The 63,119-nt window shown below is 54.3% G+C and overlaps 4 protein-coding genes across 6 annotated transcripts; 3 read left to right on the top strand and 1 right to left on the bottom strand.

Moving 5' to 3' along the window:
- The first annotated feature begins 2,738 nt into the window (after window positions 1-2,738).
- DACT3 (dishevelled binding antagonist of beta catenin 3) lies at window positions 2,739-12,258 on the top strand. 2 transcript variants are annotated; one of them, XM_032326172.1, is made up of 4 exons: window positions 2,739-3,292; window positions 8,621-8,717; window positions 8,885-9,037; window positions 9,984-12,258. In XM_032326172.1, exons 1-4 carry the CDS (start codon window positions 3,044-3,046, stop codon window positions 11,378-11,380), a joined length of 1,896 nt encoding a protein of 631 aa, XP_032182063.1. In that variant the 5' UTR covers window positions 2,739-3,043; the 3' UTR covers window positions 11,381-12,258. The 2 variants fall into 2 exon arrangements, with proteins under 2 accessions (XP_032182063.1, XP_032182064.1); XM_032326173.1 differs by lacking the exon at window positions 2,739-3,292 and adding an exon at window positions 6,761-6,887.
- Window positions 12,259-18,348: 6,090 nt separating this feature from the next.
- On the top strand, window positions 18,349-22,913 carry GNG8 (G protein subunit gamma 8). 2 transcript variants are annotated; one of them, XM_032326427.1, is made up of 3 exons: window positions 18,349-18,781; window positions 21,612-21,697; window positions 21,941-22,913. In XM_032326427.1, the coding sequence occupies exons 1-3, from the start codon at window positions 18,757-18,759 to the stop codon at window positions 22,067-22,069; spliced, it is 240 nt and encodes a 79-aa protein (XP_032182318.1). In that variant the 5' UTR covers window positions 18,349-18,756; the 3' UTR covers window positions 22,070-22,913. The 2 variants fall into 2 exon arrangements, with proteins under 2 accessions (XP_032182318.1, XP_032182319.1); XM_032326428.1 differs by lacking the exon at window positions 18,349-18,781 and adding an exon at window positions 20,246-20,478.
- Window positions 22,914-29,240: 6,327 nt separating this feature from the next.
- PTGIR (prostaglandin I2 receptor) lies at window positions 29,241-33,405 on the top strand. The gene is made up of 2 exons (XM_032324221.1): window positions 29,241-30,428; window positions 31,480-33,405. Exons 1-2 carry the CDS (start codon window positions 29,661-29,663, stop codon window positions 31,864-31,866), a joined length of 1,155 nt encoding a protein of 384 aa, XP_032180112.1. The 5' UTR covers window positions 29,241-29,660; the 3' UTR covers window positions 31,867-33,405.
- A 3,791-nt stretch (window positions 33,406-37,196) lies between these two features.
- Window positions 37,197-46,584, bottom strand: CALM3 (calmodulin 3). The gene is made up of 6 exons (XM_032324222.1): window positions 46,418-46,584; window positions 42,010-42,040; window positions 39,684-39,827; window positions 39,410-39,516; window positions 39,069-39,204; window positions 37,197-38,905 (listed from the first exon to the last, which is right to left on the bottom strand). Exons 1-6 carry the CDS (start codon window positions 46,418-46,420, stop codon window positions 38,877-38,879), a joined length of 450 nt encoding a protein of 149 aa, XP_032180113.1. The 5' UTR covers window positions 46,421-46,584; the 3' UTR covers window positions 37,197-38,876.
- Between the last annotated feature and the right edge of the window lie 16,535 nt (window positions 46,585-63,119).

The raw sequence follows: 63,119 nt of genomic DNA, 5'->3' as shown, positions 1-63,119 counted from the left end.
AAAATTTATTTATTTATTTTTATTTTTTTAAAAGATTTTATCTATTTGACAGATCATAAATAGGCAGAGAAGCAGGCAGAGAGAGGAGGAAGCAGATTCCCCGCTGAGCAGAGAGCCCGATACGGGGGTCGATCCCAGGACCCTGGGTATCATGACCTGAGCCGAAAGCAGAGGCTTTAACCCACTGAGCCACCCAGGTGCCACCCCCTTTTTAAAAAAAAGATTTTATTTATTTGAGAGGGAGAGAAGCAGATACTACCCCTGAGCAGGGAGCATGACACAGGACTCGATCCCAGGACCCCAGGATCACAACCTGAGCTGAAGGCAGAAGTTTAACGGACTGAGCCTCTCAGGCACACCTGGTTTTCCGCCTTTAATCAGCGTTTTAAAAAACAACCAAAAGTAAATAAATAACAACCAAAAAACCAGGAACCAGAATCAAAAAAATGAAAGCAAAACCCACAACATTTATTTTCTGACCCCTCAAATAAATTAGACAATTATTTTCATGAGTCTTGGGATTGCCCCAATGATGTGTATTTTATGGGTAAAGATTTGCAGACTGGCATCTACTTACCAGAAGCTGACTGGCTTCTGTTATCTTGCCAAGCCTGTAAGTCCTTTTCAGGGTCTTGATTCCCCTTCATTCTATCAATGTCTAAACTTCACTATTTCTTGACTCAAACCCCCATCAAATTCCCCCCCCAAACATGAGAGACCTGTACATCCTGTGAAGACTGGAAGTCACCACCCAGACACAGGAACCAGGATGACCCTGAGCCTCCCTTTCATTAGCATTCAAAGGAGGCTTGGAACAAGGAGCCAAATGTTCAGCAGTAAGCTCCGAGGATTCCACACCACCTCCAACCATGTTTGGGCAACTCTTGTATCAGGTTAGGGACATCGAAGGGAAGGACTTGTAGCCTGTGGTTTGAAACACCTGCTGCATGTTCATTTCCGGGGACGACTCAGACATCATGATCATCAGTAAGAACATCAAGAGGCCACCGAGGAAACCTGCAGAATTAGAACCACTGTTCTGACTCCACCAACCAACCATCTCTCTGTACCTCCTTCTGGGAGCCCTGGCAACTGGCTGCCCTCAGGCCTCTGATCCTGTTGTTACTCTCTTATTCACCCAGTAATAATTCTCTTTTTATTTATCTTCCTAGGAATACCCATCCGCGAATGCCCAGTGACCAACACCTAAATCCGTTCTAGATCCAACATTTTATGCAAGAGATGGTTCAGGCAGCTCTGCACGAACAGCAGAGATGGAAAAAAAAAAAAAAAATCAACCCTGACATCACCCCAGACACGAACTACTAAGAAAATCTTGTTGGAGAGCAAGCTCCCCAGATCCACCTATCAGAAATCCCAACCATCTCCCCACTGTTGGAAAATTAAGACTGTTTAAGGACAATCTTGTCTGTCTTAAACAAGAGGAGAAGTGAATAATTTGTCTCTACTTAAAGTCCAGGCTCATTTTTCTCCTCGGGATTATTTTGGACTTATTTAACAGACCCTTCTGTGGTTCTTTATACGTGGAAAGCACTGAGCAAATATCTCACTCAGTCCTCAGAATGACGGGATAAGTTAGACAGTATTATGACCCCCATTATACAGATAGGGACACTGAGGTACAGAGATTAAGCAAGTTTCCCAAGGTCACACAGCTAGAAAGTTGCAGGGGCTGAGTATCCCTTCAAAACCAGCCCCACCCCCACCCCCCCAGCAGTCTGGTTCCAGAGTCGATGATAATCACTGCCTCTCCAGCTTACGACCAGATGTCTCCTGGTGCCATAAAAGAGAGGATCATAAAAGAGGAAAGTTCTCACGTGATCATCTGGGACCTGGCTATTAGTGAGTCAAGGTCTATCTGAGAAATGGGTATGACTATTGGAGCTAGATCTCTAAGGTTGTAGGGACACACACTCGGCGTAGTGACACACGTTGGCCGCCTGAGGGGGCGCCAGCCCGGCTCACGGAGCCTGGGGAGCCAGAAAGGAACCTTGGAAACCAAAGTCAGGCTCAGACTCTTAGGACCACAGAACGTTGAGAACAGAGCATCTTAGAATGCTGAGAACAAAGCCTCTTAGAACGTTGAACAAAGGCTCCTGGAATCGTAGAATGGTGAACGCAATGCCCCCTACACAATCTGGGAGACAAAAGACGCTCAGATTCTGTTCTGGTCGGATCATAGAATCTTCCACCCAGGCTGGTCTTATAATTCCAGAATTTGGGATATAACCTATCTGACTCTTAGGAGTCAGCCAATATTAAACCAAGCGCGGGCCCCTCCTAAGCTGGTCACACGCCCATGAAGCCCGTCCCGCTTAGAAGCATTATTTTATGGAAGGCTATCGTTCTTGGCTGCCTTCTAGTTTTACAGCTGAGTGTCTGGGAAGCCTTCGTGGAAGAGGAGGCAAAATCAGGGCTCGACTCGAGAACCTTTTCCGCCCCCCGCACACCCTCAGCAGCTCAGGGTCGCTAGGGGTGGGGGGAGAGGGAAGGTTGCCAAACTGTCACGTGGACCCATTCTCTATTTATAGATCACCCCTTCTCCTTTCGTGGGACAGTCCAATGGTAGCCAGAGCTCGCCCGCAGGGGGCGGAACCAGCTGCGGGATCGGGGAGGCACGGGCCAATGTCGTTGGAGCAAGGGCGGACTTGTTTCATTGTGACGCGAGAGGGGGGCGTGACTAGAGCCCGAAGGCAGCAAGCGGTGGGGCGTGGCAAGGCCGCCCAGAAGCAAAGCGAGTAGGAAGCTGCGAGCATGCGTCGCGTCGGGGGGCGCGGGTGCACCGCCGGGCATCTTCGTAAGGGAGGGTACCAGCCAATAGGCGACGGTTGCTCTGCCGCCGGGGGCGTGGCCATGCAGATAAGGCGCGGGTGGGCGGCCCAATGGGCGGGCGCCTATGCAGATGAGACGGTGACAGCCGGGCCAGCGGGCGGGCGGGCAGGCGGGCTGTTGGGGCGGGGAGGTGGGACCCGGAGAGGGGTGGCCGTGGGGCCCGGCCGGGCTGGGGTGGGGGGCCGCAGCCATGATCCGGGCCTTCTCGTTCCCGGTGAGCCCCGAGCGGGGCCGGCTGCGGGGCTGGCTGGAGGGCAGCCTGGCCGGGCTCTGCGAGTTGCACTGGCTCCGGGAGAGGCAGGAGTACCGCGTGCAGCAAGCGCTGCGGCTGGCCCAGCCCGGAATGGGGGGCGCCGAGGCCGAGGACGAGGAGGACGCCGATGAGGACGAAGATGCGGCGGCAGCGCGCCGGGCCGCAGCGGCCCTGGAGGAGCAGCTGGTGAGGGGCCGCCTGTCCGTCCATCCCTCCGCCCCCATCTGTGTCTGTCTGTCTGTCCGTCTCGGTTGGATGCTCAGACACCCGTTCCGGTGGGGGAGGGGGAAAAGACAGGGGGTGGGACTGGAGACCCTGGAGTATGGGCGCCGGGCGGGATCTGGCCTTCCCACCCCCAAACTGGGGAAGGGGGACAGCATCGCTTCCGCTGGAGCCTCGTGAAATGCACAGGCCCCTTCCCCAAAGAAAATTCTTCTGGGCGCTAAGTATGTGTCAAGCCTGGGCCGAGTATTTGGCATGCGCTGTCTTCTTGAAGCTTGGGGGAGAAAGGGGTGATAGTCCCCATTTTACAGAGCAAGAAGCTGAGGCTCAGAGATGGCAAGCGACTCACCCAAGGTCACACAGCTGGGATCCAAACATGCCCCCCTCTGGCCCCGCCACCAGGGCTCCATCTTCCCTAAGTCCCGGTGTGCTTGGAGATCTCTGGAGGGGGCGGGGTGGGGGGAGGGGATCCTTGGGCTTCCTGAGGGAGGGATCACCGCTGGGAGGAAGCTTGCAGTCCGCGATGGTCTTTACTCTGCGGTGACACTTTCCCTCTTTTCCTAGCTGGTCCCAGCCTAGGTGAGCCCCAGAAGAGGCAGGTCGAGGCAGCATGGGGGTCTGGCTTCTGAACTCCCTGAGTGTTCTAATGGTAGAAAAAGAGGCAGAGGTCTCCAGAATGACTTCAAGAGCATCACCCCTCTCTCCTTCTCTGTCATTCTTTGATTTTGCCCGACCTCTTCCTGGATTTCTCTCACTCTGTCTCCCTACTGCCACATCTCTGACTTTCAGCATCTGTTTCTGTCTTTCTTAATCCTCCGTCTCTCTGTGTCTCTCTGTGTCCGTCTCCCTGGCGTTCTCTTGCTTTTCTGCACCCCTCTCTCTTCCCGCCCCACGTCCCTGTCCCTATCTCTCTCTTCCCCTCCCCCCAGCCTGCCAGGCCCCAGACCCTGGCTCCCTCTGCAGATCCCATCCCCAAGCATGTGTGTGGTCAGAGCTTCCCGTTTGGGGAAACCTGAGCCCGGGCAGCGGGGGAGGGGGCTCTCCCTGCTGCTGACCTCCACTGCCCCCTCCCCAGATGGAGAATGGGGAGGGGGACTGACGCCAGACTCCGGGGCTGCACGCACAGCCCCTCCCCCGACCGGGAGTGAGACCCTGCACATTCTTCTCTGGAAGCAGAAACAGCTGTGGGAGGCCCCACCCCCTCCCAAAGTTAGAGACGCCTTGTGGGGGCCTTCACCAGCTCCCCCCCACACCCCACCCCAAGCTGGCTGGGCTTGGGTAGGCACCTCCCACCGTACGTACAAGGAGAGGGAGAGAGCATGGGGATGGGCGAGCTGTGTCCTTCCTTCCGGTCCCTCAGTCTGCCTCAGTCTCCCCTCGCTGCCCTTCAGCTTCCCTATTCCTGCCGCTGAGTCTCCCCCCTTCTCTGCCCCTCTGTCTACCCCGCCCCCCAGGAGGTGGTAGTGGAGAGGCCTCATTCCCCCACACTCTCCAGGCAAAGCTCCGTCCCAGCGTCAGGGAGGAGGCGGTGGCAGGCAGCGGGAGGAAGGCAGCGGCGCGGAGGGAGGAACAGAAAAGCGCTAAATATAAACGTCTCTGCGGTTGGGGGTTCCTGGGTCCTTCAGAAGAGGGTGTGGGTACCTCCTCTGATCCCGAGCCTCTGTCTTGTGATGCTAACCCCTCCCGCCCCGCACCCCCTGCCAAGGAATACACTCCCTTTGAAGCCAGAAAGATTGAAGCCAGACTCCATTCGTTGCTAATAGGAGTAGCCCGGACGCAGGTAAAGACCGGGGGTATCTCAGAGAAGAGAGGTCAGAATCCTGGATGGGTGTGGGAGTTCCATTCTCTTCCACCAAGAAAAAGCGTCCCCTTCCAGCAAGAAGGACTTAAGTTAGACCTGAAGAAGGACTTCCAAATCGCGCTAAAGAGAACGGGACACAGACTAGGGGCATGTGAGCAGTGGGGAACACAGGTCTGGAAAAGTTTAGGCCATGGGGTCTCCAGGGGTCCTCACCTAAGGTTTCACCCGTTAAACCTATCCAACTGCACGACCACAGGCCTGCTGGCAGAAGGGCTTGCAAAGAAAAGGGGATGGGGATGAGGGGTATTGTGGGTACATGGGGAGCAGGATTCAGACAGAGGTCATTTGAAGAGTCATCACTTTGCACCCGGAAGGGAGGGGGTCAAACTTACCAACAGTGGGAGTGTGCGGACTTGGGGTGGTGTTGGAGAACCCAGGCGTGGGGGAAGAGGAGGCCTCTCCGGTTTGTCCCCCTTACCCCTGCTCTTCCCTACAGAGCAGGAACTGAAATTAGACCCATAGAACTTAGCTCCCCTCCCAGTCTATCCTTTTATGTTTATTTTTAATTACACAAGTAAAACATGACTTTATATTTTGCTGGTTGGAAATTCATAGCTTTCGTGTAAGAATAAAAGCTAGCAATTATTGAGCTTAAAAGGAACCGCTGTTTTAAGTCATATAATCCTCACAACACGCCGTAAGAGAGGCAGCTGAATGAGGCCATGTTACAGACGAGGAGACCAGGGCCCAGAGAGGGGAGTAACTTGCTCAAGGTCACACAGGGTCTCCTCAGAGATCAACGCCAATGTCACGTTGGCATGAGTCCCTCTAGACCAATGGATTTGCTTGTAGGAAGAGCTTACCTGCCAAGAAATGTAGGGTTTTGCTTCGCTTCTTGCCATTGCCAGTCTCTTGGGGTGGTCCCAGAGATAACACCAGCGGGTCTCAAAGTGTGGCTGCTGGGCTAAGCAGTGTCACCCCAGAACTTTTAAGTTATGCCGATTCTTGGGCTCCAGGCTGGAATCAGAAGCTCTAGAAGTGGGACCCAGGCCCTGCAGGTAAATCTGACTCTCGCTCATATGCGACACTTTTCTTTTTCTTGTCAATGCTGTGTCTTAGTGATGGTTCTTTTTTTTTTTTTTAAGATTTTATTTATTCATTTGAGAGAAAGAGAGAGAGAGAGGGCAAGTAAGAGAAAGCAGGGTAAGGGATAGAAGGAGAAGCAGACTCCACACTGAGCAGGGACCCTAATGTGGGGCTCGATCCTGGGACTCCAAGATCATGACCTGAACCAAAGGCAGACGCTTTACCCACTGAGCCATCCAGGTGCCCCCTCTTAGTGATGATTCTGTGTAGAAATTGTGTCCTTCCATTTTGACAGGTATATAGTATTCTGCTATGTACATTCATTTTCATCAAACATTTCCTGAGCACCTGCTTTGTTCCAGGCGCTGTGCTGTTCCCTAGAGGTGGGTGGGGGGAATCCTGACATGAACAAAGCAGATTAAAATCTCTGCCTTCCAGGGATGACTTTTAGTGAGACAGACCCGAGGACAACCTGATGCATGCTTTTGAGCCAAGAGGTTATTACTGCTACGGTGCAGGGAAGCGGGGGGTAAAAAACAGGTCAATGGGTGCAAAATGATGGGGAAGCTATTTTGGAAAGACCGGTCAGGGGAGGGATCGTGTAAGGAAAGATCTGAATGAAGCCAGAGAGGGATCCAGGAAGAAATGCAGGGGGAGCACATCCTTACTGAGGTAGGAACACCGAATAGTCATCCAGGGAGCGTGGCTGGAGCAGAGTGGGGGGGGTGATTAGTGGGGGACATGACATGGGGTACCTGGCCGGGGTCTCCGACATTGTTTTAGCCACCCCTGATTGTGTACAATCCGGCTGCTTTCCTGGGTTCTGCTCCAAGATGACGCCACCCTGAGCATCTCTGCACACCCAGGGCAGGAGCCCAACATGGAATGATTTGTTGACTTTCCTCCCATAAACAAACCCAGATGGGGGCTTCTGTTCTTGGGGTGGGGGGAAGGGGGAGGACAAGGGGCCCAGGAGAGCAGCCACAGGAGTAGGAAGCAGGGAGGGGGGAGTCTGCGAGGGGGGATGGGGGGATCCGGCCAGTCTTTCTGCCCTAAATAGGCAGGGCTGGGCGACTGGCCTCCCAGCTCCTCCCCCCTCCTTCCCTCCCTCCCGCCGTCCAGACAAGCTGCTTTTGTCTGAGGGTCAACCGTCAGCCTGTGGTGGCGGCCACCTCTGGCTTCGCCCTAGACCCACTTGCGACTCTTCCTGGATCTGGCCCTGTTTTTCCAAAATGGGGTTAGGTCCTAGCGTCTTGGAAGCCCCATCTGTGTTGTCTTAGTCCCTCGACCCGTCCCTGGTCACTGTCACTCCCCTAAAAGGGTTTTCACCTTCCTTTATTCTCACCTGATAAGAAATGCTCGTTTTCTGCAGCAAGAAGGATCCAGGATAGACTCAACTGGACTTTCTCATGGGGATGAGGTTCAGGGGCAGACATGGGAGGCTTCCGGGTGGGAATGAAGCAAGGGTGGGAGAAAGATGTTGTTCCCTGGGGCCAGGGAACCGGCTGGGGCTTGCTACTCTAGTATGCTACGGGCTAGACTCATAGAAGGACTTCCTAGGGTGCTCTTCCTGGGGGAAGGACCCAAGGCTTCTACGAGTTGTGGTCAGCCTGTTTTATCCATATGAGGGAAAGAATCAGTCTGCAGCAGGAAGGACTTAAGGAAGACTTACAAAAGGACTTTGTGCTGATGATAAGGGGCAGAGGGAGATGATGGGAGCATCTGAGAAGAGAAAGTCAAGGACTGGGAGGAGCTGGACCAATGGCTAGGGGATCTGCTGGGTCCTGGGGATTTTGAGGGCAAACTCCCCTAACAGTGACACCATGTAAACTGAGACTCGAAGAGGAATGTTCTGATAGGGGTTGAGGGGTTGTGGAGGAAACACCTGACAGAGAGGGGGCGAGGGATGGGAACTTCTGAAGCTTATCCCACCTAAGAAAGGTTAATGTAGCTGCAGCATGAAGGACTTGAGTTAGATAATCACTGGGACTTCTTCTTTTTTTTTTTTTTTTTTTAAAGATTTTATTTATTTATTTGACAGACAGAGATCACTAGTAGGCAGAGAGTCAGGCAGAGAGAGGGGACGGGGAGAAGCAGGCTCCCTGCTGAGCAGAGAGCTCCATGTGGGATTCTCAATCCCAAGACCCTGAGATCATGACCCGACCTGAAAGCAGAGGCTTTAACCCACTGAGCCACCCAGGTGCCCCATCGCTGGGACTTCTAATGGGATGAAGGGACAGAGATCTTGAGGGAGATCCTGGGACCTCGGTACTGCTTTTAGACGTTTGAAATTAGAGCCTCACTGTCAAAGTGAAGCTCTGCCTATCGGGGGGATATATGGGGAGGGGGGCACGCGGCAGAGGATTGGGGATATTCTGACTATCCTGCTCTCCCCATGCCCTCAGGAGGCCTTGCCTGGGCTCATCTGGGACCTGGGCCAGCAGCTGGGAGACCTGAGCCTGGAGTCTGGGGGCCTGGAACAGGAAAGCGGGCGCAGCTCAGGTGAGCATGCGTAGAGGGAGAAGGGTCTGCCTGGGACATCCCCATCTTTCCTACTGCCCCCTACCTCTCAGGTTTCCCTGTCTCTGCCTCTTGGTCTCTTCCTTTCCCCACCCCTGGTTTCCCTGTCCAGGGCCCTGATTGTCTCTCCTCCACTCCCTGGAATCCAGGCTTCTATGAAGACCCCAGCTCCACGGGAGGTCCAGACTCACCCCCCTCTACCTTCTGTGGGGACAGTGGCTTCTCTGGATCTGGCTCCTATGGACGCCTGGGTCCCTCTGAACCCCGAGGCATCTACGCCAGCGAGAGGCCCAAGTCCCTAGGTAAGGTGGGTGGGGTTGGGGCCCTGAGAGGCAGGGAATGGGCAGGAAAAGAATGCTTTTGAGCACAAGCTTCTGAGTCAGACTGACCTGGATTCAAACTCTGGCTGTGACCCTTCCTTCTCATGTGATTTTGAGCATGTTGCTTCTTTCTGGGCCTTTGTTTCTCCTTTTGTTAAAATAGGATTATTAGCAGCACCTGCCTCATAGGGAAGTTCTTCATACTCAATGAGCCTGAGCCCTCACTACCATTGGACTTGGCACTCGGTAGCCACGTAAACAGCAACTCCTGTTGTTCACTTATACAAGTCAGTTTCGGAGCCCCTACTAGGTGCCAGCTTAGGTTTGTTTCAGTGGTGAGGAATACCCAGAGGGAAAGAAAAAAAAAATCCCTGTTTTCATAAAGCTGACTTTGCAGGGGGAGAAACAGATAATATACAAGATAAATAAGATATAGACATATAGGAAGAGAAGAAAGTTAGGGAAGGGAGCTGGGGAGGGCATACCCTTTTGAGTTGGGGAGGAAGTTGCAATTTTAGGACACATGGCTAGGGAGGGTGTCACTGAGACTCTGACATTTGAGTGGCGCCCTGAAGTAAGCGAAGCAGATATCCTCAGGGAAGCGTGTTCCAGGGAATGGCAAGTGCAAAGGCCCTGAGGCTGGAACGTGACTGGCGTGTGCTTCTAAGAGGGCAGCAGAGCCCAAGACCTAGAATTATAGAAGACAGGGATTAGATATGAAGGTCAGAGAGGCAGAGGCGGGCCAGACCCTTCATGGTCTTGTGACGATTTTGTTATGAACCTGATATGCCGGGAAGGCTGAGAGCAGGGTTTTGGATGACAGTGAAGGAGGGCAGGGTAGGCAACTTGCCCCTCCTAGGCCCCTTGAGCAAGGACTTCGAGGGTCCCTCCACTCTCTTCCTTTTTTTATTCTTGCCTCCCTCCCTAGGAGACGCCAGTCCCAGCGCTCCGGAGGCGGTGAGCGCTCGGGCAGCCGTGCCGCGATCATACTCGGCGCCCTACCCGACAGCAGCGGGCTCTGCGGGCCCCGAGGCCTGCTCCTCCGCGGAGCGGCGGGCGCGCGCCGGGCCCTTCCTGACGCCCAGTCCACTGCACGCCGTGGCGCTGCGCAGCCCGCGGCCCTGCGGTCGGCCTCCCGCAGACCCCCCGGACGCCTCGGGGGCGGGGCGGCCCCTGGACGGCTACATCTCGGCGCTCCTGCGCAGGCGCCGCCGCCGGGGGGCGGGCCAGCCCCGGACCAGTCCCGGGGGCGCGGACGGGGGCCCGCGGCGCCAGAACAGCGTGCGCCAGAGGCCGCCGGACGTGTCCCCGCCCCCCGGAGGCGCGCGGCCCGCGCCCGAGCCCCCGGTGGAGCGCGCGGGGGGTCGTCCCGCCAGCCCGGCCGCCCTAGGCCGCGCCTGGGCCTCGCAGTGGGAGTCGGAGACGGCGCCCGAGCCCCCCGCGCCGCCCGCCGCTCCCGAGCCCCCCGACAGCCCGGCCGAGGGGCGCCTGGTGAAGGCACAGTACATCCCGGGCGCGCAGGCCGCCACCCGTGGCCTCCCTGGCCGGGCGGCCCGCCGCAAAGCGCCCCCACTAACCCGCGGCCGCAGCGTGGAGCAGTCCCCACCCCGGGAGCGTCCCCGGGCCGCCGGCCGCCGCGGACGCATGACGGAGGCCTCGGGCCGCCGGGGCTCGCCCAGGGCTCGCAAGGCCGCGCGCTCCCAGTCCGAGACCAGCCTGTTGGGCCGCGCGGCCGCGGTTCCTCCCGGGCCCCCCAAGTACCCCACGGCCGAACGGGAAGAGCCTCGGCCGCCGCGGCCCCGCCGCGGCCCCGCGCCCACGCTCGCGGCCCAGGCCGCGGGGTCCTGCCGCCGTTGGCGCTCCACGGCCGAGATCGACGCTGCGGACGGGCGCCGCGGCCGTCCCCGAGCCCCCGCGGCCCGCGGCCCGGTGCCCGGCCCATCCCCGTCCGCTCCTCAGCGCCGTCTTCTCTATGGCTGCGCGGGCAGCGACTCGGAGTGCTCGGCCGGGCGCCTGGGGCCGCTTGGACGCCGGGGGCCCGCAGGTGGTGTGGGCGGCGGCTATGGGGAGAGTGAATCGAGCGCCAGCGAGGGGGAGTCGCCGGCCTTCAGCTCCGCATCCAGCGACTCAGACGGCAGCGGTGGTCTGGTGTGGCCGCAGCAGCTGGTGGCAGCCACCGCGGCCTCTGGGGCAGGGGGTGGTGCAGGTGGAGGGGCGCCTGCGGGCCCCGCCAAAGTCTTTGTGAAGATCAAGGCTTCCCACGCACTCAAGAAAAAGATACTGCGTTTCCGTTCGGGTTCTCTCAAGGTCATGACTACAGTGTGAGTTTGGGAGTTTGCTTGGGCTCCCCCTTCATGGCCTCTGCACCACCACACTCCCAATCACTGACCCTTCCATACCTCCCTTCCAAAGACCACCATTTTCTCTGCTTCCAAAGACCCTTCCTCACTGCCCCCATTCACTGCAAGTCTTGGTTGAAAAGGCTCCCCCTCCACCATAGGGAGGAATGGGGGAGGAGCCCTGTTTGACCCAGTTCAGCTGCTGGCTCTGCAGCCTTTGGGCAAGAAAGTTCCCTTTGTCTGGGCCTCACTTTCCTCATCTGTACTATGGGTGTACTATGGTATGCAGAAGGGGTAATTCAGTTTGAATTTCCCCATTTTAGTTTAGACACTTAGTCCGTTTGTTCCCGTTCGCTTCCGTCACTGAACCCTCTTATTCCTCCTTTCCATGCCCAGATACAGTGTCCTCCTCCCACTCCCCATTCACAAAGTGCCCCCTGTCCATGTCCCTGGATTCTTAGGATATCCCCTTGGCACCATGGTCAGAGACTCTGTGTCTGACTCAGGTGGTGCCTGCAGAGTGCCCTGGGAAAGGAAGGAGCACTGACTTTGGGGTTTTGAGGGTCAAGTAGGAGGTGGTAACACCTGGAAAGAAAGACTTTTCACCTCTATCCCTGGACAATTATGGAGGATTAAGAGGTAGAAGAGGAAAGGAAGATGACTTCTATCTCATGCCCCCTTTCTCCCCTGCTGAGAGGGAGTGTGGGGAGCCCAGGAAGACCCTCAACTGTTCCAATCCAGTATTTTTTTTTCTTTTTTAAAAATTACTGTATTTATTATGACGATGGTGACTCCCCAGTGCACAGGGGGGCCAGACTCTGTGTGTTTCTCTAACCTCTTTGTAAATAAATGCACAGTGTTACATATGTGGCAGACTCTTCTTCTGTGGTAAAATGAGAGAAATGGTTTTCCTTTGGACTAACATTTAGTGAGCAACTACTGTTTGCTTTGAATATAGTAGTGTCCAGAACCAGATGGCAGATCTCAGGGTGGGTCTCAACCTAATTTTCCTGTCATAGGCTATAAAGAATCTGATCTTTGATTGAGTTGTGTTTGGGCATAAACATGGTTTCATAAAAATACGGGTAAAGGGACAACCCCAAATCCCTTCTTTCAGAAGTTATCATAATTAGTTTGTTGCATATTCTTGCATGTTTTCCTTTATGCATTTGCAAATATATATGAATCTAAGTAACTATACAAATGCATAACTATTATATACATATACATATTTTTATATATATGTGTATATATATATATACACATATATAAATTGAGCTATATATTTGCCTTGTGTATCACTGTTATTTTGGTGGTGTTGAGTCATCTGTGTCCGGAGATTTTTTTTTCTTTAAAGATTTTATTTATTTCTTTGACAGTCAGAGGTCACAAGCAGGCAGAGAGGCAGGCAGAGAGAGAGAGGAGGAAGCAGGCTCCTCACGGAGCAGAGATCCCGATGTGGGGCTCGATCCCAGGACCCTGGGATCATGACCTGAGCTGAAGGCAGAGGCTTTAACCCACTGAGCCACCCAGGCACCCCATGTGTCCAGAAATTTCTTTATGGGAAGGATTTCAGTTAAGAGTTGGATTTTTATAGGCATGTCTTGGTGGCTTAGTTGATTGTCCGACTCTTGATTTCAGTTTGGGTCATAATCTCAGTGTTGTGAGATTGAGCCCCTTGTTGGGCTCCACACTGGGCATGGAGTCTGCTTAAGATTCCCCTTCCCCCTCTTCCCCTCTCCCCACTCCCTGCTCCTGTTCCATCTCTCCCTTTTTAAAAAAAAAAAAAATTGGTTGGGGCGCCTGGGTGGCTCAGTGGGTTAAAGCCTCTGCCTTCGGCTCTGGTCATGATCTCAGGGTCCCGGGATTGAGCCCCACATCGGGCTCTCTGCTTGGCAGGGAGCCTGCTTCCTCCTCTCTCCGCCTGCCTGTCTGCCTACTTGTGATCTCTGTTTGTCAAATAAATAAATAAAATCTTTAAAAAAAAAATTGGATTTCTTTGATGGTTACAGGACTATTTAGCTTTTCTATTTCTTCCTGTGTCAGTTTTACTAAGTTGTATTCTTCTAGGAATTTGTCCATTCACCTAAATTTAGATGACATATTTTCTGTTACTGTGTTATTATTTTTTAAAAATATTTTATTTATTTATTAGAGAGACAGAGATAGCAAGAGAGAGCAAGAGCTGGGAGGAGAGGGAGAAGCAGGCTTCCCGCCGAGTAGGGAGCCAGACGTGGGGCTCCATCCCACAACCCCGGGATCATGACTGGAGGTGAAGACAGACACTTAACTGACTGAGACACCCAGCTGTTCCTAAAGATTTCATTTTTAAGTAATCTCTACCCCTAGTGTGGTGCCTGAACTCACAGCCCTGAATCAAGAGTCGAGTGCTCTATCAATGATGCCAGGTCCCCCATCACTGTATTATCAATGGCTGCTTTAGCATCCACTGTGGGATTGTCCGCTCTCCCAGTTCTTTTGCTGTTGGGGACTTCGCAGCAGTAATGTCCTTGTACCTACCTCTGTGCCTATATGTGTGTATTTCCAGAGGCTCCACTCTAAGAAATAGAATTGCTTGCTCATTATAATATATTCATTTAAAAACTTTTAATCGACACTGCCACACTTCCTTCCACTAAGCGTGCCCTCAGCTGACATTTCCAAAGGCAATTTCTGAGATGCCCATTTTTCCATCAGTTCACCAGACATTTTTGCCAGTCTTATGGGGGAAAACTGTGTTCTCTTTTAACTACCACGTCTCCCTCCCCGTTTCCATGAGGCAACACATTTGTATCTCTTTTAGGGCACTTTTAATTCTATGAGTTGCCTGTTCACACCCTTTGCCCATATTTCTATTGGATAAGTTCAGTAACACACAGATTTCATGGGTGCATAAGGAGAAGTTTGGAAAGGGGCCTTTACTAACTGCCACACAGCAAGAAAGAGGGAGCTAAGGTTGGGATCCAACCTCCACCCAACGCCGCAGTCTGAAGAACAGTACTTACTCTGTCTTGACCTTTGTGTTTACATGGGTGGGTCCATCTCTCTGTAGCTTTGAACCCTGAAAGAGCAGAGACCAGACCTACTCTGCTCACCTGCATGTCCTGTGCCCACGGAGGTGGTGAGGAACAAGAAGCAAGGAACAAAACCAAAAAAAAAAAAAGGTCCTTCCTGTGGAATTTCCATTCTAGAAGGTGGGTGGGTAGTGTGTGTGTATGGATAAGCACGTATTTCTTTTGGAATACCAACAGATAAAAGTCAGTTTTGAAAGTCTGCCAGGAAAAGCCATTGCTTGTCAGGCCTTTGGGAATATTTGCCCCATCTCCATTCCATCAAAGAGGCAGCTACACTCAGGGGATGGGACTTGTCAAAGGCTACACAGGCTACTTGGTGGCCAAAATGGTTGAAGTACATATGGGTGGCCATCCTTCTTTTTTAAGATTTTAGTGCTTGCTCATTAAAAATAATAAAACAGTAACAGCGGGATACCTGTCTGGCTCAGTTGGTAAACACATGACTCAATCTCGGGGTGTTGAGTTCAAGTCCTACATCGGGCATGGAGCCTATTTTTTTTTTTTTTTAAGGATTTTATTTATTTGACAGATCACAAGCAGGCAGAGAGGCAGACAGAGAGAGAGGGGGAAGCAGGCTCCCCACTGAGCAGAGAGCCTGATGCGGGGCTCGATTCCAGGACCCCGAGATCATGACCTGAGCTGAAGGCAGCGGCCTAACCCACTGAGCCACCCAGGCGCCCCTGGAGCCTATTTTTAAGAACAAAACAAAACAAAATAACAGTTAACAATAAATTGAGCATTTACTGCATGCCAGACTCTTCTCAGTGACTCACTTAATCCTCAGAACCTTGAGAGTTTATTAGATATATAGATACTATTATGCCCATTTTACAGGTGGAGAAACTGAGGCACAGAGATGTTAAATAACTTGCCTCAAGTAAGTTAATAAGTAGCAAAGCCAGATTTAAGTTCAGGCTGCCTAAGAGTCTATGTTCTTAAGCACTGGCCTATATAGCCTGTTTGCTATATGGATTATTTCTAGAAGGGTGCAAAAGGAACTGCTTACCAGGTTGGGAGTTAGGGAAGGGGCAAGGCCATTGACTTAATAAGTAAATAAATTGTATAATTCGTTAAAGGTGATAGGGACTATGGGGAAAAAACTGAGCTGAGATATGAGGGACTTGGGTGGGATGGGGGAGCGGAGTGATCGGGGATGGTCTAATTGAGAAGATGGCATTTGAACAGAGATCTGAATGAGGTGGGGGAGGGAGGCTTGTGAATGTCTTGGGGGGATGGACAGCAGTGGTGAGAGGAGGCAGGGTGGTGGGCAGAAAATGGTAGGGCCCACCACATTGCATGGGGTGTCATGGGCCTTGGTGACAATTTTGATTTTCACTCTGAGGGAGGTGGGCCACATGGGAGAATTCTTAGCACAAGAGGGACTTGGGTTTTTCCCAGTGGGAGGGAGGTGAAAGGATGAACAGCTCTACTGAGATATAATTCACCTACCATAAAATTCACCCATATAAGTGTAGTGTTCAGCGGTGTTTCATATTTTCACATAGTTGTGAATATTTCCATCCGATTAAGAAATTTTGCACCCTTACCTGTCATCGTCCACTATCCCCCCGCCTCTGGAAACCACTCATCGGATTCTCTCTCTGTCCCTTTATATTGGCCTATTCTGGACATTTCATATCAATGGAATTAGGCAATACATGGCCTTTTGGGACCAACTTCTTTGATTTAGCATGATGTTCTCAAAGTTCAGCCCATGGCAGCACGTGTCAGTACTTTGTTTCTTTTTACTGCCAAAGGCTATCCCACAGTCTGGACAGACCACATTTCGTTTTTCCACTCACCCATTGATATTTGGGTCATTTCCACTTGGGGGCTATTATGAATCATGGTGCCATGAACGTTCAAGTACAAATCTTTGTGTGGATGTATGTTTTCGGGGTTTTTTAAAGGTTGGTTCCTAGGAGTGGAATTGCTGGGTCATATGGGGACCTTAACCTTTTGAAGAACTGTCAGACTGTTCTTCTGCTGAATGAATGCAGAACAACTGCTACAGTGGCCGCAGCATTTTACTTCCCACCACCAGTGTGTGACGCTTCCAATTTTGCCACCTCCTTGCGAACATTTGCTATTATCTGGGGACTTCATCTCCACAGGATCCCTCTGGCTGGTCTGTGGGGACCAGGATGAGAAAAGCCAGTGAGGAATGGTGGTGGCTGGACCAGAGTGTGGAGAGCAGAGGAGGTGAGAAGTGACTGTGCATTGGGGACAGACGGAAGCTGGCATTAATGGCATTTGTCACGAGATCAGTGGTGTGAGAGAGGGAGGGAAGTTAAGAGTTACTATCAGATGGTTGGGACTGCAGTAGGAAGAGGGTTTGGCAGGTGGAATCTGGAGCTTGGTGCCATACCCACCAGACATCCAGCTGGAAATAGACAATAAGCGATGGGGTATTCGACCTTAGAGTTACTGTTGGCATTCACTGCACACTTCTTGAATAATTAAAGCTAAAACTGGGGGCACCTGGGTGGCTCAGTGGGTTAAGGCCCCTGCCTTCAGCTCTGGTCATGGTCTCAGGGTCCTGGGATCGAGCCCCACATCTGGCTCTCTGCTCAGCGGGGAGCCTGCTTCCTCTCCTCTCTCTCTCTCTCTGCCTGCCTCTCTACCTACTTGTGATCTCTGTCTGTCAAATAAATAAATAAAATCTTAAAAAAAAAAAAAAGCTAGAACTGAAGCCAAATCCAGGGTCTCGGTTTCCTCCTCCAAAAAATGGGCACAATACAATGCACTCCTAGGCTGTCACGAGGCTGGGGCCATTCCTTTGCGGCACAAGACAGCATTGCACACCTGGAAACTAAAGTTATGCGGGTGGAAAGAAGGCTGAGGTTTGCAGCTCCGGCGAGAAATGGAGGTTATGAACGGTTCGAGCAGCGTCGGTCAGTCCGTCTCCCCAGCCCCCTCCCAGCGTCTGGCTGCCGTCAGAGACGGGGAAAGGAGACTGGGTCGTCACCCTGTCTTCCCCCACTCTAAGCTGGGTTTCCTCCTTGGGGGCGGCCCGGGCCAAAACTGCTGATGGAAACCAGCTGCGGAAGGCGCAGAGGCTCGGCGCAAGCCCAGGCCCCTCCCCGGCGCCGGCAGACCCCGTTAAGGGGGAGGACGAGGGCGCCCTAGCTCCCCTCCCCCTTCTGCAGCCGGGCCCGGGGCCCTGGCACGTCCGGCGCGCCTGATGCTTTCCAGATGTGAGCCCGGTTCCCCTCCCCCACCTAGGCCCGTTGCTACTTCGGGGTTGGGGGCGGGGGAGTCAGGGTCTGATACCCTCATATCAAATGGCTGCCAGGCACCTGGGCCGGCGTCCCCTTCCAGCCGGTCTCGCTTCCCCATGCAGTCGGTAAAAACCGAATTTGGATGGGCTGACTGCGTGGAGACCCCCCCTTTCCCCCAACACCCGCCGCTCGGGACACGCCTCCGCCAGCCCACGCCCTTAATGGTCAGCCCCGGGACGCGCCTCTTCGGAACCCTGCCCCAACCACGCCCACCAGAGCGCCTGGGCCACGCCCCTGGGGCGCGCCCTGCAGGCCCCGCCTCCGCCACCCGCCCCTGTGGGCCGCGGGGTGTGCGAGTTCGTTCTTCTGTTGGCTTCTATGTTTCTAGGTGTCTGCGTTTCTCGGTCCCTGTCTCTGACTCTCTATATTACTTTTCTTTTTAAAAGACTTTATTTATTTGACAGAGAGAGAGAGCACAAGTCGGCAGAGCGGCACGCGGAGGGAGAGGGAGAAGCAGGCTCCCCGCTGAACAGGGAGCCCGAAGTGGGACTAGATCCCAAGGACTCTGGGATCATGATCCCAGTGGAAGGCAGCTGCTTAATAACTGAGCCACGCAGGCGCCCCCGACTCTCTCCATGTCTCTCTGTGTGTCTCTCCTATACCCTGCATGTCTCTGTCTCTGCCTTCTCTGCCAGTCTCTGGTGCACCTACTCCCTAGGTCTCTATCTCTCCAAATTTCTGTCTCTGCCTCTCTTTCTGCCACACTGCCTCTCTCGGCAACTCCCTACCCCCTCTCTTTGAACTTCTCTGTCCCATTCCATCTTCAGTTCTCTCCCTCTGGCCTCCAGCCCCCGCCACCGTTCTGTGTCCTGGTCTTCCTCCGGGGTCTGCAGCTTGCTCTCCCAACTTCCACCTCCGCCTACGGCTTCGGCGTTGGCGGGCCACGGGCTCCCCCGTGTGGCTATCAGGGAGCAGTCGCGAGAGACCCGAGGGCTGAGTGTGGATGCCCGCAGGCATGTGCCTGAAGCTGGAGAGACACCGTGGGTGCCCCTGGGTGACACCGGGGAATGATGTGTGACGCCAAGAGACTGTGTGAGTGTGTACTACCGTGAGATTGTGCATGACGCCAGAGGCTGGTGTGTGGCTGTGTGACCTTGGGAGGTTTTGCGACTACCAGCCAAAGGGTATGACTGTGAAACCATGTGTTACACTGAGAGATTGTGCCCGATGGTGTCTGTGAGATAGGAAAGATGACGCGCGGGTGACTGCGTGGGACCCCTTGAGGTTGGGTGTGCCTGAGACACTATTCGGGGGACCGGTTGAGACATTAAGAGATTACGTGAGAGCGAGAGATTGTGTGGCACAGTGTGCAACATGGGGAGGACACGAGTGCTGTGTGTGTCACACGGCAGATGATGTGTGACAGAGAGTGAGACCGGATGAGTGGGACACACTCAGAGGTGGTGTGAGAAGGTGGTGTGACAGGCCCCAGGGGAGTGGGGGTGACAGAGGGACCATGTGAGTATGACAGTATATGTCAGCCACACTGACGGACTGTGAGAAACTGTATGACTCTGTGTGGCACAGATCGTGTGGGATAGTGAAAGACTGTCACAGTGTTGTGACAGCGTATGAGGGCGTGTGTCACTGTGTGGGGCCCTTGGAGATGAGAAGATGAGCGAGATTTTGTGCCTGTAAATGTGTGCACCACACGAGACTGCAGGGTGAGGGTGGGGACGGCTGTGTTCGGTGTGAACTGCGCAAGGCTTAGCAGGAGCTTGTGTGTGTGACAGTGTGTGGAGGGGACACTCTGTGAGGGACTGTGTGAGACTGTGTGTGACACCAGCAGATTGTGCAAGAGCAAGCATGACTGTATGTGTGTGTGTGGGTCACTGGACGTGTGACTGTGTCTCACCATGTAACACCACAGAATGTTGTGGTTGTGTGACAGTGCTCCCAAAGATGTCATGTGAGTAATTCCACGTCACCGTGTGAGACCCTGGTAAAAAGTGTGGCGGAAGTTGCTGTCAGGTGTGAGACCCAAGTTTCAGCTGCCTGCGAATGTGTGTGATGGACGTCTCGAGAGACTGCGCGTGACACTGGGTGAAATTCTGTTCGCACACAGGACAGTCTAAGATAGGATATCTGTGCTTGTGCAAGGTGGCATGGACGCTTTGCGGCAGTTTGAGGGGTTCAGTGGCTGTGGCACCGTAGGGCCCTGTGTGTGGAGCGTGTGGGTTGGTTGTGAGACAGGTAGTGTGCCTCTCTGTGTGAGGGGCTGGGGTGGGGTGACACAGGTGGCAGGTGTGACAGGGTGGGAAAGCACATGTGATGGAGTGACAGGCTGTGCGGGACTCACAGGAGATGTTTTTGCGAAGTGGGATAAGGACAGGGTGTGGGACACACTGGGAGAGATTGTCTTTTCCTGAGAGGGAGTGTGTGTGTGCCCGTGTGAGTGTGTTCCAGAGGGACAGAGACCGAGGCAGAGGCAGAGACTGAGAGGGGAGATAGGGAGAGAGAAAGGGGGAGAGCAAGAGACACCCAGAACAGGAGCAACAGAGACACAGAAACAGAAAGACAAAGAAGGAGACAGACAGAGGGCACCCAGAGAGACAGACCTGAGGCGGCCAGGGCGCTGAGGACAGCGGCAGTGGCAGCAGGAGGAGGCGGGCCCTCAGGGGCTAAGCCCCGGGGGAGGGGGTGGGGCGGGACTGGGGATGGGGGGGACCCAGACGCTTTCTCCCAGCCACCGCCACCTGCTCGCCATCCTAGCCCGGAAGCAGCAACAGGTAGGAGGCTCGGATCTCCACTGCACAGCTAATTCCTCTGCCCGATTGCAGCCTTGGTCTGTCTGCCTGGGAATGAACAAATGAGTGAGCGAATGAATGACTTTCTACTTCTGCGTCTCCAACAGTCTATCTCTCCCCAAGCCCCTCCAGTGCCTCCCTCTCTCTGTTCCCCTGTCCTTCTTTCCTCTGTCCCTTTATCCCCGCTGTGCCTCACTCTGTCCCTCCATTTGTCCATCTCTCTCTCCTTTCCCACCCCCTTACTCCATCCCTCCAAGACCCTCCACCTCCCCTTCTCTGTCCCCACTCTGTCCCTTTGTCCCCTTGGATCAACCTGTCCCTTTCTTTACCGCCCTATCTGTCCTCCCCTCCCTCTACTCCTTCCGTGGCTCCATCTTTTCATCTCCACCCCCCCACCCAGTCTATTTCTTCTGGGCCTCAATCTATCCCTCTATCACTTGGTCGTCTCTCTCTCCGACCCTCCATTTGTCCCTCCATCCTCTCTGCCCCTCTCCCATTCGTGCCTGGGTTACTCCCCCACCCCCAGCCCTCTCTCTGGCTGCTAATGAGCAGAGGAGCCTTTGAGGTGGCCAGGGCTGGGGTGGGGGAGCTCCCCAAGGGGGCCGGAGGGGGCAGCTGCTGCCAAGGCCCTAATGAGGCCCCCTCTGCGCCTTTCCCGCCGCGATCTTAATTCCATGTTCTCCCCGGAGCCACCGCTAATTGGCCTGGGGAGGGCCCCCTCCTGGCTCCTGCTCTATCCGCCAGGGGGCTGAGGACACCTGGATCCCGATCCAGCACCTGTGGCCCTGTTCTCCCGTCCCTCCCTCCACCTGCCTCTAGGTACCCCATCCTATGTACCCCTCACCATCTTCCCATGCCCCTCTCCTCCCTGTTCCTCTGTCCCTCCTTTGGCCTTCCTCTTGGTCCCCCATCTGTACGTCTCCTCATTCCTCTTTCTCTGTTTTCCTGTCCCTCCCTCCATCTCTGGGCACCCCATTTGTACGCTCTTCCATCCACAAGCCTGTCGCCGGGTCCCAGGATCACTGCCATCCTTACCTGGGGACTCAGACTTGCCCCAGTCTAACCCTCTCGGCCCCCCACTCCCGCCCTGCTTTTAAACTCTTCCCCGCCCTCAGCCATGTCCAACAACATGGCCAAGATCGCGGAGGCCCGCAAGACGGTGGAACAGCTGAAGCTGGAGGTGAACATCGACCGCATGAAGGTGCGGGGTGGAGGTGGGGAGGAAGGCGTGGGCTCCGGGGCTGGGGTCTGGACCCGGCGCTGCTGGGGTAGGGCGGGTGGGAAGATTCCCTGCAGAACGGGGCTGGACCCGGGGGGCGGGACTCGGGTAGGGGGCGTGGTCACGAAGGGGGCGGAGCCGGGCCCGGGGAGGGGTTGGGGAGTGCCCGGGCAAGAGGCGGGGCCTTGGGCGGCTGACAGACGGACCTCACGCGGGCGCCCCCAGGTGTCGCAGGCGGCGGCCGAACTCCTCGCCTTCTGCGAGACGCACGCCAAGGACGACCCGCTGGTGACGCCGGTACCCGCCGCGGAGAACCCCTTCCGCGACAAGCGCCTGTTCTGCGTTCTGCTCTGAGTCTTCCTGACCGCTTACCCGCCCCTGCCAAACTATGGATCCAATAAACGTGGTGACTGTGGTGGGACCCGTGCTTTGGGGGAATGTGAGGCACGCCCAGAACTTGGGACCGTCATGGAGGAACCTGCGTCCCTTCTCATCTCTTCTGAGTGTGTGTGGAATGTGTTGGGGGGCGAGGATTCGCGGGGTGTGTGTGGGCGCGAGGCTTGCACGGGAGGAAATGCGCTCTCTGGGCTCTGACCTCCACAGAGCACTCCACGATCCTGAATTTATTTAATCATTTCCATAGCCCCAGAAGGCCGCTGGCTGCTTGTATAGTACCCATTTTGCAGATGAGGAAACTGAGCCAAAGGAGGTCCCTTATACCAAGTCACAGAGCTAGGAGGTAATGGGGTGAGGACCATGGCCTCCAGCGCTGAATCTCCGAACCCCCTGAGCTGGCCTCTCTCCTCTCTTGGGCTGTAGATTTTTAGGAGTCCCTGTGCCCGTCGCCCCTTTCTCACTTCCCTGAATGACCAACCCCTGCCCCAGGCTTCTTACCTCTGTCCTTAGCACTGATCTCTGTTTGTTGTTCATTCATTTCTGTGGTAGCTGCTGTGCGACCAGTCTCCTTGGGTAAAGCTAGGAACCTGGTTGTGACTGAGACATCCCTGGCCTTGCCCTCTTGGGACTCAGAAACCCTTGGGAGGGAGACAGACCTATTCCCAGATAATGGTGACCCTGAGCGGTCAGGGCTGGGGTGGGGGAGCTCAGAGGGTATACTTGACTTAGCTTAGGAATCAGGGAGGACTTCCTGGAGGAGGGGACACCTGAGCTGAGACAGGGTGATAATAAAACTTGGGAACCAGGAGTGGCGCCTGGGTGGCTCAGTCGGTTAAGTTCTGCCGTCAGCTCAGGTCATGATCCCAGGATCCTGGGATCAAGCCCCACATCGGGCTCCCTGCTCAGTGGGAAACCTGCTTCTCCCTCTTCTGCTTCCCCTGCTTGTGCTGTCTCTCTTTCTCTCTCTCTCTGTCAAATAAATAAATAAATAAATAATCTTTAAAAAAATCTTACAACCTGGGGACCAGGAGGAGAGAGAAACGTGGCTAGAGGGGGAGGAGACAAATTAATATGTACTATTCTTTCCTTCAACAGTTATTTCTTTGTCCTGAGGACATAGGGAGGACTGTGACAGCTTTGGTTCCTGCCCTGTGTTTCTCAGTTCACACATGGGTGGCCCACAGGACATTTCCAGCCTGCAGTTCTATTTATTTCATCTTTTATTTATTCATTTATTTTTGGTTCTTTACTTTTGGCCTACATAATGTTTAAAAAATGTTCTTGACTTAGTGACCCAATGGAAAAATAGTAGCCCTTTGCTTAAAAGTCCTTATTTCCAGCTTCTCCCAAAGTGGAAGTGTGGGTGATCTCAGACCCATATCCACCTCAGGGTGACCAGAGACTGGGAGGTGGGACCTGGGCTTTTCAGCTCTCCAACGTCAACACCATGCCCCAACATCTCCTGCTTAAGAAGCCTCAGTGCTGGGTGTTATTTTTCATGGAGCCTAGTCAGGGGCTTCTTAAAGTGGAATGTATCACATCCTGAATGTCTGCTGAAATGAGATGAAGGGGTGCCTGGGTGGCTCAGTCGATTGGGCGTCTGCCTTCGGCTCAGGTCATGATCCTGGGGTCTTGAGATCGAGTCCCACATGGGGCTCCCTGCTCAGCAGAAAGACTGCTTTTCTCTCCTCCTGCTTATGCTCTCTCTCTCCCTCAAAGAAATACATTAAAAAATCTTAAAAGGAAATGAGATGTAGATTGGGTGAGCTGTGGGTTTGGTCAATTATTTTACCAGGTTGGCTAGAGGGCCATGGGGTTAGAGACCCCCTCCTGTCTCCTCATCCCCACTTCCTCTTTTCTCTGGAATAACACCTGTGTTCCCCAGCCTGTGGCTAATGGGGACCAGACCCCCGAGAATCTGGATGGAGCTGGCTCACTGGGCCGTGTGTGTTTCTGGTGAGTGCTCCATTATTCACATTGGATTAGGGTCCCCTGGGCCCCAACTCTGAGCTTCCTGTTGGGTTGAGGCAGGACCAGCTGTAATTACATCTCCCTCCTGCCTCTCACCCCTCTCAGCTGGCTCCAGGCCGACTTGCATCATGTCTGTGGGAGCCCCGGGGGACACTGGGGACAGAGAGAGCCAAGGATGAGCTGGGGGGCGGAGTGGAGCTGGGGAGTAGGGTTACTGGGAGGGAAGTTGCCAGAGAATTCTGGAATTTCTCAGACCCAGCATCCTTACATCCTAGAACCTGAGAAGCAGAGGAATCTAGAATTGCAGACCTCAGAGGGCTGGAATTCTGGAGTATTTCGACCCTGTGGGGCCAGAATCTTGTTCCTTTGTCCGGCTGGGATCCAGAGCTCTGCAACTTCAGGAATGTAAGGATTTCCTGAGCCTAGACTGTAGGGATTTAGATCCTTTTAGAGCTGACATCGTGGGGCTGTGTATTGTGGATCCTTGTCCTTTACATTCCTGGTCTTGGGGAATGGAAATCAAAACAAGCAAGGGGGCTGGATGAAGGGAGGGCTGGCAGGATGGAGGTCTACCTGGAGGAGGTGTGGGAGGGAGGCGGGGTGGGGGGGTGGCGGGCGGATGCTGGATGAGCCAGACAAGGCAGGTCCCGTGTGACCAGCATCCATGCATGCAAACCTGGGTAATCTTGTTAGTGGGTATGACTGTAGTACCAGCTTCTGGCTACCCGCTGCTCTTTCCGGCCAGCCTCCCCTGTGAGGTCAGCTCTGGGGTCGGAGCCAGGCCAAGAGGCAGAGAGGGCACCACCTGAGGAAGTGCTTGCTGCTAGCAGTCCCTTCCCACTTCACCCCAAACCCTGAAGGGCGCTAGGCTGCCCCTCCCAGCAGCTGTCTGCCCTTTGCACTCCACATGCTCTGAGCCATGCTGGGCTCTGCTGAGGGGGGTTAGGGGAGGGGTGGCCCCAAGTCACAACTATGGCCATCATTTATTGGAGTCCCATTTCTGAAGCCCCACCTCACTTAATTCTCAGATGACCCCCCAAAGGACTCTGTTTACCCCCATTTTATAGGCATGGAATCAGGCACAGGGAAGTGACAGCCCCTGGCCAGTTGGGGCTTGAGGTTGGAGTGGACCCTGATGGATGAGGGTTTAGGAGGGATTGGAGGTGTTGGAGGGGGTCCTGAAGGACAGAAGTGAGGGTATCTCAGAGGAGGGGCCCAGGCCAGGCAAAGACAAGGTGGGAATGGCAAGAGTAGAGCCCCTTGAAGCAGGGACGAGAAGCAGAGGCTGGCAAGGGCCCATTTGGGGTGTAGGAGAGGGAGGTGGGCAGAGACAAATGGTTCCTGTTGGAAGGCGTTGGCACCTGGCAATGAGGGACGGGTTAGGAGGGTCACAGAGCAACTTCCTGCAGCAGTGGAAGGACACAGGTAGACAGGTTGGCTTGGCAGGTGTGAGCAGGAGATGGGATGTGCGGGAGCGCCTGCACCCCTTAGTGTGTGTGTGGGCGGGGAGGGGTACGAGGTGGGGTCAACCTCTTCCCAGGGCAGGGTCAGGACACCAGGGAGTCAGGAGAAGGTCAGGCCCCGGGTGAGCAGGGTCTTAGCTCAGGGGCAGGTCCAGAGGGGGGCCTGGGCAGGCAGCTGGAGGCACTGGCCAGCAAGCAGGCGTGGGAGAGGCCCAGGGCTGCGGATGACTCAGTGGAGGATTTCTGAGCTCAGGCTCCTGCTCTGCCCTTCCTCGCCACTTGGGAACATGCGTCCATCAGATGGTGCCCTCAGAGCCCCTCTGCACCCCCCACCCTCGGCACCCTGGAAGTGGGTGAGAGTTTGTCGAACGAAGAGCAGCTGGTTTGAGGGCTTCCTGGAGGCAGGCAGGGGGGACTCGGTCCCTAATCTCTCACCACACCCCCAACAGGGGCAAGGCAGCCACGGCGACCGACGAAGAACATCCAGGCTGAGCTGGGGAAGTTGTTGTCCAGAGTCTCACAACACAGCAAGTGACTGGTGAGGGGCAGGAGGGACGCTTCCAAAGCCGCTCTCTTCCCCCTGTGCCAGGCAGTCCCTCCATGCAAACACACACACACACACACACACACACACACACACACACACACACGGAGACACAGCCATAAAGAAGTCCATGGGCCCACAATATAACCACGCACGCACAGACCCACAACGAAGTGGACAAAGGAACACAGATGTACAAATAGTTGAGAAAATCATGCCCACTCACAGCCACAGTGCCCACAAGCACACACTTTCACGGTGCTGTCTAAATGCGCCGGTAGGGGGCGCCTGGGTGGCTCACTGGGTTGGGCGTTTGACTCTTGGTTTCAGCTCTAGTCATGATCTCTGGGGTTCGTGGGATTGAGCCCCATGTTGGGCTCCACACTCAACCAGAAGTCTGCTTGTCCCTCTCCTTCTGCTCCGCCCCCCACCTCGGATAGATAGATAGATAGATAAAATATTTTTAAAAAAGATTTTATTTATTGAACAGAGACACCGCGAGAGAGGGAACACAAACAGGGGTAGTAGGAGAGAGAGACGCAGCCTTCCCGCAGAGCAGGGAGCCCATGTGGGGCTCGATCCCAGGACCCTTGGTTTATGACCTGAGCCCAAGGCAGACGCTTATTGACTGAGCCACCCAGGCGCCCCAATAAATAAATATTTTTTTTAGATTTTATTAATTATTTGACAGAGAGAGACACACAGTGAGAGAGGGAACACAAGCAGGGGGAGTGGGAGAGGGAGGAGCAGACCTCCAGCTAGGCAGGGAGCCAGATGCAGGGCTTGACCTGAGTACCCTGGGATCATGACCTGAGCTGAAGGCAGACGTTTAATGACTGAGCCACCCAGGCGCCCCAAGAAAAATATCTTTTAAAAATGCTCACTTCAGTTCCGCAGGCCCCACTAATGTCACACAGACCCACGCCTGAAGTTGACGTGTCCGCCACAGCCCCTTGCACGCCCTCTCCTGGGTGCCCATCTTCCCCTCCCAGGGACTGTGCCGGCCATTCCCCGTTGTCCCTGGGCCGCCCTCCTTCCTCTGCCCCTGTCCACAGTCCTTCTGGGGATTCCCGAGTACTGTTCAAGCCGTGGGAGAGAAGAAGGGAGGCTGATTCACCCTCCTGGAGCTGTTCCTTCCCACACTCCCCCCAACTCCCAGTCCTGGAAGCTGCCCCCTCACAGCCCAGCTGGAGTGACTTCTCACCCCCAAGACACCTGAGGGAAGAGGGACCCTTTGTGGCCCTGGCTGTGGGCGTGGTCACAGATGGGCAGGATGCCAGGGTTCTGGAAAAGGAGTGGAGGGGGTCCAGCACTGAAACCAGCCTTGGGGACCTCTCATTAGAGTCACTGCCTCCCCCACTTGCCCTGGAGCATATGATGGACGCCAGGGATGCGAGCCCTCCTGGCCCCCAGGGGTACAGGTGGATAAACTGAGGCCTGGAGGGGGGCAGGGTGCCAGAGGCCAGGCTACACTGGGCCTGGGAGCCGAGTGGACTTCCTGAGTGCTCATCGGTCCCTGGTGGGGACGGGAAGCCAGGGGGAGGGAGGCTCCAGGAGCCAGAGCCGCCCCGCCCCGCCCCCCAACTCCCCTGATGCTGCCACAGGACATAAGCCCGCCAGGCATCATCCCTCATTAATATCATATAACTTCCTGAGTTCCTGCTGGTCTGCCTGGGGATTGCAGAAACCGGGGCAGTGCGGGGAGCCGCAGAGCCAGGAGGCCTGAGGCCATGGGCTCCGGGGCACCTCCCCAAGCCCCTGGCGTGGCTGGAGCTGAGGCCGGAAGCTGGGGTGCTGCTGCGCATGGGGTGATAGGGAGAGGGGGAAAGGGGTGAGGCAGTTGTGGTGACCGAGGTGCTTGGGTGCAGAAAGGGGAAGTCTGCAACTACCCAGTGTCCAACCCTTGGCATCGGGAACATCCCCTCCAGGGCTCGGACGTGACACATGTGTGCACACGCGCTCCTTGTCACAGAGAGGGCTCTGGCACGGGCCACTGGCCATGGCCGGCTGCCTGGTCCATGAAGCTGGGTTTACCCCCATTGTACAGATGAGGAAGCTGAGGCACACCAGCTTCTCGTTCTCACCCAGGTCATCACGCTGCAAAGAGGTAGTGGGACGGGGACAGGAACTCACGTCAAATAAATGAGCCCCCGAGTTTGTAATCACTCCACTTAAACTGCCTCCCTCAGAAATAAGGGGCGTTTGAGAGGGGCTCTGGCCCTTCTGGGTGGGGAGGTTGCATGGGAAGCCATTGACTCTGTGGGGCCCAGGGCTGTGACCACTGTGTGGGCAGCAGGGATATGCGGGCTGAGCACACGGGCCTGGGGGTGGTGGCTAAGGTGTGTTTGGGGAGGTGTGGGAGAATTGGACATGACAATGATCTTGGAGTCCTGAATGGCTGTTTGTGGCCAAAACATTAAAATCTTATTCCTGGAAGTCAAGGTCTCCGGGGTTGGCCTGGGGCCAGGGCTTGCTGGAGGGAGAAGCAAGAGGGTGGGAGGGTACTCCCCTCTGATGCTCTTGGAAGTCCTGGGGCCTGTCCCCGGCAGACTACTGGACACCAAAGCCCTCCTCCCCAGAATCTGTTGTCCCAAGACTCGGCCGGGTCGATAGGCTTGCACCCTAGGACAAGCTCTAGGGACTGGCGTTCTTTCTCGAGCCCCACCACCTCCTTCCCCGGCCTTCTGGAAGGAGCGAATTGTATCTGGAGGAGCAGAAATCTCAGTAGTGGCTGAAAAACACTACATCGGGGAAGAATTTCCTAGTCATTTCTCAATCCCTGGGCAATGTCCTAACCCCGGGGCCTGAAGCCCAGAATAGATCCCAGAGGCCACCCCCAGACAGCCTCTTGGACTGGCCAGCTATGCCCCTCAGGTCTTGGTGTGCTCCAGGGTGTAATGACTCAGGGATCCCCATGCTGCCCGAGATGCTGGGGAGGGGCAGAGAAGGGCAGAGACCTAGGTGTGGGGAAGTGGCAGGTGGCTCAGGGAATGAGACCAGGAGAGGAAGCAGGGAGGGAAGGAGAGTGGACTGGGCTGCACTGGGCAGGAGAGTTGGAGGGAGCGGGCCAGGGAAGGGGGGAGGAAGCAGGGGGGCCCTCTGGAACAGGCAGGGGGAGAGAAGGCGGGGCAGTCAGAGGAAATGAAAAAGCTGGGGCGAGCAGGCTAGATGAGAAGGGAGGAGGGCGGAGGAGGGAAGTAAGGAGCAGCTTTCTCGAAGAGGCAGAGACTGGCAGAGCCAGCAGACCGGAGAGCAGGGCACAGAGGAAGGGACTGAGCGAGAAGGCAGAGGTGCTGTGAGAGCAGGTAGAGGGCCGCTGGGGGAGAGAGGCAGAGGCAGAAGGAGAGGCAGGGTGGTGGGCAAGTGGGGGAGAAGGACAGAACTAGGGAGAGGGAAGGACGCAGGAGAGAGGAGAGAGTCAGAAAGCCGGCCAGCCAGCCGCACACACAAGGGGAAGGGGTGGCCCATGGGGAGGGCGGTGGGCGTCTGAGCTCCTCCTCTCCCTCGCCCCGACCTGCGCCCCAGGGACCTCTCTAGTCCAGTCCGCACAGAGGCCGTGGGGCGTGGGGGGATGGCCGACTCGTGCAGGAACCTCACCTACGTGCGGGACTCGGTGGGCCCCGCCACCAGCACCCTGATGTTCGTGGCGGGCGTGGTGGGCAATGGGCTGGCCCTGGGCATCTTGGGGGCGCGGCGACGCTCACGTCCCTCGGCCTTCGCTGTGCTGGTCACTGGGCTGGCGGTCACCGACCTGCTGGGCACTTGCTTCCTGAGCCCGGCCGTGTTCGTGGCCTACGCCCGCAACAGCTCACTGCTGGGCCTGGCCCGGGGCCGGCCCGCCCTGTGCGACGCCTTCGCCTTCGCCATGACCTTCTTCGGCCTGGCCTCCATGCTCATCCTCTTCGCCATGGCCGTGGAGCGCTGTCTGGCGCTCAGCCACCCCTACGTGTACGCCCAGCTGGACGGGCCGCGCTGCGCCCGCCTGGCCCTGCCTGCCGTCTACGCCTTCTGCGGCCTCTTCTGCGCGCTGCCCCTGCTGGGCCTGGGCCAGCACCAGCAGTACTGCCCAGGCAGCTGGTGCTTCATCCGCATGCGCTCCACGGAGGCCGGCGGCCGCGCCTTCTCGCTGGCCTACGCCAGCCTCATGGCCCTGCTGGTGGCCGCCATCGTGCTGTGCAACAGCTCCGTCACACTGAGCCTCTGTCGCATGCACCGCCAGCAGACGCGCCACCAGGGCCCCCCGGTCCCCGGTCCCCGGGCGGGAGAGGACGAGGTGGACCACCTCATTCTGCTGGCCCTCATGACCGTCATCATGGCCGTGTGCTCCCTGCCCCTCACGGTAAGTCCCCCGGTGGCTGGGGTGGGGGAAGGGGGTCCGGCGGGTGGGGGGGCGGGTAGAAGAGGGAGGAGGGCAGCCCCCAGCTAGGTCTGCCAGCAGGGTAGTCTAGTTCTCAGATGGGGATACTGGGGTCCAAGAGGTCAGAGGCTTTGGGTGCGGTCAGACAGCTCCCAACTTTCTGGAGAGGTGTCTCCCCTCCTGAGCCCTTGGCTCGCCCCTTTCTTATCTGCGGCAACCCCCCCAAACACACCCCATCCTTCCCCCACTCCCTGTAATGGTCATAAGATAATGAGATCCTCCCGTCCAGGAACCGTGGTTCTGTGTCTCTGCCCTGTGCCCTGCGGTTCACAAATTCTCTCTCAGATCGTCTTCAGATGACCTTAGGTACCCCTTCCACAAGCACTTGGCAAAGAGTGGAACCAAGTTCCTGTCCCGTCATTGTTTTTACAGACGGAGGGTGACGGGGCTTGTCCACAGTCACACAGAGCCAGGTCTGGACCTCAGGCTCATCTGATTCCAGAGTCTGATCCCCCCCCCCACCCCCGCACCTCCCAGCCCCGCCCTCACCCCCTCACCTCTGCCAGGGGCTCTCTGGGCCTTGCCCTTTTTGGGCAGAGCTCCTGTCTGCCTCTCAGGAGTTGGATCAGGGGTGTCCCCTGTAATCATCCTCCCCGCCTCTCCCCTGCCCTGTACTCTGGGCCTCGGCTTCTCTTTCTGTAAAATGCCAGAGCTGGTCATCAAAACTTTGGGGGGATTACAGATGACTCACAGGCTGGAAACGTGGAAAGTCACATAGCTGTAGCCCCAGGCCTTACCCACACGACCTCCGACCTCTGGGCTGGTGGTTTCTTGGGGCTTTCTCTCCCTTTGCTCCCCAGATGCATTTCTCACTTACTTTTCGTCATATCTTATTTCCTGCCCCTGCGGCAGGGAACCCCTCCCTCATTCCTGCCAGGAAGCGCGTGGAAGGAGGGGAGTGAGGGCGGGGTGGGTGTTGGGTTGGGGGCAGAGGATTCGGGGGTGCTTCCTGACGCCCCCGCCCTGTCCCCAGATCCGAGGCTTCACGCAGGCGGTCGCCCCAGACAGCAGTGAGATGGGGGACCTCCGTGCCTTCCGATTCAACGCCTTCAACCCCATCCTGGACCCCTGGGTCTTCATCCTCTTCCGCAAGGCTGTCTTCCAGAGGCTCAGGCTGTGGTTCTGCTGCCTGGGTCCCAGGCCTACCCACGGCAACTCGCAGGCACCCCTCTCCCAGTCTGTCTCTGGGAGGAAGGACCCGAGGGCTCCCGCCACTCCCGGGGGGAAAGAGGGGATCCGGGTACCTTTGTCAGCCTGGGGCGAGGGACGGGGGGCACCCGGGCCCCAGGCGCAGCAAGCTGGCAGCACTGTGGGTACATCATCCAAAATGGGGTCCGCAGCCGGCTGCTCCCTCTGCTGACATCGGCTGCCTGTGATCTCCTGCCCTTGGCTGCTGGGAGCAGGAGCCCAACACTCAGGGCCGTGGTTGTCTGTGGATGAGCGGAAGTAAGCCCCCGGAGTCCTTGCCTGCCAGAATCTTGACCCCCCTGAATGCAGGGGGGGCAATCAGCTGCTATTTCCCTATTTCTCCTTCTCCGGGGGTGGCCCCGACAGGCTCTGGGAGAAGAGGGAGGGAGAAGGGGACTGTCTGTCCTGGAGCAAAAAAGAACACTTCTCTCAAAATAACCCCGGGCCCAGCCAGCCCAGTCTGGCCCTCGCTTGCCCATCCATCTCACTGTCTAAATATTTAGAAGGCAGGAAAGTTTCCCAGAAGCTTCTGTGCATTCAGGTCGGCTCTGGTTTGGATTCCGGCTCTGACACACACCTGTTCAGGGTGCCCGACTGTCCACCCCAAGCCCCCACGAACAGCACAGGTCCTCTCTCAAGCCGCTCTAAAAGCCAGACCCTCTCTGCCTCCTGGGACCCAGCGACTCCTGGACCAGCTCCCGGCCTCCCCTCACTCCTGATTTCCCATCAGACTTGGAAGCCCCTGCCCCCACCCTCCAAGGGGGAGGCCAGAGGAAGGAGAGACTGATGCATTGCAAGGAGCATGGCTGGACGCATACCGCAGTGGGCCGTAAGATGTGGACCGTGGGAGCTTGGGTGTGTGTGTGTGTTGGTGGGGGGATGGAGAAGCTGAAGGACAAAGGCATGGGAGTTAGGGATCCTGGGGTCCCCCGCAGGGGACACAGCCTGTCTCTGAATGAGTAGCTGTGGCTTACCTACAAAGCCTGCCCTCATCTCCTGCATTCTCAGAGCCCTCGCAAAAAGCTCATTCATTCATTCAACAGCGAGCAGCCCGACAGACCAGTCCCTGCCCCAGCCTGGACTCCGCTGGGGTGATCTCCAGCCTTCAGGCTTCTCCTGCCCTAAAGAGAGGCCCAAGATCAAGGGTGCTCAGGAGGGAGCCAACTGGCAGAAGGGAAGTGGTGTCTACGGGAAATGGGAAAGCCCTTTTCTCCCCCCAACCCCACCCAGTTCCTCTTTGAGGTTGTTCCAGGGTTGAAAGCACTTGATCTGGGGTTAAAAGGGTAAATGTGAACCTGGGGACAGGCCGGGTAGGGAGGCATGGGCCTCTGGAGAGATAACAGCACCTCAGCCCTGCTGTCATTGGAGCCCTTCCACAGACCCTGGAATCAAGGTCCAGAGAGGGTAATCGCCAGCCCTAGGTCACACAGCGAGGAGAAAGTCTCAGTGGGAAGCTGACCTTTCTGTCTCCAGAAGCCAGCTCCCTTGTTTGCTTACCAACTTTGCCTCTCGGTGCCTTGCCCTCCTTTGGTGCAGAACCGCAATCGATCAGTAATCTAGAATTCAGTTTATAGGGTGGTGCAGAGGATTAACTGATTGCCTCTGATAAGCAGCTGAGCACTGGGCCTGACTGGAACAAATACCACAAAAATGTTACAGTTACTGCAATCCTGTTGTTGCTGCTGTTGTGTGTGGCTAGGTGGACAAATGTGGGCTGAAAAAAAGCAACATTTCCTCCATGGGCATTTCCACCGCTTTGATTCAAATCACATTTCAGAAGAACAAGGGGGTGTCTGGGGGGAGTTAAAGATTGGTCAGGATAACTGGTTTATGGGGTATGGGTTTCCTTTTGGGGTAATGCAAATGTTCTGGAAACCAATAGTGCTGAGGGTTGCATAAGATTGTGAATGTACTAAATGTCTGAATTGTACACGTTCGAATAGTTTATTCTATGTCATGGGTATTTTGCCACAATAAAAAAAAAAATGTAACACTAAAAAAAAAAAAAATGAGGGTGTTTAGAAACATTTATGAGTCTTGCCAGAATGACGTATTGGTTGAATTTGGTAATGAAAAGAGTTGACCTGTTCAAAACCCAAACAGGGCAAGAAGCATCAGGTGGAGTCCTGCCTTTGTCACCAAACCTGGCCCAGCCTCAGTGGGGACCAAGCCAGAGGGCTCCCCAGGGGGTGATGGGAAAAGGATGGCGTGGGTGGAGGGGACCCAGAGCTGTATTTGGGGAGGGAGGAGCAGGATAGGGGGCCTGTCAGCCTGTCCAGGCAGGACCGCCAGGGGGCGCTCGCCTCCATGCTTGGTGCCGTCCCAGAAAGTGGGTCAATCTGTCTCTCCAGCCTCTTAGGGCTCACTAAGTGATGGCCGCGCAGGGCTGGGCATTCCATCCCACAGCATCCAAGCCCGGGGTAGGCACTATTACCATTCCCATTTTTTAAGATTCGGATTACGAGGTTAGTGAGGCTTCAGCACGGAAGCTTGTTTTCTGCTAGCTTTTTCCCTCCAGGCCTAGCATCTCAAGAATCCCTCTGCCCTCTGCAGACCACCACCGCCTCTGGCCTGGGTGTGTACACCCATCTACCAGGTCCGGGGTTTGCAAGCATTTCCTGGCCCATCTATCTGCACACAGCCCCTACGGGATGATTTGGAAACTCCTCTCCTAGCTCATGATGCTGGGGACATGGCAGTGACAGAGACAGCCCTGGCCCTGCTCTCCTGGGGCTCGGAGTCCAGAGTGGGCAGAGCTGTGAGATGGGGGTGGGGTGGGGTGCAATCTAAGGGGACATTGGGGAGGGCTTCCTGGAGGAGGCGATGGCTGAGCAGGACCCGAGGATTGGAAGAAAGTGAGCCTGGGAAAGAGAGATGTTTTGTTGTGCTCACAGTTCTGACTCTGGCCTCCTAGCCTCCTGCTCCTTCATTAACTCAACAGATTCTCTGGGATCTGCTTGGGGCCCAAGGCTGCTCTGCGCCTGCTGGGGATACAGCAGTGACTGACACTGTCTTGGCCCTCTCTCACTCACGTTCCAGTTGGATGACAACTTTGTGATCACAGAACCAAGTATTCCAAGAAGCAGGGGGGAAAAAAATAGAAATTTGTGAGCTGGGTTATGTGCCGAGGTCCTAGCCGAGGGGTTTGCCTAGTGTCTTGCAGGTGTTAGGAAGCTAAGGAGAATGTGTGCATTTATAATTCGTTTTATTCATTTCTTCCTAGAACTGGGCCTGGTCCACAGATGGGACTCAAGCACCATCTGTCTGTCTGTCTCTCTCTCACACACTCACACACACACATACACACACATTGACTGGCTGGTCCCCAGGAGTCCCAGCTCTCCGTGGCCTTCAGTAGTCACTGCCCCACCTGCTGGTCAAAGGGGGAGTGACATTTAGAAATGGTCCCAGTGGCCACTACCCTGGGGGTGGGGGAGAAGGGAGGGGACCCTGGGTGGGCACCTCCCGCTGTGTCCCTCAGCTAGTCCCCGCTGAGGACAGGTGTGAGCTGGTCCAGCAGACCTGAGAGCCGGAATTGGAAACGATTCCCACTGTCAGCCTCCTGCTCTGGGCTGGAATCAGCTCCCTCTGGGCCTGCCCTGCGTCCATTAGAAGCTCCAAGTGCCGTCTATGTGTCTTTGATTAATAAAGCATGGGAAAGAGAAGGCATGATTATTTAATAAAGCAGCCTATCCAGGAGTAAAAGTCTTTCAAAACATAGGGCCCAAGGGGGAGAACTAATGATAGGAGCCAGAGCTGCGTGGGCAGCCTGGGGCGCTTGGGATCTGAAGGATCCAGGGTTTGAGACCCAGCTTGGCTGCTGCCTGGAAGTGTGGTGTGAGAGGCATTACCTGCTCGGGGCTTCCGGTTCTTTACTGTCAGGTCTCGACACTTAATTCATGCCTCTGCTCACCTTCCGTGGCCTGCATGCCGACTGAATGGGGTAGGTCTAGGAAGTGGTTAGCACAACCCTCTCCAGTGGGTATTCTTATCTTCCTCCTTTAGGGTCATTATTCTCCATCTTGCAGACCAGTAAACTGAGGCCCAGAGAGGTGAAGTCACCGCCCCAAAGGTCATCAAGGAAGAAGTGGCAGAGAGAGACCCTGAGGGTTGGAGAGCGCGCTGACCTTGGAGTAGTCTCTTCACTCTTCTGGGCCTCAGTTTCCTCATCTGGAGTCACAGTGTCCTGGAGGCAGAGCTGAGAAGCACGCCTGCAAAGTGGGAGCCTTCAGTGAAGAATGGCCAGCGGTTGCTGTGCCCCTGTGTCCCTGTGGGCTCACTCGGTCCTCAGTGGCCCCAGGGGCAAGTGCTCCCATGTGCCCATTTTACCGACGGGCTCATCTGCCTAAGGTCATGGAGGAGGCCCCAGGACCAGAGCTCTCGTCCATACACTCCACCTCCTTCACTTAGATAGACCTAGAGATAGACAACTAGGTGGTAGGAAGAGGGGGCACAGACGCTGGGGCGCTGTTGAAACGGCCTGCCGCTCCCGACTTCCCCACCTACCGTGCTGGGCTCCAGTGATGGGCCCACGCTGGATCGATCCAGGGCTGGCCTAGGGTCTCTGCCACAAGGAAGGCCCCCAAGGTCGGGCCCTGCTGCTGGGCTTCTCCACCCTTCCAAAGCTGGGTGAAGAGTGAAAGCAAGTTTTTTTTTTTTTTTTTAATTCCACTGGATTAGGTCTCTGCTTCCCTCCAGCACCGCCGCTGCAGCTGCATGTGAATGGGTCATAGGCCAGATGGTGTCCGCGAACTGTTCACTCCTTGCACCCCTAAATGGGTGAGCACTTGGGATTTGCAGCTGGAGGTGGGGCTCCTCTATTTTGGGAAAAGCCCATAAGGATTCTGTTCTACGTCTTCCTACAGTACCACAGGACCCTGGGCCCTCTCCACATCCCCACTTGTGGCAGGGAAAGTTAAGGGGCTTTCTGTTCCAAATCCCTCTATCCCCGTGCCCTCTGGGGGGCTAAAGCTCTGTGAGCGCAGGGCCCCAGGACATGCAGGCTGCTTGACACTGACTCGCACAGTGAATGTCACCCCTTCCCTGGAGCACCCGAAGAGTCCCCCACCCAGGTCCTACCTCCGGGGTCTGCCTTCTTGCTGTTCCCTTGGATGACCCCTTCCTGCCCATCATGTGAATGCTCAGCCTTCATGTCTCAGCTCAGTGGGCTGCTCTCGTGGCCCCGAAACGGCCCCAGGCCCCCGCAGTCCTCACGAGGCACTCATTCATGTGACTGACACGCGGGCCGGGGCTGGCCTCCGCGCTCCTGTGGCCCACCCCCGACCCAAAACTGATGGGCTGCACTGCCAGGCCAGCTCCTCCCTTCAGGGACCACGAGATCCGGCTGGGATCACAAGCCCAGCCCAGAGGTCCCCCTCTGCTGCCGTGACCAGGATGAGGCTCTGGAGTGAGCTGTGTGCAGGAAAGGCCCTTCCAGGGCAGGGGTGCAGGGCCCACGCAGGGAGTAGGCCCAGAAACAGAGGCAAGCTGGGAAGAGCCACGTCAGGTAGTCACTGTATTTTATTGGAAAACATTGATATATATTTTTCTTCACAGCTTGAACTGAACACAATATTGCCCGGTTTAAAAAAAAAAAAAAAAAGAAAAAAAGAAAGAAAGAAAGAAAGAAAGAAAACCCAAACCAAAACACTCCGAAAACGTCCACAGCCTCACGCCTACCTGCCCTTCCCCTCAGCTCTTGGCTGAGTCTCCCACGACGCCCCGTCCCTCCCCTCCCCTCCCCAGGAGGCTGGGTGCCAGAGGGTGGATGAGGAGGTTCTCAAAGCTGGGCAGGTCCCAGGAGAAGCCACTTGAACAACCTGGGTGGGGGTGGGGGGTGGGGCAAGATGAAATGAAAAGAAAAAAGGAAAAGAAGAATCCAGACGACCGAACTGCCCACATTGACTTACTTGTCCCAGAGGCGAAAATCAGAAGCAAGGTCACGGATCATGCTGGGGCAGTGTGGGGGGCAGGCGGGGGTGGGGGGAGGGGAGAGAGGGCACGGAGACCAGCACAGGTGTTACAGAGCCAACCGAGTCACCGCAAAGAAGCGGGAGGGGCCGGCTAACCAGGCCGCGGAGCTGCCCTCGGCCGCCACCAGGCCCGGGCCAGCTGGCCCTTAAGACTGTCTTATTGCAGGGGTGTTCTCTCCGGAGCGTGGCGGGCTCATTTTCCCTCTCTCCACCCTCCAACTAGCCCGGCACGGTTTTCAACAGGACCAGTTTTAGGGGGAATAAAGAAGAAAACCAAAGGAGAACCTGTACAGGACAAAGCAACATCCCTGGCTCCGCGGCAACAAGGGGCCTTTGGCGCCGGGTGGGGGAGGGTGGGGGGGTTGCACGGAGCAGCGCGGGTGGCATGGGACATTAGCACCAGGTATTTACAGAACAGCTTGAGATCGCTTTAGGAACACGGGCACGTACAATTCGCAGAGCGGCCATCTCAGCAGCCCCCACCCAGCCCACCCCCAGGAATTTGATCAGATGGTCTCACATCAGCCAGTGGGACCTGAGCGGCGTCCACTCTATCCGTCCCCTTCCAGGAGTCGGCCCCCTCCAGCGGGAAAAAGAATGCCAGCTTCCAAAACTCCCTCGTCCCCATCCTGGACCATATCCAGTCCACACCGCGACTCGAGGCCCCCCCCCCCCAGCCCTTCTGGAATGCCTCTCTCGGCACCTCTGCCCGAAAGGCTGCTGGGATGTGCACAGGGAATCATAGGGCCGGTCGCATGCAACAGCGGAAGGCATGCTCTCCTGCCTGGGTGAGGCCTCATCCCCTCCCCAGCAGGGCCGGGGACAGGGCCGGCAGCCACCCCAGCACCCAAAGTCAGAGGACACATGAAAGGAAACAAACCAAAAGAGAGGAGAGCCACCCGGGCTGGAGGAGGAGGGCAGAGACTCCCCTCGGGGGAAGAGGGCTGCGTCCAGGAGTGCTTCAGGCCTCGGAAGATGAGAACGGAAAGGGGGGAGGGCGAGAGGAAGAGATGAGGGGCCTGGGAGGAGACTCAAGAAGGGAGAAAGAGCAGTCATGCAGCTTGGGACAAATCTTTTGTTGCTTTATCAGATTCTCAGTCAATCAACTGGTGTTTGCTAGAACCGGGGAACGCAGGGGAGTGTTGAAGAGAGCGCGCGCGCGAGAAGAGAGAGAGCACGAGAACGGGCATCACCAGCTGCCCAGGGGCCTTCACTTGGCAGTCATCATCTGTACAAACTCTGTGAAGCGAAACAGAAGGAGCGGGTCAGAGCGGGCAAGCGGGCCAGGCCAGCGGCCCTCCCAGACACAAGGGACCGGGGACTCATTTCTGATGTCGTGACGCGGACTTGCTCTGGAGACGCCCCCCCCCCCCCCCCCCCCCGGCTCCCAGCAGCCACTTACCTTCATAATTGACCTGGCCGTCCCCATCGATGTCGGCCTCTCTGATCATCTCGTCCACCTCCTCGTCGGTCAGCTTCTCACCCAGGTTCGTCATCACGTGACGCAGCTCGGCAGCACTGATGTAGCCGTTGCCATCCTGGGCGTGGGGACAGGGCAAGGCTCTGAGCCGGCCAAGGACTGTCAGTCACCCCCACCAGGCAGGGGAAGGGGTGAGGTCGCAGGGCAAGCAGGCAGCGGAGCCGGCACTGGGACCCAGGCCTCGGGGAAGTGGCGTCCCGGGGCCTCACCCAGTCTGTCCCTCTGCCGGAGCCCTAGAGCTACTGTGGGAGACGAGGGCCTACCTTGTCAAAGACACGGAACGCCTCTCGGATCTCCTCCTCGCTGTCTGTGTCCTTCATCTTTCTGGCCATCATGGTCAGGAACTCCGGGAAGTCAATGGTCCCATTCCCTGGAAGGTAGGCAGGGGAGTCAGGAATGTTCTTGGCCCGGACCCTGGGAGACTGCCCCAGAGCACTGGCAGAGGGGACGCAGGCTCATCCGTCGCCCCAAGGGAGGCTCCCAATGGTCCTGAGATGCGACCGAAAAGGGGGCCACCCCCCACCCCATGGGGCTCACCGTCCGCGTCCACCTCGTTGATCATGTCCTGTAGCTCCGCCTCAGTGGGGTTCTGTCCCAGGGATCTCATCACCGTCCCCAACTCCTTGGTGGTGATAGTCCCGTCTCCATCCTTGTCAAAGAGGGAGAAGGCCTCCTTGAACTCTGGGGTAAGAGACGGAAGGAATCGGAGGTCAAGGACCACGGTGAAAGCCTCAGTGAAAGACGGCCCCAGGAGTCCTCCCAGAAGCAGCCAGGAGCCTGCCAGTCCAGGCCCCTCGCTTTGGTGCTCGGGGCAGACCCCTTCCTTTCTTTGTTCAACATTTATTAAGCATCTACTTTGGCCAAGCTAGCTCAGTGGGGACCAAGGGGAAAGAGGCTGACAGGGGTCTGCAGAGAAGTCTACATTTCTTTCTGGTCCCTGGCTTCAGCCTCTCCCTCCAATGATGAAATGGACTGCTGTCATGGAGTGGACACGAGCGGAGAGAACTCTCCACGGGAAGTACGCCGGCCAAGGTCAGCTGGCTGGGAGGGGCAGGGGAAGCTGCAGAATGCCTTGAGCGGTCCTCCCAGGCCAGTTCCCTGCACCTAGCGGCGGTGTGTGGCTGTGTGCGGTGGCGTCGGGGGTGGGTGCGCGGCGGCACCGTGGCGCGGCGGGTGGAGGGATGAAGCAGAGGGGATGGCTGCCAAGCTGGGATGAAGAGCGAGTGGCGCTGAGTGGGAAGGCCACAGCTGGGGACGCATCAGGCGCGGGGAGAGGAGCACGTGGCTGCTGCCCTCCCACTGGGCCCATTTTGGCACCGGGTGCTCCCTACCCCCAAACCCTGGGAGAACAGATGCCTGGCAGCCTATTCCCAGAGAGTGTGGGCTGGGGTGAGGTGGTGGACAGTTTGCTAATGGGGACAGGGTGGGGAGTGTAGTCTGTGTTTGTGTCACGTAAGGGCAGAGCCCAGGCGTGGGTGGCAGGTGCTGCGGGAGACGCACGCACAGCCCAGAAGCTCTGTTCCCCAGCCTTTGGGCCACAGGGATAGGAGTCTCCTTGGGGATGCCGGCACCTCTCTGTACTGAGGCCTTGGGCCTCTTGTGGAGGGCAGGACCCGGAGCTCATGATCACTCCACAACCAGGCGGTACTCCAGCTTTCCTCCATGGGTCTCCATGGCCAGAGTTTAGAAGAAGAAGGTGTGACTACATGCTGGGGGCGGGGGCAGGAGGAACAGAGAGAAGGCGAGTCCAGTCCGGCCTCCTCCCGCCTTGGCGGTGTACTCGGCACTTAGCCTGCAGCCTGTTGGACCTGACAGCAAAGCTGGGGCTGGATAGCTGCTGGGGCCCAGGGCCCATTCTGTGAATCCTTCCGCCTGTCTGCTCTGCACTGGCGGGGAGAATCCAAGAGCTGGCTTTTGTCCTAAGCAGCTCATGGTCTTGGGAGAGGGAGACCCAGAAGCCCACCGAGTGACACAATAGCTCCTGTAGCAGTGACCCTTCTGGGGTGTAGCCATGTGGCTACAAAAATGAATTAGATGGGATTCCAGGATTTCTGACAGCTTCCTGGGGGATATACGGCCCTTCCTTTATTCACCTACGTGGCCAACAAAAATATACGGAGCTCCTACTATATTCTAGGCACTGAAGGTACAGCAAGGACCAACAGAAACAGCCCCCAACGCGAGGAGCTACGTCTAATGACAGGAGATACAGCAGGTGAAGACACGAAATACTTTCAGCAGTGAGAAGGGCCACAATGGCAATACACAGGGCGACGGGCCGGAGGGTAAAGGAAGGCTGTCCGTCCCGGCCGGGCAGGGAAGAAAGGCCTCTCCGAGGTGACATCGGAGCAGAGACCCAGAGAATGCAAAGGAGCTGCTCAGGCCAGGAGCTGGCGGAGAGTCCTCTCTGGCCGAGGAAAGTGACTCGAGACGTGTGAAGAGGACTGCGAAGCATAGACAAGTGCAGAGAGGGCAGTGACAAGCCATCCAGAGGATGGGACAGGAGCTTCGCAGCCCCCCGGGAGGCTCAACTTCGGAGCCCAGTGGCGGGAGCTGGGACTGAGAGCTGGGTTTACCCTGCAGCCACCAAGCAGTAAGAGGCCCCCAGTGGCCAGCAGCCAGGAGAAGACACAGCTCTGACATCTGGTGCGTGCCCGGCTCAGGGCCACAGGGGTCTGTCTGGTGTTCCTGGGGGGCAGTGTGCTGCTACACACGGTCCCCAGCGTTCTAAGCACAGGACCCAGCACGGGGGCAGGGACCACACGAGTTCAGCTGTCAGCTGCTCCCGCCGGGGTGAGAGCTGGCTGGGGATGCACAGGCCTTCCTGGGGCAGGGCAGGGAGGAAGAGAGTAGGCAAGCTCACCTGCGATCTGCTCCTCGGTCAGCTGGTCAGCCTGGAAAAGCGAGGAGGAGACAGTCAGTCCCGGGGCTCACCCGCGGTGGTCCCCACGTCCTGGACGGCTCAGTCCAGCGGCCCCCTGGTGAGGCCGGCTCCACAGGCCATCCCCTACCCCTGGGCTAAGGAGCTGCACGCCAGGGTCCAGGGCTGCAGGAAGGCCAGGTTCTGGGAGGAAGTGTGGGGATTCAGGACTCTGGGAACTAGAGTGGACTGGAAACCCAGGCCTGCCTGCCACGGGGCCCAGTTAAGTTGCCCAGATCCAAGGCCTTCCAATCTTGACCCAGCGCTTGGGAGCCAAGATGGGTGGGGAGACGTCCTGCTCCCGCCCAGCCCAGCCCAGCCAGCACAGCGGGTTCCTGTATCTGCTTAGCTGCTGCACTGCTGCCACCGAGAGCCCCAGGGGCTGAGTGAAGGGAGCACTTGCCCTGGAGGCCTAATCAGGCATTTCTAGAAGGCTCCAAACTGAAGCAGGCCAGTCCTTGGGTAGGACAGAGGGAAGATGTCTGGGGCTCTCGCCTAGTTTCTGTGTCACCTATTTGGATGCAGCTGGCAGGAATTCTCCTAACTGGTCGCTCTGAATCACTCCGGGTACTCTGGTCGGGCCACAGGCAGCCGCCCCACTTCCCTGTGCACAGGGCAGGCGCAGGGCACCGTTCTGTTCTGTTCTGTTCCTTTGGGGCCGGAAGGGCCAAGGCCAGGGAGGGGCTGTGGGACCCAAGTCAGCTTCCCTGGGCTTTGCTGCAGCTTTTAACCCTTTCCAGTCCTGTCCACTCTGGGGACTGGCCAGGTGGGGGCAGGGAGCCCTTGTTGCATGCTGGGTTTGGGGGTGGGGCAGGGGAGAGGCAGAGACCAGCTTTTTCTGCACTGGTGTCCTGCAGAGGAGCTGGGCAGGCGGCTGAGCCCCAACATTTAGCTTGAGGCAGCAAACACATGAATTTTCCTTGGTTTTTGCCAATGTTGCCAAGAGGGCACCACCCTGCCTGGTGCCCAGATGACCGCCCCCTCCTTTACTTCCTTTTACAATTGGGAAAGGGGCTCCGCGTCTCCGTCTCCAGCCTGGAAGCTGAGAGCCCTCAAAACCAGAGCAAAGAGCAAACCATCTGCACCACGGTTCCAGAGCTTCCCTGGCAAGCTAGCGGTGACCCGCCCACCCCCACCCCGTCCCAAATAGAAGAACTGGTCACATCAGAACTGGTCTAAAATGTCCTTTAGGTTTGTTTTTGTTGTTGTTGTTGTTGTTGTTTTTTAAATCAAAGGGGGAAGGAACTTGAGGCCAAGCCCCAAAAAGGCAGAAGGGGAGGGGAAATCAAAGTGATGATGACAGAGGAGAGATGGCTAAGGGAGGAGGGAAGAAGGAAGGTAGAGAAGGAAAAACACGCACATTCTGGAAAAGTCCAAAGACTAAAGGGAAGGTTAGGAAGCCAAACGGAGACCCTTTTGCATTGCCTCCAAAGGAGACGTGGGGCTGCTGGGCTCTAGATGCCCAGCCAGCAGCCCCGGCCCACAAGCCCCCTGCTTGGGCCACTGCCCTTGGCTCCCACGGGCAGAGAAGCCTGGTCCTGACACCTGAGGAAGCTGCTCAGGGAACGTGAGAAGATAGGATGGGCTTCTGGTTACCAAGGCCAGGCAATGCCAGGGGAGAGGGAAGAGAAAGAACCGAGGGCAGAGAACAGTCTGGGGAGGAGGGCAGCCATTCCATCTGCTCCTGGTTCTCTCTGCCTGGCCCAGAATGGAAGGAGCCAGCCCATGCCGGGAGCTTTCCCACCCCACCCGCCCTGCTCTGCAAGAACCCCAATTGTTCCCCCACTTTGGGCAGCCCTGTCAGGGGCTGGGACACATGGCTCCGCATAACCAGGAGTGGCTCTGAAGGGCTGGGGCTGCCACCCGTGGCTGGAAGGCAAAGATGATCCACACCAGGTCCGGGGCTGCGGCAAATAGGCGTGGCTCTGCTTCTGGAGCCCGTCAGACACTCTCCTGCCTATTAGAAGACCCTCTCCCCGGCCCCTGCGACGTGAAGGAAAGGTCCCAGCTCCCAGCTATGGATCTCAAAGCAGGGCTGCTGCCCACAGCACGGATCACCCAAGAAACTCTTATCGCGGGGACCCCTTCTCAGGATTTCTTCCCTTTCACAATCTGAGAATTTTATGCTTCCAAAAAATTGTCTCCAAAACAACCCAGCTGGTCTCCTGCTTCCTTATTCCTCATCTTCGGCTCCAGTAAGGGGCCGGACAAGAGAAAAAAAAAAAAAAAACCCTGGGGTGGGGGAGGGAAGAGGTATTATTTCTCTGCCGTGACCCAGCCCCCAGCCAATGCCAGAGAGCAGTGTTAGATGAGAGCAGAAACCAAGGCCAGGGCCCCTCACCCGGGCCAAGGAGAGCCACAGCGCTCAGGCCAAAGTCCAAGGCTGGTGACCAGGGCTCGTCCCACCCACACCTTGCCGATTACAAGTAGGAAGAGAAACTAGCTGGGGCCGAAGCTCAGGTCCTATTTGGGACGCCATGGGTGGGGGGCTCCTGGCACCGGCCAAGAAGGCCTTGAGGGCCCCTAGAGCAAGGTTCTGCTGGGGGAAAATAGGGTAGCGGCAAGAGGAGCCACTAGGTCTGTGTCAGCAAGTCTGAGATCTGATACACAGCAGCGGCTGCTTGCTCTCCCCGGCCTTGCCAGGGAGGAGGGCTGCGCGCGGTTCCGAAGCTGAGCCTGGGGGGGCTGTGGGTGCTGTGGGTGGCAGGGAGCAGGAAAGAACCAGTCTGCTGGTTTTCTCTCAAAGCTCCAGCTGTGTGAATGAACAGAGGCGCTCAGTGAGGGCCCCGGACGGAACAAGTAGCCCTCGGGCAGAAGAAGGGGTCCCTCTGGAGGTCCTCTCTGTTCCAGCTCTGCAGCCCCCACCCCGAGGCCACGGGAACAGGCGTCCGATTGTCACCGACGCCACACTGTACTGCACTGTCATTTGGCACAAGTGAGGAGACGTGCAGAACAGTGCCTGGAGCTGGAGACCACAAGAAAACCAGCACTCCTGTGTGGAAAAAGCAGCTCTCTCGGTCTGAAAGGGGCAGCGAGGGGGTGAGATTCGAGGCTTAAAAGGCTGGCTCATTTGATGCATCCCAAACTTTGGTCCCCCACCCCCCCATTTCATGCTGCTTCAGTGCGCAATAGGGGCCTGAACAACTCCGCCCACCTGCTCCCACAGCCAGGGCACCTCCTGCCCAGCCCCATCCTTCCTGGGGAAGGGGGACCATACAGCCACTCCCTGCAGCCTCTGCAGCCCACTCCCCATTTAGACTGAACAGTCTTTGTCCCGGTCTTTCCCTGGAGACTTCCAGGGAGCAGCCCACATCCACCTCCAAATCTAGGCCCACCTTGGCTGCCATTCATTTTCTCCTCCGACAGCCCCCCACCCCGCCCCCGCCCTTCTTCCACCTCACCTCCCACAACCCAAGCCAGGCTCCTCTTCTACCCCCACCTTCTCAGGGACCCAATGCAACACTCCGCCCCAGCCCCCTCCCATGAAAACCAACCTCCCTAGTTCAACAGCCTCAACCCACTAGTAACCTCAGAACCTTTTCTGGCCGCCCCCCAAACCAACCACGAGGTCTCCTGCTCCCCCACCACTGGCAAGCACCAGTCTCACCATTCCCTCTTAACCACCTCCCCGACCCCAATCCTCTTCAGTCCCCTGCAGGCTCCCAGAGCATCTTCCAACCTCCACTGCTACCCACCCCAGGCTCTTCCTGCCCTAAGCTTGCACCTCCTCCCTCTGCAATGCTGGTCTTCCCAGACACCCCCTCTTCCCCTCCGGGGTCTGATCTGCAGAAGTCGCCCCCATCCCTGCGACTCTCCCCACCCAGGTCCAGCTACACACGGCCCCCTCTCGGGAGCTCGCCGGCAGCCTGGCCTTCCTCTGATCTCCCTTCCCCGCATCCTTTGAGGACCCAAAGTCTTCATTAGGGCCCGAATAGCCCCTTCCCCGGCCAATGCTTCTTATCTCGCCCTCCAAGGGGTCCAAACACCCCACCTCAGAGATCCAACGCCCCACCCTGGTCCAAAAGTCCTTTCTGGTGTCCAAACCCCCTCTGAGGGTCCAGAGGCCCCATTCTGGGTTCAGATGCCCCCTTTGAGAATTCGGGTGCCCATTTGGGGGTCTAAATACCCCACCTGGTATTAAAAGTCGCTTTTGAAGCTCCTAACGCTCTTCCGGGATCCAAACGTCCCGCTCTGGGTTCGAAGGCCCCCAACAGAGGGGCCGAGAAGGGTCCAGGGGCGCTCGCCGGGGCCCCGACACCCCCTATACCGGGTCCACTCGCCCCTTCAGGAGTCCTGCCCCGCCGTGCCCGCCTAAGAGCCCCCCGCCTGGGCGGACCCCAGCCTCACTCACCATGGCGAGGCCGGGGTGTCCGGAGCGCGGGGATCAAGGTTCCTCCGGCGGCGGCAGCAGCTGCAGCAGCTCGAGCTCCGCCGCGCGTCCGCGCCTCCACACTCACTGCCCGCAGCGCGCGCCGCCGCCGCCGCCTCCCGCCCCAACGGTCCTTCAACGGCCGCCGCGCGCGCGCCCCGCCTCGCCCGGCCCCGCCCCGCCCTGCCCGCGCGCCGCCGCACTGCGGCTCCCGCGGATCCCTCCGCGCCACACACCGCACCGACGGACCTGCGGATCTCGCGCCCGCCCCACACAGAGCCGGGCTTTGCCTGCGGTCGCGCGCGCGCGCGCGCGCGCGGACCCGCCGCGGGACTACTTTTCGTCGCCGCGCGCTCCGCCCCCCTGCGTCCTCTCCATTTGCCCCCCCGGCGGAGGGACACGACTGGTGTGGCGCGTGACGCGTCCCTATGTGAGCTGTGCCGCTATTGGGCCAGGGCCATGGCGGAAATGAGAGCACTGTGCCGATTGGTCCGGCCTTCCCTGCAATGCGTCAAACTGGGGCGAGCCACTGCGTGGTGGCGGTGGGGAAGCCTGAAATGTGTGCCTGCGGGGAGCCGTGAGGTGTAACGAGGCGAAGGGAGAAGCTGTGTGGATGTTAGAGATGCAAACACATCGTCTTGGTGGCCAGGTAGTGTTGAAAGGGCTGGCGGAAGATGCAGAAGGTGTATCTCGGGTCTCCCCTCTAACAGATGGAAGATGGTGCAATCTAAAATGCTGGGGTCTGGAGGCCCCGCCCCCAACTGGGCCCTACCGAGGTGGCGGGGTCTTCAAGGTTCTGCTCTTCAAGTAAAGGTTCTTCCAGTAAAGGTTCCACCTGTGGGGGCAGGTGTGCGGACCCCGCTTCACGCTTGATCAGCTCAGAGTCTATGAAATTGGGGCCGTCACAGGACAGCCTCTGGGAACAGGGCACTCATGCATGCTTGCATGCATTCATTCAATAAGCAGGAATGGGGCGCCTGCTGTACACAGGAGCCTGTGTTTGGCTGGACTGGGGAGACCGTACTTCCCAGCCATTCTCCTGGTATCTCCTAGATCCACCTGATTCTTGCACTTCTCGTACCAAGATTCCAGCCTTAGGAAGAAAAAGAATGCGAAGATTAGCTGAAAACTGTTTCCTGGAGCTCAGAAAACAACCTTTTTTTGTTTAGAATAGGAGATGCCATTCCTGTATGTGCCCCGCCTGTCATCCCCCTACCCTTGGCCGAGGAGGATCGGGGAAGTGAGTCAGGCTGGGCCAATCCTTTTGTCCCACCTGGAACAGAATGTACAGGTTGAATCAATGAATGAGTCTTTTCCTGGGTTTTTGGATTTGGAGTCTGGGTGCAAGAAATCTTTTCCTTTGCGGGGGGCGGGGGAGGGGTGGCATTCTGGCTGGTTCAGCCCGGAGAACATACCATTCTTGATCTTGGGGTTGTGAGTTCAATCTCCACATTGGGTGTAGAGAGTACTTAAAAATAAAATCTTTTTAAAAAAAGAAGTCTTTTCTTTATGGGTGGCGAGGCTTTGAAGGAATAGGTCCAGAGCTGTTTGTGGCCATTTTCCCACTCCTGGAGGAGAGAATAAAACTGACACCAGGGAGAAGCAAGTAAAAGATGGAGTCAGAGCCCTGTTGACATTTATTACCCTGGTTCCAGTACTCTCGAGGCCGGCTGCACACCATCATGTCAGAACTTTGAGTACACTAACTATTAAAATTTCCCTCGAGGGGCGCCTGGGTGGCTCAGTGGGTTAAAGCCTCTGCCCTCAGCTCAGGTCATGATCCTGGTCATGGTCCCGCAATCTCAGCAGGGAGCCTGCTTCCTCCTCTCTCTGTCTGCCTGCCTCTCTGCCTACTTGTGATCTCTGCCTGTCAAATAAATAAATAAATAAATAAATAATTCTTTAAAAAAAAAATCTTTTTTTTTTAAATCTTAAAAAAAAAATTTCCGTCGAATCCCAAACTAGTTTGAAATGAGTTTTTATCACTCGCATCCAAGCAACCTGACTGAAAAGCCCACACTCCTAGACACCATTATACTACCGGTGAGAGTGATTTGATTTGTCTTCGATTATCCATTCTCCCTCTCTTCTAGAGTAATAGAAACATAGCTGGGCACACACACACACACACACACACACACACACACAATAAAAACTACGTTCCCCAATCTTCCTTCCGTTTTGGTGTGGTCATCCGATTGAACGAGGGCCAAAAAGGAGGTGAGCAGAAATGATGCGTGCAACTTCGGGGTATCCTCTTAAAGGGAGGGGACGTGCCCTCCTTCTCTCTTGCCTGCTGCTGGAGTAGCCATCGTGGGCGTTAGGAGAGACACCAGTGGTGAGTTGGGATCTTGATAATTTCCTGGAGCAGAGCTCATCCTTCCAGTCCCACTGCCAGACTTTTATTTAAGACAGAAATAAGTTTCTGTATCACTTCGTTACAGCAGCCAAACCCACACTTGCCTCCCAGCTCTGTGCCACCTTGCTTACTCTCCTAGGTGACTGTCCTCGCTTTGGTGGAAGCTGACCGTAATGTTCAGTGTGATTCAGACATAAGCCAATCAGCAGGTCCTACGTCCTTGCCTCTGAACCAATCAAATTGCTCTGATTTGTTCCGAGCCCAACGTGTGAGCTTTTTTTTTTTTTTTTTGTATCTATGGCATAATTTCCATTCAATAAAATGCCACAGATCTTAAGAACTCAGTTTAGTGAGTTTTGATAATTGCCTGCAACTTCATAACCACTATTCAAGACAAACTATGGAACATTTCCATCATCTCCAAAAGTTAGCTCCCTTGTGGGAGCTTTCCAGTCAATTTCTGTACCCTTCAAGCAACCACTGTTCTGGCTTCCATCATTAAAGATTAGTTTTGCCTGTTCTAGAGTTTTATAGACATGGAATCATTGAGTATTTTGGGGGTTTTGTTTTTGTTTATCTCGGCATTCTTTTGCTCAATGTAATGTTTTTGAGCAAAAGTTGCATGGGACATTTATCCAAGGAGCCTCTATTTGATAAATCTGGTGGTCCTCGTCTCCAAACACCTCCTTTCCAGGCTTGGTAAATGATCTTACAGACCTTACAGGGATCTTCCTGGGTCTCCAAGCCTCAGGTTGTCCTACGCTACAGCCAGCCAAGACTCTGGGTAGTGGCTTCAAATCTTCTGAGCCGGCGTACCTGGGTGGCTTAGCGGGTTAGGCCTCTGCCTTCGTCTTGGGTCGTGGTCTCAGAGTTCTGGGATCGAGCCCCACATCGAGCTCTCTGCTCAGCGGGGAGCCTGCTTCCTCTCTCTCTCTGCCTGCCTCTTTGCCTACTTGTGATCTCTGTCTGTCAAATAAATAAATAAATAAATCTTAAAAAAAAATCTCAGCTTTCGGAATGATCAATAAAACTGAGGCTCAACCCCATTATAATCAGGGGAATTCCAAATTATCACCCAGACAAATGCCATGTTAACCTTAAAACTGTTGGTTATTTTGCCAGCAAACATGGGTTTATTTGGGAATAACAGAACACTGCCACTGCCACTGCCACTGCCGCAGGCACATCTGTGAACCAAGGAGAGGAGCTCTCTTTTGGTGGTGGTGGGGTGGGGGTAGGTTGGCTGGAGGTTGTTACAAACCAAAAGTCCATTGGAGTAACCTGGGAGTTTGGAGTATAGAGGCTGTTCATTGGTTGGGTTGTGACTGCTTTCATTGGCTGGCCTGTTGCTGGGCAGGAGAGAATCTTTCTTCCTCCTCAGGCCATTGTGAGTTGAACTTATAAGTGCTGGGAATGCAAAATCCTTTCTTCTTGTTGGGGTCCACAATTGGAGGGGTAGGGAGTGGGAGCTCCCTCTTCTGGCCTCCCGCCCTCGTTTTATTTTTTTATTTTTTAAAGATTTTGTTTATTTATTTGACAGAGATCACAAGTAGGCAGAAAAGGGAAGCGAGCTCCCTGCTGAGCAGAGAGCCCTATAAGGGGCTCCATCCCAGGATGCTGGGATCATGACCTGAGCTGAAGGCAGAGGCTTTAACCCACTGAGCCACCTAGGCGCCCCCAGCCCTCATTTTAAATGAGGTTTCCTTTTATTGATGTTCACCCTGAGTCCAGGGGACCCATGCCATGATTGGGTGACCCTCTGATTTCTTTGATATCACCTCCTGTGCTCTCCCCTTCACTCTGTCTGTTCCAGCCACTCCGGCCTCTTTGCGGTTCCTTGAACACTTGTGCCTGCCTCGGGGCTTGTGTACTCTTTCCTCTTCTTCAGATGTTCTCACAATAGCCACAGGGCTTCACTTTCCCTTACCTTCAAGTCCTGGTTTAAATGACACATTCTCAGGGCTCCTGCCTGGCTTGGGCAGTAGAGCATGTGACTCTTGCTCTCAGGCTCTTGAGTTCAAGCCCCCATGGGGGCATGAAGACTATTTTAAAAAAGAAAGAAAGAAAGGAAAGATTCTAGCAAACGACATGTTCTTGATGGTCCCATTTAAAATTGTAACCCAACATTCCCACACCCCTTTACTTGGCTTTATGGTTTTTCGTAGGAGTGACCACCTTCTCAAATATGAGAGTATGTTATTCTTTTTATAGTTTGAATCTGGCTCTGTAGCTCCATGGGGCTAGATCTTCCTGTCTTTTGTGCTCACTGTTGTCTGCAGCGTCCAAACTAAAAGCCAGGAATGTAGTAGCTGCTCAAGAAACATGTTTGTTTGTTTGTTTGTTTAAGATTTGATTTATTTATTATTTATTTATTTGACAGAGAGGGAGAAAGAGAGTGAGAGCGGGAACACAGGCAGGGGGAGTGAGAACAGGGAGCCCCATATGGGGCTCCATTCTGGGAACCCGGGATCATGACCTGAGTTGAAGGCAGACATTTAACCAACTGAGCCACCCGGGTGCCCCAAGAAACGTGTTTTGAATTAAAAAAAAACGAGGAGATGGAACTCTCCTACACTGTTGGTGGGAATACATGTTGATAGACTCACTCTAGTGAGTGAATCAGTTAGGTTAGACTAGGTTATAACGCAGTAAGAATTGCAACAATCTCAGTGAATATGGTTAAAATTTCTTTCTCCCTCATGCACTGTACTGTGGGTCTCAGCTGCTCTGCAGGACAGCTGTCCTCCACATGGTGACTCACTAACCTGGGCTCTGTTATCTCTCCCCAAGGTCTCTACGTTGCCACAGCTGAGGAAGAGAGAGCTCGGAGAATCTCCTGGGGCGTTTTCATGGACTCAGTCTGAGAGTGACACCTCTCACTTGAGCTCACATGTCATTGTTCAGAACCAGCCATGTGGGGGATGGGGAAGTCCATTTTCTCATGTGCCCTAGAAGAAGGCACAGGAAGCGGGATTTGATGACGATACTATGGTCTTGGCAACAGAGAGCCATTGGACAATTTCTTTAGGCAAGTCAAACGTGCACATTTGCTAAAACCTAGCAATCCTATTCTTATATGTATCCCGATCAGTCACTTTCAAGCTTTTCTGAATGAGATTCATAATAGGAACTACATTTACATAATAACCCAGGGATATAATTAATATATATGTATACATAATTAATAGATGCATTCTGTATATGAACACAAATACTGAAACAAACACTTCAGAAGCAAAACAGCCTTTAACAATTTTTTAAAAATATTTTATTTACTTATTTGATAGGCAGAGATCATAAGTAGGCAGGGAGGCAGGCAGAGAGAGAGAGAAGGGGAAGCAGGCTCCCCGCTGAGCAGAGAGCCTGATGCGGGGCTCCATCCCAGGACCCTGAGATCATGACTTGAGCCAAAGGCAGAGGCTTAACCCACTGAGCCACCCAGGCACCCCACAAAACAGCCTTTTTTATTTTTTTAAAGATATTATTTATTTATTTGACAGACAGAGGTGACAAGTAGGCAGAGAAGCAGGCAGAGAGAGGAGGAAGCAGACTCCCTGCCGAGCAGAGAGCCTGACGTGGGGCTCGATCCCAGGACCCTAGGATCGAGCCGAAGGCAGAGGCTTTAACCCACTGAGCCACCCAGGCGCCCCCAAAACAGCCTTTTTAAAGAAAGATCTATGGGCGCCTGGGTGGCTCAGTGGGTTAAGCCGCTGCCTTCGGCTCAGGTCATGATCTCAGAGTCCTGGGATCGAGTCCCGCATCAGGCTCTCTGCTCAGCAGAGAGCCTGCTTCCCTCTCTCTCTCTGCCTGCCTCTCCATCTACTTGTGATTTCTCTCTGTCAAATAAATAAATAAAATCTTAAAAAAAAAAAAATAAAGAAAGATCTAGGGGAAGGGGAAACTTTTGTTTTTATTTATTTTTTATAGGTCTTTTCTTTAAAAAATAGTATTTATTTTTCAGAGAGAGGGAGAGAGGACAAGCAGGGCGAGTGGCAGGCAGAGGGAAAAGTGGGCTCCCTGCTGAGCAAGGAGCCCTATGACATACTTGATCTCAGAACCCTGAGATCATGACCGAGCCAAAGACAGATGCTTAACCGACTGAGCCACCCAGGCATCTTTAAAGGTCTTATTTTTAAATAATCTCTATACCTGACATGGGGCTCAAACTCACAGCCCCAACATCAAGAGTCCCACTCTCCTCCAGATGAGCCAACCAGATGCCCCATCTTTCTTGATATTAAATTACAAACAGATAAACATTTCCAATGTGCTCAAGAGGGTTCAAGTACTTTAGAGGTCTGCGTCCAATATGGTAGTCACTAGCCACACCTAGCAATTGATCTCTTGAAATGGGACCAGTGCTACATAATGAAAATACATTATTTAGGACATATGGGGTTAAAAAAGATACATTATTACATTTACTTTCATGTGTTTTGTTTTAGTTTTTCTTTTTTTTTAAGATTTTATTTATTTTTTTGACAGAGATCACAAGTGTTTTACTTTTTCAATGTGACTCCTACAAAATATAATAAACACATGTGACTTGTGTTATATTTCTATTGTCAGCCCTGCTCTGAGGATATAAAATTAATTAAATCCTCATATTCACCCTATGAGGTAGGTACTATTACAATCTCGATTCCAAAGATGAAGAAACTGAGGCACAGAGAAGTTACTTGCCTAAGGTCATACAGCTAGATAGTAATAGAAACCGTATATGAACCAGACAGACTGGTTTCAGATTCCATGATCATAACTACTGCACTGTCCTTCCAATCCATGGTAGGTTTTTGTCTAAGATAAGTATTTAAAATTAAATTTCCCTGTAAACACTGCTTTAGCTGCATCCCCCAAATTTTGGCTTGTTGGATTTTGATTTTTTATTTTATTTTATTTATTTATTTGATAGGCAGAGATCACAAGTAGGCAGAGAGGCAGGCAGAGAGAGAGGAAGGGAAGCAGGCTCCCTGCTGAGCTGAGAGCCCGACTGGGGGCTCGATCCCAGGACCCTGGGATCATGACCTGAGCCGAAGACAGAGGCTTTAACCCACTGAGCCACCCAGGCACCCCTGCATTTTGATTTTACCAAGTTCAAGACAATTTCTAATTTCCCCGGTGATTTCTTCTTTGATCTCTAGATTATTATTGTGTATAATTTTGAAATATCTGGGATTTTCCCATGGGTCTTGCCTTTGATTTCTACTTTAATTCCATGACGTTCAGAGAATATACCCTTCAATCCTTTGGACTTTATTGAGACTTGTTTTATGGGCCACCAATGTATAGTATATATTGGTGAATATTCTATGGGCACTTGGAAAGAATGTGGTTGTTGTGTGGAGTAGTCTATAAATGCCAATTATGTAAAATTGGCGCTCAAGTTTTCTATGTCTTTACTGTTTTTTTGCCTATTTATTCTAGCAACTTCTGCGAAAGCAGTCCTAACATTTCCAACTGTAATTGTGAATTTGTCTAATTTGTCAAATTTTGCTTCATGTATTTTGAAACCCTGTTATTCGGTACATCTACACTTATGATTGTTACGTCTTCCTGACAAATGATTTTGTAAGTATGAAGTGACCCTCCTTATTTTTGGTATTATTCCTTGTCTTGAAGTCTAGTCAGTCTGATCGCAGTATAAATGCTCCAGGTTCTTATATGTCCTGTTTTCATGGTACATTTTTTTCTACTCTTTTACTTTGGATGTGACTAACTTTATATTGAGAGTGTGTTTCTTGTGGATAGCACATAGTTGGCTCTTGCTTTTTTATCCAATCTGATGATCTCTTCCATCCTCCACATGTGGCTTCTTCGTCTGCATTCAAACAGCTGATAAAGCTGTTGTGTTTCCCTGCTGGCAGAAAGGAGAAAATGAGGGGCACTGGGTTGGCTCAGTCGGTTGAGCCTCTGACTGGGTTTCTGCTCAGGTCATGATTTCAAGGTCTTGGGGTCGAGCCCCAGCTCCCACTCCCACTTTCTGTGTGTGTCTCTCTCTCAAATAAATTTGAAAAATCTAAAAAAAGAGAAAGAGAGAGAAAATGAAGAAGGGCACTTACTGTTGTCACTAGGAAGATGAACTAGTTACAGGGAGTGATGATTGTATTGTATTCTATTGTAACAAATAAGGTCTCAAATCTCAGTGGCTTAACACAAGGAAAGTGTGTATATTTCACTCGCACCATGTGTCATGTGTTAGTTCTTTTTATGCAGATAGCCTTCAGGGATCCAATTTCCTTTTCTCTTCTGGTTCTGCTGTCCCCCACACACTCAGTATTCTCTCCTGGATCCACTATCTTGCCAGGACTGGGCGGCGGGGGGGTGGGGGGGGAAGGACATTGAGGACCATGCAGGTGAATTGTCCTGGATTCAGAGCATGTGTTTTAATTGCAGTTTGGGGGCCAGAACCCAGGGCCATGTCCAGATGTAACTGCAAGAGAGGCTGGGGAATGTAACTGGCTGTTTGCCCAAGAAGGGGAAACGAGATGCCATGAACATAGGATGTTCTTTGTTGCAGTAGGTATGCTAAAACGAATAGCTGAGAACTAATTATCCATATATACACATCACATTTTCTGGGGGCTCCAGGGTCCTGGGATCGAGCCCCGCATCGGGCTCTCTGCTCAGTGGGGAGCCTGCTTCTCCCTCTCCCACTCTCCCTGCTGTGTTCTCTCTCTTGCTGTCTCTCTTGCTCGCCCTTCCTTCCTTCCTTCCTTCCTTCCTTCCTCCTTCTCTCCCCCCCCCTTCTCTCTCCCTCTCTCTCTCTTTTTCTTTCTTTCCAGCCAGAATCAACTATTCTATTTAGCTGCCACATTACTTTAGTTAGGAGCAGTTCCTCAGTCTTTCTTTGTGTTTTATGAAATTAACAGCTTTGAAAATTTTATGTCAGTTACTTTGTAGCATCTCCATCAACTGGTGTTTGAGGTTTTCTCATGACCAGATTCAGCTGATACATTCTTTTTAAGAAATATCCTAGAAATAACTCAGTGTCCCCAGTGCCTCTTATCAGGAAGCCGTGGATGCTAGTTTGCCTGTTACTGGGGGTGGTGAGGCTTCTCGCTGAAAAGTTACTCTTTTTCCTTTTGGAACTAATGAGTAATCTGTGGGGAGATACTCCAGCCCTGTGTACCTGTCAGTTCTCACCAAGCCTTCATCTATTAACTTCGGAGGACGACTACTTCTTCTTCTTCTTCTTCTTCCTCTTCTTCTCCTTCTTCCTCTTCTTCTCCTTCTTCTTCTCCTTTCTTCTTTCTTCTTCTTCTTTTTTTGCATAGCCTGCTTTTGCAAATCTAAAACCCGCCAGTCTGAACTGCAGGGTTCCCTCCCGCCCCAGTCCCCATGTACAGATCTCTTCAGAGTCAGAGTCAGTGCTCTTGTTAGTGTCTTTCTGTCTTTATATAAATCGTAACCCTCATCTTATCTTTCTCACCCAGAAATGTAGGACCACCTAATCTCAATCCCTTTATGACCACCCCCACCCCCACCCCGTGTACAAGTGGCAGCAACTCTGAGCGAAGATGCCTCCAGGGTTCCCCGTGCATGTCTGTGACCCTTAGACTACCACGCACAGGGCCTTTGCACGGATTTCCACCACCCACTATCCCTTTCTAGAAAGGGTGTCACAGGCACCTGCTCTCTGGAGAGATCCGCTCTGTACTTGGTGAGCTCCCCGTGACCTCCCTGTGTATCCCGCCATAGGGCAGGTGTTGTTCTGGGTTATACTAATGGAAGTTATCCTATTTATATGGTGCCAGTCCCATCTTGTGGGCAGTTCTAATTGGGGACTGGGACCGTGAGCCTGAGTGACCCAGATGGAGCAACCTGTGCGCCCACAGGGGCAGGGGGCGGCTCTGGCACTAATGGAAATGGAGGCCAGCCACAGCGGGGCTAAGGGTGCCAGCCCCACCAGTTTTGGGTCTTGTTCCGGATCTTGCTCTGGTCCACACGTCTGGTTCTGCAGGCTTCATCTAACCCTCTCCCACAACACTGGATATACTTTTGATTCCCATTTTGCTAATGAGGAATCTGAGGTTGCAGTGGACCAAGGGTGTACACAGACTGTGACAAAGCTGGGATTCTGGACACTGGCCTGTTTGGCCCTGAAGGCGGAGACTTTGGGCTTCGTGCCATTCTGCCTCCAGAATTACCCACTGGATTCTCCAGAGATCTTTCCTAAGTCCCCCAATAAAAGGCAGGTCCAGCCTAGGGATCCTTAAATACCCTCCCCCGAAGAGATACCCTCTCCCCAAATGACACATTCTGTCCCCAAAACAACTCTTACCTTCTTTCTTTTAAAGATTTTATGTATTTATTTGAGAGAGAAAGAGCACCAGCAGAGGGAGGGGGATAAGCAGACTCTGTGCTGAGCGCAGAGCCTGACCTGAGGCTTGATCTGGCCACTCTGAGATCATGACCGGAGCTGAAATCAAGAATCAGATGCTTGCCCAGCTGGGCCACTCAGGTGCACCCGATTCTTAGATTCTTTTTTTTTTTTTTCTTCCCAAAGATTATTTATTTATTTATTTGACAGAGATCACAAGTAGGCAGAGACGCAGGCAGAGAGAGGAGGAAGCAGGCTCCCTGCTGAGCCAGGAGCTCCACGTGGGACCGGATCCCAGGACCCCAGGATCATGACCTGAGTTGAAGGCAGACATTTAACCATCTGAGCCACCCAGGTGCCCCGAAATTTTTATTGACTTTTATTTTTTTTAAAAGATTTTACTTTTTTAAAAAAAAATTTTTATTTGTTTATTTGACAGAGAGAGAGTACAAGTAGGCAGAGCAGCAGTTAGAGGAAGAGGAAGAAGCAGACTCCCGCTGAGCAGGGAGCCTGATACAGGGCTAGACCCCAGGAACCTGGAATCATGACCCGAGCTGAAGGCAGCCACTTAACCGACTAAGCCACCCAGGCGCCCCTAAAGATTTTACTTTTAAGTCATCCCTACACCCAATGTGGGGCTTGAACTCAAGACCCCAAGATCAGTAGCCGCTCACCCCACCCACTGAGCCAGCCGGGCACCCCTACGCAGCGCAGCCTTTAAAAGTAGGGACGATTTTATTTTCCAAAGGCAGCCACACCGGTGTGGCTCATCCCACATGCCCTTCCAGAGCTTTGCTATGTGGGTATTAAGAGGTGGGGTCTGGGTCCCCTTCCCTGGAACCTGCATGGACCTTGGGGACCGCCTTGAGGAGCAAAGTAGAAGAGAAGAGTTGGCTCGTAAAAGCGCCCCGTACTTTTGTGTTGTTCCCTTGGCATCTAGCTGCCCGCGCTGCGAGGAACGAGGAATGTCAAGGAGCCAGAGGGAAGGGCCCCACGTGGAGAGGAGGTGAAGCCCCCAGCCCTCAGTTTCTCGGCCCAGCGCCCAGAAGACAGCAAGCGTGACCACGTCCCCTTGGGACCCCGCTCCAGCAGCAGAGAACCGTTCCTCCTCCAAGCTGCCGGTTTGTGAGCAAAATAATAAGCGGTTGCTGTAAGCCACCAGGTTCTGGGGGACCTTTGTAATGCTGCAGCAGATAACTGGAAGAAAGTCCCCAAAGAAGATAAATGGGAAAAATCGCTGGGCCTGTCTGACCCTCTGGCTCCTCCCCTGTGAAGTCAACACACTGATAATAATTCTCCCTAAATTTGTCGGGAGGATTTAGTGAGATTACACATCTGAAGCGCTGGGCCAAGAACATAGCACCGGGCAAGAAGAGTTCAGTAACTCCGCACCAGGATTTACCATGACTATTATGTATAGTTGAGAGCCTCTTGCTGCCCAACCCAGTCAGTACCGGATAGTCTCTCTAAAGAGAACATTAGAAGCCTTCTGGGTCCCAGCATACTTGGTTTATGCTGAGAGAACTGCCCAGAGTCCGAAAGACCTGGCTTTATTATTATTTTTTAAAATATTTTATTTATTTATTTGACACAGAGAGATCACAAGTAGGCAGAGAGGCAGGCAGAGAGGGGGAAGCAGGCTCCCTGCTGAGCAGAGAGCCTGATGCGGGGCTGGATCCCAGCACCCTGAGATCATGACCTGAGGCGAAGGGAGAGGCTTAACCCACTGAGCCACCCAGACGCCCTGAGACCTGGCTTTAAATAACTCATGGTTCCTCCTCAGTTTCTGGCTGTGTGACCTTGGGCCAGAGACTTTACCTCTCTGTTTTTAGGTGTCCTCACCTGCCGGAAGGTGGTGAGGGGCCGGAAGGTGGCCTAGGGGACAAAGCACAGTCCCTGACATACAGGAAATGTCCGTAGTGGGTGCTGAAGGCAGGAGGGAATATTCCCCTACTCTCTGCAGAATCCCCAGGGATTTCTGTCCCCGCCCCACCCGCCATCCCCCGCCCTCCACCGCAAGCCCGGCCAGGTGGGTGGTGGTGGTGAGCCGCCCAGAGAGGGAGGGAGGGAAGGGGTGTCCTAGGAGAGCCAGCCCTGTTGTTCTCTCATCTCCCACCAGTGGGCGCTCTGGTGAAGGGACGATCGCCGCTCGCCGCACCTTCTGCCCAGATCTGACGGCGCTCGGGACTGAAGGCTTCGGTTTATTTAAATAACTCCGGACTCTCAAAAATAAGAAATTGAGCAGAACCGTAGGCTTTTATTTCCATTATGTTTGTGGGAGAAATATGCAACGATTCTCTTCTGACTGAGAGAGAGAAAGGGGGAGGAAAAACCCCTACAAGCATTTATTGCTTTTAATAATAGAAAGATGATGTTATCACCATGGCAACAAATGATCAAAGAAGACAACCAATCAGAATTATGGGCTTCTCTGGGAGGTTATTTTTCTCAAGAGATAGCAACAATTTCTAGGAGACTCTCACAAGACTCTCTTGTTCAAAATGGTCCTTTCAAGGACAGCCTTAAAGAAACAGACCAGGTTGAGGCCGGGGACTCAAGCCTACGGACCGCATGGGAAAACAAGATGCCCATTCCCGGGAATGTCCTCCGTCTGTTTACCTTACAAGGCAGCTTCGTTAAAAAGATGGGCTTGATTATGCAAAATAGTATGTCTGCGTGGAGCTGCAGGGGAAAAGAACGTCGTCACCTCTTTTTTACGTTTTAAAAATGATTTTTGTTAAAAAGACCTTTTCGTCACTTTGTAACACTCCCTTTGTTAACAGTCGGAAGTCTTGCATTTTAAAGGTCGGTCTGAATTTCCTGGTTAACATCACAAGCGAAAAGGCAGGCCAGGGGAGCTCAATCTCCACCCCCCCTCCGCAGCCTTTTGAGCATTTTCTTTCAACCATATATAGACGTTCCCGCAGTCATTCCTCGCTGTCCACACCGGTCCTTAGAAGAACTGTTCCCAGCGTGGCCCTGGGCAGGGGTGCCAGGTAATGGGAGATGCCAGAGGATGTGGGTCCTGGAGCCACACTGCTTGGGATGTGAATCCCAGGCTGTGTGACGTCTGGCAAGTTACTTCACCGCTCTGTGCCTCAGTTTGCTCATCTGTAAAGTGGTCGTGGAAGTCCTTCCTCCCTGTGACAATTTAAAACATGCTCACAGGTTCTTTACAGCCCTCGTGTAAGAAAGCAGATTCTATGGGGCACCTGGGTGGCTCAGTGGGTTAAGCCTCTGCCTTCAGCTCAGGTCGTGATCCTAGAGTCCTGGGATGGAACCCCACATCGGGCTCTCTGCTCAGTGGGGGCCTGCTCCCCTCCTCTCTCTCTGCCTGCCTCTCTGCCTACTTGTGATTTCTCTCTGTCAAATGAATAAGTAAAATCTTAAAAAAAAAAAAAAAAAAGCAGATTCTACTATCCCCACAGTCTTGAATATGGGCTGGCCACACTGACTTGTTTATCATGAATAGAATGAGGTGGGAGGCGGGCAGCTGGGCACCTCAGTCAATTAAGCATCTGCCTGCCTTCAGCTCAGGTTGTGATGCTAGGGTTCTGGGATCCCATCCCGCTTCAGGCTCTCCCTCTGCCCCTCCACTTGTGTGTGTGTGCGCATGTGCGTCTGTGCACGCGCTCTCTCTTTCTCTCTCTCCCTCTCCCTCTCATTTAAATAAAATCTTAAAAAAAAAAAAAGAATGCAGTGGAAGGAATTGCTGAGTGACTTCTATTTCTAAGGCTAGGTTAGAAAAGGTGACACAGCCATGCCTGGGTCTCTCTCTCTCTCAACTTGTGCCTTGGGCACCCTAAGTCACCATGCTGGAGAGACCTCACGGGGACAGAAGTGAGACCAGGGAGCTTCTGGCACCAGACGGGGGATAAAGAAAGCTTCAGGCCCTGAGTTTCAGCCCGCAGGCCCCGAGAAGTATAACTAATGCTTGCTGCTGTCATTTGGAGCCACCAGATCTTGGGCTGATGTGTAACCCAGCAAGGGATTGCTGACACAGACTTAGGATCGTCATCAGTGAGGTCATATACACGAAATGTCTGCTGCATAGAAAATGTCACACTGAAAATGATAGTAATCGTTATTAGCACTTTTTACCTGCTTGAGTGTTACAGATTGAAGGTTTGTGTCCCACCTTCCACTCCCACAACAAATTCATATTTTGAAGCCCTAGCCCCCAGTGTGACGGTATTTGGAGATGGGGTCTTTGGCGGGTAATTTGGTTTAGATGAGGTCATGAGGGCAGGGACCCCCAGATGGGACTGGTGTCCTTATAAGAAGAGAAACACCAGGGTTTCCCCCCTCTCTCTCTCCCTCTGCCTGAACACACTGTGAGAAAGGAGCCGTCTACAAACCAGGAAGCAGGACCTCACCAGGAACCGAATGTGTTAGCACCTTGATCTTGGACTTCCCAGCCTCGAGAATGGTGAGAAAATAAATGTGTGTTGTCTAAGCTCTCCAGGAACTCCACCGCCATCCCTTACACACCCTGGAGCAAGGTCATGGCCCTGATCAGCCTGAGTGAAAAAGTTCTGTGTTTCCAGAATTTTTCCTGGGTTGTGGCAGTCAGAACAACCACCGTTCATCTCGCTCCCTTTCCAGCTGGGCTCTGCCCAGAACAGAGCTTCTCACGTAAAAGTTGAGCTCTGCAGAGCCATCATGTCTGAAGAGGAGCTGCTCCAGGTACTTCAAATGGTTCCCTGCCTTTACCAGTTAGAGGAAACCCCAGTGCAGCCCCTTCCGGAGCCCTCCCTTTCCAACAAAGAGCCACACGCTGCAGCCTCGTGTACCAGAGATGACTCACAGATGAGTTTCCTTTGCCCGTTATTTTATTTTATTTTTTCATTTCAAGATGGGGAGATATCCCTAAAGCAGGAAGCCCTGTAACCTCCCGACGGCAGCCGAGTAGCTGGGACAGCGGTAAATGGGATGTGGTTTCACCTTTTGCAAAACTGTTTCGGTGGCTCCTGGCCTCTGGAAATCACTTCCCCTTTTTATGCTCCCTACCACATCCTTTTCTTGCTCTTGCTCCGCCAGCCCTTCCAAAACCCCCTGCATTAAATTCCCATGCTGGGAAGCGTCCCTCCATCTCCAACCACCATGCGTGCTGAAAGCTTCTGGAAGGCGTGCGTGCCTTTAGTTAGAAGACAAAGGCTAATCGTAGCAAGAACAGCAGCCCCAGCTTCGGTAGAACATACCAAGGGCCTGGCTCTGCCCTGTGGTTAAAAATGAAGTTGCTGTTAAGACAGGAAGTAGTTTAGTGGTTGGCTGGGATTGCGGGACCGCACGGGGGTGATTGGTGAGTGGCTGCTAATTACTACAGTGTTTCTTTGTTATAGAGTACACAGGACACAAAACATACCATTTTAACCATTTTAAAGCATACAGGTCAGTGTCCTTCAGGACAGTGTTGGACAACCTTCACCGCTATCTTGTTCTAGAACATTCTCTTCACTCCCAGCGAAAATGTCTATGCCCACGAGGTTGTTACATCCCATCCCACCTCCCACAGCCCTTGGCAAGCACTAATTTACTCTCTGTCTCTATGGATTTGCTTCGTCTGGATATTTCATGTAGGTGGAATAGGGCACGATGTGGTCTTTGGTGTCTTGTCTCCTTTCTTTAAAAAAAAAAAAAAAAGACTTTATTTATTTGAGAGGGAGAGAGAGAAAGGGAGCACAAGCCCGGGGAGAGGCAGAGAGAGAAGGAGAAGAAGATTCCCCATTGAGCATGAAGCCCGATGCAGGGCTCGATCCCAGGACCCCGAGATCATGACCCAAACTGAAGGCAGATGCTTGCCTGACTGAGTCACCCAGGCGCTCCTGTGTGTCTGTCGTATTTGACTTAGTGTAATGTCTTCAAGATTCATCTATTTGTAGTGTGGAGCAGTGTCTCGTTCCTTTTTAAGGCCAAATAATATTCCATTGTGTGAATGTGCCACACTGTACATATATGTGTACCAGTGATGGACATCTGGGTTGTGTCTGCCTTTCAGCCGTCAT

This window comes from Mustela erminea, chromosome 19, assembly GCF_009829155.1.
Source record: "Mustela erminea isolate mMusErm1 chromosome 19, mMusErm1.Pri, whole genome shotgun sequence".
In the NCBI taxonomy this organism is placed as follows: Eukaryota; Metazoa; Chordata; class Mammalia; order Carnivora; family Mustelidae; genus Mustela; species Mustela erminea.
Note: the sequence above shows the minus strand (reverse complement) of the source record. Positions and strands in the feature narration are given on the sequence as shown.

Excerpts from the sequence above, each read along its gene's own strand:
- DACT3 (XM_032326172.1), top strand. The coding sequence starts at position 3,044 with ATGATCCGGGCCTTCTCGTTCCCGGTGAGCCCCGAGCGGGGCCGGCTG. Across the intron at positions 3,293-8,620 it reads CGGCCCTGGAGGAGCAGCTG|GAGGCCTTGCCTGGGCTCAT; the intron begins GTGAGGGGCCGC and ends CCATGCCCTCAG. Across the intron at positions 9,038-9,983 it reads CGAGAGGCCCAAGTCCCTAG|GAGACGCCAGTCCCAGCGCT; the intron begins GTAAGGTGGGTG and ends CTCCCTCCCTAG.
- CALM3 (XM_032324222.1), bottom strand. Across the intron at positions 39,828-42,009 it reads GACCGAGGAGCAGATCGCAG|AGTTCAAGGAGGCCTTCTCC; the intron begins GTGAGCTTGCCT and ends CTCTTACCCCAG. Across the intron at positions 38,906-39,068 it reads CGGCCAGGTCAATTATGAAG|AGTTTGTACAGATGATGACT; the intron begins GTAAGTGGCTGC and ends TTCGCTTCACAG.
- PTGIR (XM_032324221.1), top strand. The coding sequence starts at position 29,661 with ATGGCCGACTCGTGCAGGAACCTCACCTACGTGCGGGACTCGGTGGGC. Across the intron at positions 30,429-31,479 it reads TGTGCTCCCTGCCCCTCACG|ATCCGAGGCTTCACGCAGGC; the intron begins GTAAGTCCCCCG and ends CCCTGTCCCCAG.
- GNG8 (XM_032326427.1), top strand. The coding sequence starts at position 18,757 with ATGATGTGTGACGCCAAGAGACTGT. Across the intron at positions 18,782-21,611 it reads GTGTGACGCCAAGAGACTGT|CCATGTCCAACAACATGGCC; the intron begins GTGAGTGTGTAC and ends CCCCGCCCTCAG. Across the intron at positions 21,698-21,940 it reads TGAACATCGACCGCATGAAG|GTGTCGCAGGCGGCGGCCGA; the intron begins GTGCGGGGTGGA and ends GGGCGCCCCCAG.